At 40.3% G+C, this 72,089-nt stretch overlaps 4 protein-coding genes across 4 annotated transcripts; 1 reads left to right on the forward strand and 3 right to left on the reverse strand.

The window, feature by feature from the left end:
* Nucleotides 1-799: 799 nt before the first annotated feature.
* LOC149278181 (peroxiredoxin-like 2A) lies at nucleotides 800-4,508 on the reverse strand. Its single transcript, XM_089502216.1, has 5 exons — nucleotides 4,364-4,508; nucleotides 3,417-3,508; nucleotides 2,106-2,246; nucleotides 1,612-1,776; nucleotides 800-904 (listed from the first exon to the last, which is right to left on the reverse strand). The coding sequence occupies exons 1-5, from the start codon at nucleotides 4,506-4,508 to the stop codon at nucleotides 800-802; spliced, it is 648 nt and encodes a 215-aa protein (XP_089358342.1).
* A 13,056-nt stretch (nucleotides 4,509-17,564) lies between these two features.
* LOC149278182 (S-adenosylmethionine synthase-like) lies at nucleotides 17,565-25,643 on the forward strand. The gene is made up of 10 exons (XM_089502217.1): nucleotides 17,565-17,643; nucleotides 19,370-19,585; nucleotides 22,975-23,052; nucleotides 23,240-23,362; nucleotides 23,721-23,833; nucleotides 23,955-24,098; nucleotides 24,227-24,445; nucleotides 24,540-24,722; nucleotides 24,901-25,034; nucleotides 25,541-25,643. Exons 1-10 carry the CDS (start codon nucleotides 17,565-17,567, stop codon nucleotides 25,641-25,643), a joined length of 1,392 nt encoding a protein of 463 aa, XP_089358343.1.
* Nucleotides 25,644-49,304: 23,661 nt separating this feature from the next.
* Nucleotides 49,305-51,771, reverse strand: LOC149278183 (pulmonary surfactant-associated protein A-like). The gene is made up of 4 exons (XM_089502218.1): nucleotides 51,603-51,771; nucleotides 51,377-51,496; nucleotides 50,092-50,169; nucleotides 49,305-49,681 (listed from the first exon to the last, which is right to left on the reverse strand). The coding sequence occupies exons 1-4, from the start codon at nucleotides 51,769-51,771 to the stop codon at nucleotides 49,305-49,307; spliced, it is 744 nt and encodes a 247-aa protein (XP_089358344.1).
* Nucleotides 51,772-69,362: 17,591 nt separating this feature from the next.
* LOC149278184 (pulmonary surfactant-associated protein A-like) lies at nucleotides 69,363-69,806 on the reverse strand. The gene has a single exon (XM_089502219.1). It carries the CDS (start codon nucleotides 69,804-69,806, stop codon nucleotides 69,363-69,365), a length of 444 nt encoding a protein of 147 aa, XP_089358345.1.
* Between the last annotated feature and the right edge of the window lie 2,283 nt (nucleotides 69,807-72,089).

Genomic DNA, 72,089 nt, shown 5'->3' on the forward strand with positions numbered 1-72,089 from the left:
ATATAAAAAAACCATAATAATATTAATAAAAAAAAAAAATATATGAAAAAAATAAATGAAATGCGCATGTCATGGGAACATCTGTCCACATCGCGGCGATGAGAGCCGCCGTTCCAGGACCCTGAGCTAAGAACACAACGCATGGCTTATAATAAATAATAAAAATATAAAAAAACAGTAAGTATATATAAAAAAAAAAAATACATGAAAAAATAAATGAACTATGCATGATGTCATAGGAAGATCTGTCTACACCGCACGAGACGTTTCCATCCATGTTACGGACACGAGAGCCGACATTCCGAGACCCTGAGCCAAGAATGCGACGCATGGCTTATAATAAAAATATTTAAAAAAAAAACAAAAAAAAAAACATAATAAAAAAGTATATATATAAAAAAATAAATGAAATACACATGATGTCATAGGAATATCTGTCTGCATCGCACAAGATATTTCCATCTATGTTACGGACATAAAAGCGGTTATTCAGAGACCCTGAGCTAAGAACGCAAGATATAAAAAATATATAATTTAAATAAATGAATTAAAACGGAAAAATAGAAACTGAGGTTGATGAGTTGTGGAACAGGAACAGTTGAAAAGTATAGTTTTTTGTTTTGAGGGAAGGATTTGAAACGAAACAAAATATATTGGGACAATCAGAAAAAAAAAAAAAAAAAAAAAAAAAAACGACAAGTAGAAACCTCTCTCTCTGTTGTATTTTTTTATTTTTTTTTTTTAATTTATTTTTAAAAATTACTAGGACAAAAGATCACGGGAGAGAAATGCTACTCGGCTACTCCTCCTTCGTGCCATTTTTTATCTTTCGAGCTGCCTCAAGGACAGCCGTCAAGTTTGCTTTATCTCCAAATTCCTTCTCTCGGTGCTCAAGAAGAACGCCCTGCAGATTAAAAAAAAAAAAAAAAAAAAAAAAAAAATCTATTAGTAGGGACAGAAATTGCATAATCTGGAGGAAATTTCAAAATTAATTTAAAAAAAATCATATTAATAAAATAAAAATGTAAGGAGAAAATTTAGCTCCGAGATTCTGATGAAAGAACAAGCACTTGATCACGAAAGGATATCGAGGGGAGGGCGAGGATTCTTGACCCCAATCTTTCATATTTAAAGTCAATATTTACATTCCCATGCCTTCCGTCGACATGGCTCATTGCTAACCGAACATGAGAAACACTGGGTGAAGGCAGAGGGACTTCTTCAATATTTGGGGGGACGGGAGAAAAAAAAATATATATAAAAAATATATATATTTTTTTTTTATTAATTATTTTACTTTTTTCACTTTCCAGAATGTAGGATTCCCCCCCCCCCCCTTTTCTTTCTTTCCAGAAAAGGAGATAATCTAAAACGCTGCGGGGTTGGTCTGGACTTCAACCTTTGGCTATTGTGTTACTACTTCTGCTTATTAGTTTCTATTTTTGGCAATTAATCAGATTCACACACATACAATAAAACAAAACAAAAAAAAAAAAACAAAGATTTGACAACCAATTAGTTTCAAATTGTATCAAAATTGAATAAAAATATATATAAAGTTCCCTTTCCATTAACTTTAAATTTAAAAAAAAAAAGTGTTTTATTTTTTACCTGATTTCCAGCCCCAATCACAAAAATTCCCCCAAGAACATATCCTTCTCCTTCGAGGTTTCCCGTAAAGCCGTCTTTCCAAGCCCGGCGAAAGTTCTGCCACACACCCAGCCGTATAAATCCCAGCAACATCATTTTCCTTTTTTGAGGACCGTAGAAGCCTTTCTGAACAAAAAAAAAGGAAAGGGAATTGGTAAAAAAAAAAATAAAAAAAAAAAAATCTATAAAATATAAACAAACAAAAATAAATAAGAGACTGACTTATGCTTTCATAAGGGTGTTACTTAATATGCTATTTTTCCCCCACCAGGGTTAGTTATACAAAGGCCACATTTTCCACCAAAATGATCAAGAATTAAAAAAAAAGGTAAATATATATAAATAATAAAAAAAAAAAAAAAAAAATGAAATAAAAATAAAAAAATAAAATTTCTAAAAATTAAAATCTACGATCCCGTGTTTAAAATCCCACCATGGGAGGGTCTCGCCGATACCTTTGGATCAAGAAAGATTTCTCCCTTGAAGTAGGGTTGAAAATCCTCAACTTCAGTCCCGATCTTCTCTTTCACCACGGCGTACATCGGAACCCCGAGCTGCTCCAGCTGTGGTTTCAGAGCAGACAGCCCCGCCGCCTCCTGCAACGGGATCACAATTGATGCGTTTCCTCACGGACATCTCTAAAGAGGTCCCATCCGATTGGCCGAGTCTACCGATTGGCTTATTCAAAGAGCCAATCGGTGGAGTGAACCATTGAACCACTGAGGAGCTGCAGCTTCTCACTAAACTTTTTTCTTTAATCATTATTACTCAAAAATAATTAACTCCGCAACCTAACAAAGGTGATTGGCTTATTCAAAGCAGCCAATCAGTGGCACAAGTTGTTGGACCATGGAGGAGATGGGGAGCTGCAGCTTCTCCCCAAGGTATTTTTTTCTCCTTTACTATATTATATATAGTGCAGGCAGACAGCGTTTCTACCCAAGAAGACTCCGTTAAGATGCTTGACAAAAGACCCTTGGCTTGGAACCGTTGCCAGCTGCACTAGGGAAGCACGCACTGGAAAAGCGCGCATGCACTGGAGAGGTTGCGTAATTGATCGGCAGGAAAGCAGAAAATCTGACCACATCCCTACCGTGTAGAAGACCAATACAAGGAACAATATTGGGGATAAAATTCATATTAACAGGGAAAAAAAAGTTACATAAAAATGTAAACTTCTGTTCATTGTGTAAAAAAAAAAAACAAACAAAAAAAAACCCACACAAATGTAAAAAATATAAAAAAAAAAAAAAAAAAAAAAAAAGCTGAAATCCAAACTCTCCAAATTTTGCTTTATTCATAATAAACTTTTTTTGCTAAATCCTAGAAAAGGCTCCACTTAACCGTGGGGGCATATAATGATAATACCGCCTTAACACAACACGCGCGAAGGAGGGGAATTCCCTTTGAAGCAAAGTTTACAAAACACGCAGGTAAAAAAATCTCTTAATCGTCGCCTCCCGACGGGCGGCATTGTTTCTATAATCTCCGGGGTTTAAAAAAAACGCGTCGGGTAAAATCCATCTAAATATCTCCTGATCTGTCAAAGTCTTAGTATAGAAAAGAGTGATACAAATATAGGTTTTTGGCCAAAGGATTTGCTTAAAGGAGAAAAAAATAAATAAATCTATTTTGCAAATTTACAGAAAAAATAAAATTGTAAAATTAATAATTTTATAATTAAAAATTAATTGTAAAATGTTTCTATACATGTGAAAGATTTACAACATATACATAAATAAAAAAAACAAAAAAAAAAACTTTACCTCTCTGCACAGAAAGCAGCCTGGCCGACGGACAGCCATAATTACAGCGCCATTTTTTCCCCATAATTCCTTGGCTTTGAAAGACTTGGGCTCTGCGGAAGACAGAAGATGAAATAAAATATAAAAAATTCTAGATTTTGATACAAATATTTATTGGTTGACAACGATTATTCCCCTCCCCCCTTTTTTTTGGCTCGATTATTGACTCATTAGTAAACATTTTTTTTTTTTGGGGACAGACACAAGAAGTCAAGCTGGTTCCACAAGATGCCGGAGATATATCTTCGGCCTCCGGGTTCACAGCCCGGCTGTCTACAAGAGGTCGGCTCTGCGGGTGCAATTGTTGTAAACAACAGCTGGGAGGGATGATTATGAGAAAATATTTAGCAATAACTAAAAAAATAACTCTCCAAAGTTCAAAGCTCCAAACCAGGTGGAGATTAATGGCTGGAAAAGCCTAGTAGAACGTTTAGAAAGACCATTTGGACACAAACGGGTCACCAACGAGGTACTAGAGCCCCATGAATGGATGACCATGACAAGGAGAAGAACACATGCCAAGGAACGAAGCAGAGAACGCTGCGGAGAAAGACTAGACTTGGACCTCAATGCTCCACCAAGACCCGAAGGAGAGTTCCTCAACGTCTATTTACCCTCCCGGGACATGGAAGAAGAGATAGTAGGTTCCACCTTGCGGAGAAGAGCTCCAGAACCCGACATTCTTGGTGTGATGTCTCTGGAGAGCCCACAAAGACCTGGCTGTTGGTGAAACTAGTTCATTGTGGTATAGCTCCAGAGCGTAACCAGAGAGTATAGAGGGCTCGGCCCATTTTGACCCCATCTTTAGGTATTGTCTTCTCCTTTCTTTAGATCATCTTGGTTTCTCTACAGCAATACAACAAAAATAATAATTGGAGCCGGTCACCTCAGATCCTTCCACTCCTTACCATCACTAAAGGTTTTCAGGTCTATCTTCGCTAAATATTCCAAGGTGGCCTCTTCGGTTTTGGTGAGAAAATAGTCTGTGTTGGCCAGGATTATCCCGGCTACCGCGGCCCCTAGAGCACCGATGCTGATGGACCACAATCCCATGGTGAAGAACTCAGACTCTGGAAGGACAACCATCTCTGAAATTATAATAGCCAATACAATTCTATTCATTAAATGTTTTTTGTCCCCCCCCCCCCCAAAATTATATATATTAGATTTTTTATTTTTTTTTAAATAAATAAATGCTGTAATGAAGTAAAAATAAAAAAAGATAAATAATAATTTTGTTAATTTACCAGCCTTAGCTGTCCCCCCCCCCCCAAATAAAATAATAATAAAAAAAAAAATTAAATATATGCCATTACAAAAATAAAATAGATAAATAATAATTTAGCTAATTTACCGGTCAAATAAATAAATAAATAAATAAATAAAAAATAATCAGATTTTTTTGGGGTCTGCTTCAGCATAGCTTTCACACAGAAGTTAAAGAGTTAAGCAGGGACCAAGGACAAGGCTGCCGAGTTACAAAGGTCGGGAACGTGCTCAGGGAGACAAAGTTGTAAACGTTCATTGATTGTCGGCTACCCGTCGGACCTCGGCGACCGGAATAATGAATCCGCAGCACAGGAACCGGTTTCAAAGCGATAAACGCGCTTTATAGTAACCTGGCGCGGGGGCCGACACGGGCTGGCTGGGATCTGACACCTGCCGCTGGAATTTAGGTCACAAGAAACTTAAAGGGGCCGAGACGCTTTTAGGGAAAATTAAATTGTAAAAAAAATTAAAAAGATAAAATATATAATAATAATAAAATAACTATAAATTGTAATATGTGGGATTTGGGAGAAGCTTTTCTGCATATCTGCCAAGTTTCCATGTTTAGTTAGGCCAGTCCCTCTACCAAACCCCTAATGCGCCTCTCTTTCCTCCCCTGATGCCCCTCTTTTCTCGGAGGTCAGAATGTTTGCTGGGTCTGAGGGGATCGCAGGGTTCTACAGCCCTAATAATGTGTATAGAAACAGCAGGAACCGGCTTTATAAATTAAACCGGGGTCAATAAACCCCATTATTATTCTTCTAAATGCCCCACTCTGTTAAATAAATAGCCCCGCCTCTAGCCACACCCCCTAGAACAAAAAGTGCCCATCTTTGGCCATTTCAAACATCAGAGAGTCAACGAGTCTTTGGAATTTAACCGTTTGGTTTCCTCCACTAGCCCCCCCCCCCCCCCGATATCAACGAATGAAGTCAGAACCCGTCTAGAAGTACCCGGAAAACGTGCAATTTAACCCCGACGCCCCTACTGGACAGATTGCAAATCCTGCACCCACATAAGATCTGCACGTTTCAGCTGCTGGCGCTCATCACCAAGCATCACCGTCCCTTTAATGACTTTACTGAGGCGTTAGTACATACATGGACCAGCCTCCCAGCGGAAGCGGTAGAACGTGCACGGGATAGGCGTACGGCTCCTGAATCTAAGATGAGACCAACGACCGACTATGGTTCGAGTCTCTACAGCATTCCATATCGTGGAAAACAGATAGGAGCATTAGCACAGCTTAGCGAATCAGCCCCCTTATTACCCAGCACTTTTATTTTTCCCCCAAGGTGAATTTTTATCCCAATCTCCCCCCTGATCGCCGATCGACAAATTAGAGATTTTTGGGTTCTTGCCTCGAAGTAAAGAAAAAAAAAAAAAAAGTGGCTTCGCAGAGATTCCGATCCGTTTCAAGTATTAACCCTTTAAAGAGCCAGGAAGAACGAGTCACACGCCCCAAGGAGCGGACGCGAAACGCTACCTACATCGACCTGCGCGATACCGACCGAAGATCATAACCGCAACCAAATATTACATAAGTGATATATTCCCCCCCCCCGAAAAAAAAAACAAAACAATAGATTGCAAGCTCTTGCGACGAGAGCCCTGGCTTTATGCCGCCGACTTTCCTTTCGCGATCAGATCCTTTTACTGCCCCCTGGGGTATCGGAATGGCCTTCAATGATTAACCCTTTACAGGCCAGAAGGGAGGTTGGGGGGGGCAGGGGGTGAATAATGAACCTCTCAACCCTCTGACAATTTAAAGGGGTTACTGAGAATGTAAGCCATAGAGTAGATTGATAGATAGGATTAGATTGTAAGCTCTTTGGGCTACTTACAGGTATGCTGGTTTCTGGAGGGCTCAGCTTTGCATTGCAGCAGCTCCCAGCGCTGGTGGTAAAAATCCCAACAGAGTTCCTTCTCCCCTCCTTCCAAGGCACCTGATCTATGCACCAGTAACAATGTCACACAGACATACATGGCACAAGCTGCCTGTGCATTTAATAGAGCACTTTCAGGGGGCGGGGCCTGCGCTCAGAGCGAGGCCGCCGCGAACCGGAAGTTCTCTCCTTACATGTTAAAGCCTCTCGCTCCTGAGCAATGAGCATGTCAGTTCCACTGCCTGGGCAGCAGATCAAAGAAAAAAAAAAAAATCATCTAAATTGTAAAATTAATACATTTTCATGAATGATTTATTTATATACTTCCATAAAGTTTTAAGGGAAAAAAGAATTGGAAAGATACAATGTATTCTGGGGAGGAAAAACAAATGTATCCATGATAAAGTCTTTATAAATGTAATTATACATTTTATTCAATAAATCCAAAATAAACTTAAAATCATTTATGTATTATTTCATAATTTATTGGCGTTAGTATTTTATTGAATATTTAGAAATAATTTATTTTTTTTTTATTGTTGGGAATTTCGTGGAAAAATGATGAATTTAAAAAAAAATCAATAAAAATCTAGATTTGAAATAAAAAAAATCTATAAAATAATAAATAATTTAAATTATTTGGGAAGTGAGCTTCAATCAGGAGATTTTCCCCCTGGAAACCAACTCGGACCGCCAGCTGACGCCACTTATGTCATTTTTATGTTTTTCACGTTAAATTTGTCCTCCCCGGAACGCTCCCTTTGGCGTGCGCGGCCCTTTAAAGCCCTCGCATACCGATCTTCTTAATGGCGTTTACGAGACTCTCGGAATGTTCAGAGTCTTTAATTAGTACCTCTCCTGCGTGACAGATGCCGATCATCGCCCAGAAACATAAATAAAATCACAGGATGCCTTTAAGGGTTAATGCGCTACGTCTGACAGCCAATGAGACGCTTTGCACGTCATATGGATTGATGTGTCGGGATAGTCTGTAGGGTGTATTCGCCAAAGGACTAGGTTTCGGGAGAACGTTTCAAACTTTGATGAAGGACCCATCCCAGGTTAGTAACCCCCCCCCCCCGATAGGTCCAAAGTTTCAAGGAGATGGGTCGGGGGTCTCGGGATGACGCCCCCAGAAGCTAGAAGAGACCTCCTTAAGCTTAATGCTGTCAAAATCATTAGAAATGTGTTGGTTGGTTGGTTGATGCGCAGAAGACTCTTCCCGTCGTTTGAAACGATTGTGGTATTTTTTTTTAGACAAATTCCGATTCGTAGAAATTTTAATTTTTTACAAAAATTGGCCAATATCGTTAATTATTAAGAATGTCCAGAAACGAGGAACTCCCCTCCCCCGGTGAAACAAACGGCAACGAAGCAGAGAGCTCTGAGTTTTCATTTGAATTTTGTTGCCTTTTCACTCACGCTCTCTCATTCACTCTCTGTGACACTCTCATTCATTCTCTCTCACACTCTCTCATTCACACTCATGCTCTCACGAGCTCTCATTCACTCTCACAGTCTCATTCATTCTCTCTCATACTCTCAGATTCTCTCATTCACTCTCACGCTCTCTCATTCACTCTCACAGTCTCATTCATTCTCTCTCATACTCTCAGATTCTCTCATTCACTCTCACGCTCTCTCATTCACTCTCTCTCTCACTCTCATGCTCTCATTCATTCTCTCACACTCTCTCACATTCACTCTCTCCCACACTCTCATTCACTCTCTCTCACACTCACTGTCTCATGCTTCATTCTGGAGTACTTCAGCAAAAGAGCAGAGCCACAGCACCCCCCCCAGTGTTGGGAAGCAGCTGTTTGCCCCGTGACATTAAACTGTCCCTTTAGAAATGCATTTTTTAGGCACAAAGGAGTCTGGTTTTTTTAAGATGCAAGAATAAAAAATACAATTTTCATTACGGGACTGCAGATGTTCGTTTACGTGGAACTGCAGGTAGTCCGTAAATTACTTTTATCACCCGATATGAGAAAATAATTAGCGTAATTAACATTATTTAATCCTGTAAAGAGTCTCGGCTTAGCGAGTTAATAATAAGAGCCCCGCGGTCGGGAAAATAACATCTGTGGAGCGCGGATATAAAAGGACTATTTTACCGGACAGAATATACCTGATAGATTTTTTATACATATATTTTATGTATTTTATACATTTTTTTAAATAATTTCCAGAACATAAGTTCTGATTGTATCTGGGAAATATCTGGGTTTGCTCCCCGAGTCCTCAAGAGTTAAAACCCAGGGTTAATGGGCAGATTCTCAGGGGTTTTACCCCAGTCTTGGGGTGAAGGGGCAGATTCTCAGGGTTTTACCCCAGTCTTGGGGTGAAGGGGCAGATTCTCAGGGTTTTACCCCAGTCTTGGGGTGAATGGGCAGATTCTCAGGGTTTTTACCCCAGTCTCGGGGTGAACAGGCAGATTCTCAAGGTTTTTACCCCAGTCTCGGGGTGAACGGGCCGATTCTCAGGGTTTTACCCCAGTCTTGGGGTGAAGGGGCAGATTCTCAGGGTTTTACCCCAGTCTTGGGGTGAATGGGCAGATTCTCAGGGTTTTTACCCCAGTCTCGGGGTGAACAGGCAGATTCTCAAGGTTTTTACCCCAGTCTCGGGGTGAACGGGCCGATTCTCAGGGTTTTTACCCCAGTCTTGGGGTGAATGGGCAGATTCTCAGGGTTTTTGCCCCAGTCTCAGGGTTAATGGGTAGATTCTCAAGGTTAATGATCAGATTCTTAGGGATTTACCCCAATCTCAGTGACTTGAGATGAATGGGTAGATTCTCGGGGTTTTACCCCAGTCTCGGGGGCAGATTCTCAGGGCTTTTACTCCATTTTCAGGGTTTCAGAGTGAATGGGCAGATTCTCAGGGTTCTTACCCCATTTAAAGGGTCACAGGGTGAATAAGCAGATTCGGGGTTTTTACCCCAATCTCAGGGTCTCTGGGTAAATGGGCAGATTCTCAGAACTCTCCCTGCTGCATCACAGCTGGAATCCCTGCTGACAACTCACAGTTTCCATAAGGGGTGTACACGGAGTCATTTGGCTTCCATCATTAGTCACTACAATAGCATTTTTTTTTCTCATGGGCTATTAAAGGGTTAACATTTAAAAAGTTTCAGGCTTGCATTTCGAAACCAAATTTAACAAAAAGTAGTGATTATCTTTCTAATTTCACGGCAGGTAATGGATTATACCATCCTGGTTTTGCCACCTTTTGCCGATGATCCCAGCTCTAGCAAGGCTATAATAAAAATATATAAAAAAAAAAAATAAATAAAAAAAATGGCATTAAAAATAAAGAAAATGTAAAAAAATACAATAAAAAATAAAATAAATTAAAAAAAAAAATTAAAAATACATTTAGAAAATACAATAAAAAAATTACATTAAGAATAAAGAAAAAATGCAATAAAAAAAAAAAAAAATTACATTATAAATGAATACAATAAAATTTTATTTAAAAAAAATAAATAAATGGAAAATAAATCTATTATTCGGAGAGGACGGCACCCAAGGGCTTTTGGTTATCTCAAAATTCTATCGTCTGTAAATTTTGTTGAGTTTGCGTGATCTCGCGTGTCATCTCGTGGACAGATTATATCTTTCTTAAGAAAACATACGTGTTTACATGGTTAGGAAACAAACACAAGATGCGGAATTGGCTCGATGTGGCTTCCCGTTGTGTGTCTTGGCTCAGACGGAGACGCTTTTGTATATCTTGGTGGGCCTCCCGTGACTCATATCTATTTATATACCTCGGGGGGGGGGGGGTGAATAAATAAAATATTTATTGCTCAGACATGTCTCTCTAATTAATGGAAGGAAAGAAAAAAATTCCTTCATTAATCATCGGGGCTTGCCTATCGCTGCCTTCCATCATTTTTTGGATGGCTCCTGAAGTAATGGAAGGAGGGTCCAGGAAGTGGGCTACAACTTCTTGTTTGGGGCCGAGGTATTCCGATGGGGTCTACACCGAGGGATCATGGGAAGCGGACGGAAATTTGCATGAAATTCTACCTGTAGAGCCCTGAAGAATTTTTTTTTTTTTGTTATAACGGTCTTGTTGATGATTATTCCTCCCCTTTGGCTTACATACTCTTTGAATATCTCTCGAAATGATCTTCTGGTGAGGAAGTACGCGAGGATCAACCTTGAGATAAGCGGGCCTTTGCTCTTATCCTTCATCAAGTCGTCTAAGGAGCAAAACATTCTACCAGTTTTTTGGGGTTTTGATCATTTTAGGAACTTATTTTATTTTTATTAACTATTTTTTTAAATTATTATTAAAAAGAATAATACATTTTATTTTATGAAGCCGTTCCCTGCTGTTTCTATACACATTATCGGGGCTTTTAGGGCTGTAGAACCCTGCGATCCCCTCATACCCAGCAAACATTCTGACCTCCTAGAAAAGAGGGGGCATTGGGGAGGAAAGAGGGACTGGCCTAGCTCGGATGTCTTCTTGATCAGATGAGGTCTGCAGCCTTTTGTGCGTGTCTCGACGTGACCTGCATCCTCCGTGATGAATAATATTAATAATAATGAATCGGCAGATCAGACTGGTGGCGTAACCACCACGCCCGGGCGACCCCTGCGGCCGCTTGCCCCCTTTAAATCAGCTGTCTCTGCTCGCCAAGGGCCCGGCGGCTTGCCGCTCTGGAACTCGCACACTCGCCATTGCCGCGTCATGTAAAGTGACCCCACTGCGTTCCGGCCTCACACAACGGGCACTGGGGAGGTAGAAACGCGGTCACGTTACTCAACAGGCGGTAAAATTGAGGCCACAGAGAAAGCTGCGGGCAAGGTGAGGGGTTTGCGAGAGGGAGGGAGTGAGTGGGAGGGCGTATGTGTGAATGTATGATGGAATGAGAATGTATGTATAAGTGTGTGGCTTATAATGAATGTATATGGGTAAATGTATATGAGCATGAATGGGTAAATGTATATGAGCATGAATGTATATGGGTAAATGTATATGAGCACGAATGTATATGTGTAAATGAGCACGAATGTATATGGGTAAATGTATATGAGCACGAATGTATATGTGTAAATGAGCACGAATGTATATGTGTAAATGTATATGAGCATGAATGTTTACCTGTATAGGCGTGACCATGAATGTGTAAGTGCTTAAGAGCAAAAGATGGCACTGATAAGCTGTTTGATGGGCAAAGGTGGCACTGTTGGACATGTTGTTTGGGAAGTTGGGGGCCCCGGGGGCATTCTTCACACCGGGGCCCTGTGGTTTCTAGTTACCCCCCTGGTTCAGCCCCATGCGCCTGTCTAGCCGGTCCGTTTCTCCTGCTGTAAAGACTCGAATCAGTCGTTGGTCTCGTCTTAGATTCAGGAGCCGTATGTCTATCCCATGCATGTTTAATATCCTCACTGTATTACCCTCCACCACTTCTGCCAGGAGGCTGTTCCATTGATCCACCACCCTCTCAGTTAAGCAAAACTTCCTTCCATTCCATCTCAGCCTCTGACCCTCTAGTGTTAGATTAAAGTCTCTTTTTGTAGCATTTCTCCTCCCTTGAAATGAGCTCTCAATATAATTTGGAGTGAAGCTGCCCCCTAGTGGGCAAATGTGATTGACACAGTGGAGCAAGACGATAAAAAGGAATTAAACGCCGGGGTTAACTATTAAGGAGAAAACCTTTAATGACGTGTTTAACCCATGAGAAAAAAAACAACTTAACTTAATTTATTAAAACTAGATATATCGGGGTAATTGTTTTTCAGTAACTGCAATTTACCCAGATTGCAGAATATTTTTATTCATATAAAAAATAAAGACTAAAAGTGTAAAGTTTGGAGAAAATACTCATTTCTATCAGTGTAAATTAACCCAAGAAGGGGTAAATGGGCTGAGTTTTAGCTTATTTGGTGGTTATCGCTGAAAGAGTAGTAGATAGGCATAACCGCCTACCAGCAGAAGTGGTAAGAGCTAATACAGTGAGGGCAATTTAAATACGCATGGCGTAGGTTGACAAGGTGGGCTGAAGGGGGCTTCTCTGCGGGCAATAGTGGTGTCTATGGGTCACCTAGGATACCATACAGTATTATGGGGTGGGCGGTTGAAGCTGCTGTTCCACTAGGACTAAAAAAATATATTTCTCTCGCTGGCACATTAAGCAAGTAAAACTTAGCAGATCTGTCATTTTATTCTTTCCTCTGAAGGTTTATTCACAGAAACGTTTAAGATGCTCGCTTTGCCTGCTTTTGCGTCACATGACAATTAAGTGTTCCCGGCAAAAATGAGGAGTTATTAAAGAGTTACTTCCGAGAAGGGCTTGGGGGCATTCAGCTGGACTGGGAACGATGTTTCTAATACCGCATTCAGTCGTGAAAGAGTTAAGGTCCAGCGGAGTAGGTAAAGGCCCCCACCGGAAGGGAATGCCCGATCGCATTATTCAGGCATTCCTGTTATAACGGTGCACAGGCGCTCGCACTCGGTATCCAGCCAAGTTGATTTCTCCTCTAGATGAACAAATATTTTGCTTGTTGTCATAGCAACAGGGGCCAGCGGTGGATAGTCCAAGCTGCTCAACGTATTATGGTCCGTTCTCAGATCTCGGCAGGCCCTTCTTCGTCTTGCTTCGCGGCACCTTCTGCGTTTCTGCCGGCGGCGTCGTTTGCAGGTAGTCCAGGATCTGTAGGACCGGCGCGGTTTTCTTCTTCTTCAGGAGCTCCTGGCTCCGGCGGGCGCTCCTCCGCGCCGACGGCGGCGTCTGCTTTGAGTTCTTTTGTTTCGTCTGATAGGTCCTCCCCGGGCGGACGCTCCACCAGCTCCTCCGTCTCCAGAGCTCCCGGAGGTGACCCCAAACTCTTCCGTTTGCCGCCCTGGGAGTAGATAAGATAAGAGTTGAGGTTTCCAGATGGCCACCAAATACCTGATGGGTCAATGAGTGGACTTCTTTTGGAACCAGAACCATCAGGACTTTGGGGCTGACTATGAGCTACTTACTACTCCCCCCCCCCCCGTTGTCCCCATCACTCCTGCGCGTTCATACCCCCTCAGGAATCATAAGGAAAGGCGCATGATGTCATCATAGGGCCGTTGAAGACCCCATGCTGACATCATGAGCATTACCTCATGCTTCCGGCACACCTTTAAGCACCGCAGTGATCAGATACATACAGCTGCCAGGGTCTCGTCATCCTCCTCCACGGTCGGCAGGTGCGGCGCCCCGAACTTTTCAGTCATTTCCGCCAAAGTCTTTTGGGGAAAATGCTCGGAAACCGCCTTCTGAAATAAAAAAAAAAAAAGGTAAAATAAAATAATATATATATATATATATATATATATCATTAAAGTAAAAAATAATAATAGGAAAAAATCTATATATAATAATAAAAGTCTATATATATATATCATTAAAGTAAAAAATAATAATAGGAAAAAATCTATATATAATAATAAAAATCTCTATATATATATTATTAAAGTAAATAATAATAATAGGAAAAAATCTATATATATATTATTAAAGTAAATAATAATAATAGGAAAAAATCTATATATAATAATAAAAATATATATATATATATATTATTAAAGTAAAAAATAATAATAGGAAAAAATCTATATATAATAATAAAAATCTATATATATATATTATTAAAGTAAATAATAATAATAGGAAAAAATCTATATATAATAATAAAAATCTATATATATATATTATTAAAGTAAATAATAATAATAGGAAAAAATCTATATATAATAATAAAAATCTATATATATATATATATTATTAAAGTAAATAATAATAATAGGAAAAAATCTATATATATATTATTAAAGTAAAAAAACCAAACTTTTATATTTCCTATATATGCCAAATACAGTAAAAATGTCATATTTTATATGGCGCCTTCATTCATTATTTGGGGCACATGGATAGTAAGGTTTCAATGCAGTCTGCACTAAAGCATTATGGGAAACGGAGGGAAATTTACACATGGTGTGATAAACGTGTAAGAAGGTTTCACTTTACTGGGAGGGTGGTAGATACATGGAACAGCTTTCCAGCAGAAGTGGTAAAGGGTAATACAGTGAGGGGGTGTTAACATGCATGTGATAGGCATACGGCTCCTGAATCTAAGACGAGGCCGGGGGCTGATGAAGCCGTTTCGGGCTCCTCTTACCCTTTGCTGTTCTTCAATCTTCTTCTGGATGAGGATCTCTTCTTGTTTCAGTTTTTCTAACATCTCCAGCTCCCGCCGGGCCTCCTCTCTCTCTCTTTCCAGCGCCTCCTTTTCCAGCATCCTCTTGAAAGGCAAAATAAAATACATACATTGTATATATATATATATATATATATATACACACTTAATGGGGAGGAATAATCCTGCAGATCCTGAGAACAGGAAGTTAAGACGGCCGCTACCATATGGAGACGTGGAGGGGGGGGGGTTCCTACGCCATTAAAGCCTACCTTTTCGTATTCGTCTAAGTTGCTGCGGTACTTGTAAATAAAGCTTGCCAGATATTGAATGGGGTCCATTGGTCTTCTCTCTGCCACTTCGGCGAGTCCTTCCGCCAAACATTTCCCCAGAGATCTCTTCAAATATTCCGAGTCCATTCCGGGGTGAGGAGCCTCTGTCGGGAATATAATTGTCGTTAGATTCAGAGAGCCCCATGCATGTTTTAACCCCCCTCACTGTATTAGCCTCTACCACCTCTGCTGGGAGGCTGTTCCGCCTATCCAATCACATGGAACGCTCATAGACGTTCAATGATAGCAAAGATGACCGAAGGAATGTATATTAAAGTGCTACTCTGGAGCTGCAGTGGGTCTGACGTTCCTCATCACTGATTGGCTGCTTGAACCAACCAATGTGTGGCAGGCAGACATATTTGGCCAAATGTGGAAAATAGCCGGGGAGGGTGGAAAATAGCCGGGGAGGGTGGGAAAAGGGGCAAATTCATATGAGGGGGGGGGGGTAATTGTAACTGGAAGAGCTTCTGCCCCCCAAAAATTCGGGGAGTTATGTATTAAAAAAAAAATAAAAAAAAAAAAAATCGGGTAGTAATTTTGGAGCAAACTTTGATAAGCAGTCTTGTTGGCATGGCAACCCACGGAATCTTGCTGCTGATTGGACCGGAACGGATGTGCTGAAGGTGATTATATAAATCAATACATAATAATAGCAATTTTGGTAAAATTAAAAAAATCCGTTAAAATTAGATAATGTGTCAATTCAGAAAAAAAAATAAAAAAAATGATAAAATATAGCAATTTGGTAAGGAAAATAAATTAAAAGTGTAAAATAGTAAAAAAAAAAAATACAAAATATAGCAATGTTGTAATAAAAAAAAAAATCGATTAAGCAAATTAATAAAATGATATATCAATTCAGAAACAATATAAAATCTAAGGCATGTATAATATTATAAAATAAAAAAAAAATAAAGCAGTTTGGTAAAGAGAAACTATTAGAAAGTATAACAATTTATTTATAAAATAAAGTCATTTATTGAACAGACTTAAAATGATGAAATATAGCAATTTGGAAAAGAAAATGTTTAATTTAACATAAAACAGTAATTTGAAGAAAACAGCTGTTACGAATACAAATCCAAACCCAAACACACATATGTGTAGATTTAGGGTTAAGTTATGAAAATTTCTCATTTTAATGTTTTTTTTTACCTGAAAATATCACGTTTCTTCCCTTTTTCCAGGCAATAGTATGCGTCCTTTTGGTTGCTAAGCACCGCCCGGAAGTGTAGGCACCACGCGATACGTTTATTTCTGCGACTTCCGGAGACCACAGTTCCACACGCTGCAGGCTCCAGCAAAATGGCAGCTTCCTGTAGAACGCAATCCAGCAATAGCTTTATTTAAAGTGTACAAAACGCCCTGCGAACAGCGCGTTGCCTAGCTACATGCTCAATGCATTTTATTCGGGACCTTTATTATAATTCCATGTTAATGCCTGAGAAAACGAATGCAATTATACTAAAAATAAATAAATATATATATATATATATATATATATATGTTTTTCCCCTTCCTGTAGTTTTTATTAAAATGTAGCGCCATCATATTCCGTAGCGCAGTACGTGTTTTATTATTTTTATTGAACGCTTTGATTTGGGGGTGGATTACAACAGCGACAAAAATACGTGTTTTTTTGGTAATAAAAATTAAAAAAAAAAATTTTTTTTGAAACATTAAGAAAAACCTTATTTTTAATTTCTTTTTATATATTAATGCCCAATTATATATTCATATATTTATTATTATTATTAAATATTATTATTTAAAAAAATATACATTTAATAATCAGAATCAGTTTTCTACTTTTCATGAATTCGTATTTTGTTATTAAGTTTTAGTGATTAATACGTAAAAAAAAAAAATATATATATATATATATATATATATATATAAAATATAATGATGATCCATTTCTTAAGGAATTGACAAATGAGTGAAAAGATTCATCCATTTAATAAGACGATAAATTAATACATTAAATTATTGGTTAATCAAGTTAATAATCAATTGATATAAATTGGACCACATAATTTATAAATGAATAATTATTGCAGTAATGTTACAAAATAATATATTAAAAAAACAAATAATAATTAAAAAAAAAATAATATATATATATATAAAAAAAAAAATAATAAAAAAAAAATATATATATATATATATATATATATATATCTCTGGTATCAAGTTACATCCATGCCGACTCATATTACATCATATTAACTTCATTTTTATTGTTTTTGGTCAATAAAAGTAAAGCACCACCCCCCCTGGATGATTTCATACAGCTGATTAAGCACCGTGTGGATGGGCGTTTCTATACGTATAGCTTGGAAGAGAGTGGGGAATGGGATAGAGACATTTAACTACAATCAGGGTGGTAGACACGTGGAGCAGCCTCCCAGCAGAGGTGTTAGAGGGAATTTAAACATGCATGGGACTCTTGAGAACGAGATTTCCCATAAACCCACTCGATATAAGCGCCGGGGACTTTCGCGTGTCCTGGAATGTAAGTGATCTGCTTTAATTGATGTAATTAACCCGGTTAGTTCATATCTAGAAAGCTTTTAAATATTTGGCACTGCAGACATATCCGGAGAGCCTGGCCTTCTGCGCGCGCATATGCCGGCCAAGAGGCAGCAACAGGTGGCAGCGTCTTAGATTCAGGAGCCATATACCTAGCCCATGCATGTTTAACCCCCTCTACCGCTTCTGCTGCAAGGCTGTTCCACTTATCTAATACCCCCTCGGGAAGCATACTTATTTCCGGGGTAGTCTAAGAATAAATCAGTTTTGGAACACCTTAAGAAAGCAGAAGAAAAAAAAATCTAAGAAGCTTCCAGTTACCCCTGCCCCTCGAGGGTTAAAATAAGTTTTTTTTAATTTTTTTTTTTTACGTGGGCCGGTGTCTCTTGACCAGTAAGAATCTCTTAAAGCTTCTCCACCCTTCGGCGAGACTCAGCTCCCGACCCCATTGGCTATCCCTGACACGCCTCCACAGATGGAGTGTTTACTACTGATACACTCGCCAAGACATTTGGGAACCTCGAGAGAAGAACCGTGCAGCTAAATATTTATTCAGTGACGTCCAATCTTACAGGTGGAAGACCTTCAGCCTATCAGCAATCCGATATCTGTTTTGAATAATATAGTTGTTTTTTTTTTAAATATGATATCCAATATTTTTTTTAATAATACCTGATTTTTTTTAATAATATTTACTCATTTTTTAATATATGATATATATATTTTTAATAATATCAGATGGTTTTTTTAGTAATATCAGATTTTTTTTTTAAATACCAGATAATATATTTAAAATATCTGGTATTTTTTTAATTACGAGAAAATATAATTTCTTTTAATAATATCAGATTTTTTAAAAATATCCAGTGAAGTATTTATTTTTATTATTATTATTTTTATTATTCTTAGTGGAGATAAATTGATCTCCAACAATTGACTGTGGCTCCAGAAAATAGGAAAATCTGATTTTAGTTGCATTGAAATATTTGAAGACATTTCGTATTAGAGATTTTTTTTCATTTAATTTGCCAAAAAAATTTTTTATTCTGGTTTTATTCTAAAAAAATAAATAAAAAATACTAGGCATGAAATTAAAGGTTTTCCTGTATTTCTCATTTCTAATTTCCCATTGTGCAGCGCTGCGGAGTATTATTATTAATAATTGTTATTTTTAGTACTACAAATGACTTGGGTTTGAAATGTGACAAAGTGACAAAAAAAAGCCAGACTATGACATCACAGCCTAGCGACCACCAGGCGACACGAGTAGATTTTCGGGCTCTGATATCTAAATGAGCCATCCCTTTAATGAATACTCTAATTTGCATGTAAGGGTTCATGATGATGTCATGAAGGGGTGGTGCTGTTATTGTTAACGTCGCTGTTATGATGTCAATTATATATGTTTACGTACATTCAAAAATTTCCAAAAAAGTTAAAACATTTCCCCAAAATTTGGAATTTGTATAAAAACAGAACCCCCCCCCCCCCAGGAAGCTTGAAAACAACAATCATGTCCTCGATCAGTAACAATTGTTATTGGGTTAATGTGCAGTCATACGCAAACAAGCAAAGGCATGCTGCGTTCCTCTGCCAAACAAGACACGTCTTCCCAGTCTTCTCCCGTGGTTATTCATAAACCTTCGCTCCCCGTATATATAGAGCAGCCCCTGCCTGACTGACGGGTCAGTGTGAGACACGGCCGTAAGCGGACGCTTCCTACAAACCCAGCAGCCACCACGTTACTGTCGACCTGCCGGCGACTGCTGGATCCGACACGGTTGCCTCAGAACTGTCAGCTGTCGGCCCGACCGTGGAGAACGAGGACACCATGAATGGACAGGGGGACCGTTCGACCGAGGAGACGTCCCCAGGAGACGTCACCTTCATGTTCACTTCGGAATCGGTAGGAGAAGGTCACCCGGGTAAGTAAAAGATCGACGTCTGGAGCCGTGTGTATTCTGAATCCATATGGGAACCCAGGTAGCTTCCTCCGCGTCTTCTATCGGTGAGAAACGTTCCCTTATCTGAACCTCTCGTAATTCTAGAATGTTGACCGCAAACTGTGGACGTAGAAGAACATCTGATCAATTTCTTCTAGATGTCTCCAAATTGACCAGGGTCTTACGTTTAGAATACAGATTAAATGTTGAATACGTGTAAATAACCGCAGGTCCTGTAATTCACCGAGATGCGTTGTGGATTGGCTCCGCGCCCAACAATCTGTTGTACAAACTTCTATGAATCCAGTGTAACATTCCTTCGAGCGGGTCAACCGCGGCATTGATAGCCTCGGGAGATATCGGAGCAGAGGTCTACCGTTGTCCTGAAACGGCATTTACGCATTTGAACGTGAAATGGGTATCTCTCAAATTTTTGGTTTAAATTTTAAATATTAAATAAAAAATAAATCATTTTAAAAGGGATCTCAAATTGTCGACAAAAAGAATAGAAGATAGCAACCAAAATATAAAAAAAAATGATATTTTATATCTTTTTTTTTTTTTCATTTTTGTATCTGCTAACATATGTTGACTTGAGATGGTCCCTCTATAGATGGTCATAGATGTAGGCGCTGGTCTCCTGTGTGATGATCAGGGTTCCTCATTAGAACCTTGAAAACCTTACGTTTTTGGTCTTCCTGCCTGAAATCTTGTGATCAAGAATATTTTTTTTTTGGGGGGGGGGGAGGACATCGAAACATCAGACTCTCTGGTGTGCTTGTAGGCCATTTTAAATTTAGCACGAGTTGTTAAGCAGCGTGTATGCGTTGAAGGACTTTGAGCGTGTTGCAAGCGGAGGCTCTGTGAATACAAGCTTCTGTTTACCGAAACAGGAGCACACAACACTTTGCTAACTTTACAGGTGCCCACATCCCTTATCCAACGCTGGACTCTTACCACACACCGAGGCCTTGTAACGCGCACGCGTGCGGCTTATCACGAACAAGAGCAAATATCTCAATTCTGAATCAGAAGGCAAATACCACGTAAAGAGAAAAAAAAAACAGGAGTGAAGGACACCTACAAACGAGGCAAAAACGCAAAGCTAATCTGTTTTTGGAACTTAGTAGAACAAATGGATATTTGCCGTGTTAGCTTAAAGAGAACACGGAGTCTTTAGTCGGCGTTGATACTTTTTATTGGGCCAACGTAGGAGAATACGTAAAGTTACATGAGCTTTTAGAACTCCAGAGGTATGTTCTTCAGATGGAATGGTGGAAATTGTAGACCTCAGTTGAAGAAGATTCCTCAGATGAAGTAGAAGTGACCCCAAAGGTCCCAATAGCTTATGAAACATCATATCTTCCTCCATATTGGCCCAATAAATGATATCAACTTCCACTGAAGATTCAGGAGTAGAGGGTTTAAATTCCTTCCTAGCCTGAAATCTTCTTGGATCTACTCATGGGATGGTTGACTTCAATTAACTATAAACATAAAAAAGGAATTTTAAAAAAATTCCCAAAATTTATTTTTTTTAATCACTTTTTTTAAACAATGGTTGTCTCAGAAGGACTTCTCCGCTTTTAAACCCCCCCTCCAAAAAAAAATGTCCTTAAATGACATCCTCATAAGCTTTCTCTTAGGACAGTCAGTTGTCACGCTTGAGAGGAATAGTTCGGACATTCGGCTTTGTAACCCCAGATGGGTTTATTTATAGAATGGATTATCCCGTCACTTCCAATGAACGTTACTCGAGCCGCTGCATCGAAAGCGCCTCTTGATCACTAGAAAGAGGAATAAACTTTCAGAAACATATCTATTTTAACTTTTTTTTTTTTTATGAAAATCTTTAAAATATTTCTTCTTAGTATTTCTTTTTGGAATTTATTTAGTCACCATAGAGTGTTGATAATAATAGTTAAAATAGATCAAGTTATTATTAAAACTTCTCCCAACTTCTCCCAACTATTTTAATCCAAAAAAAATCCCCAAAACATGAGATAGTAGACATAAAATAATGAAAAATTCTTAATTCTCTAAATTTGCGTTGTCCCAGGTCACATATAATGACAACTTAGTAAAGGATACTTCCTCTAAACCGATTCTACTCAAGTTACCTCTTATAGACCCATCGCTGTAATACAGACCCCCAACAGTCTGGTTTTGTTTAGAGGCACCATCATCTTGGAGTGTAAACCACGGTTGGGGCAACAGTAGCTTCCTGTAACTTTCATCAACCAACTGACATGAGGCTGTTGGGTTAAGACGCAGAAAAGGTCTTTGACCAAGTGTCTTTGGCCACACTTGACACCGAAATCCTGCCGCTTCGGGGCAACCTATATACATCTCGGCAAACTCAAAAAAACACCAATGGGTCATATTTGGACCACATAATTATATCTTGGGAGGGGGCTGAGACAGGGATGGCCACCATCCCCATGGCTCCTTAATGTTGCCTTGGACCCTCTTCTCCGAATGCTGACTTGCTCTTCTACATCTCCCATCCATCCACATCCCTACCCGATGTCCTTCAGCTACTAATGAATGATGGGAAAACCATGGGTTTCACGATCAACATGAAGAAACCTCATACACTCAGACATTCCCCATCAATGGGATTTCATTGGTCCAAACATTGCATTGATTATTTGGATACCCGCATTCTGAAAAACCCAACTCGTTTATATGTACTTAATGTCTCCTCGAATATCAAGTCTATACCAACAGAAATAAGAACATGCATCAACCTTTGGTGCTGCCCCCGGCCCGACCCCCTTCTTCTCATTTTCTTGGTGGACATCAGGGCTTGGTTTGTGGTGGGTGCGATATGACTATTGTTTCTACATAACTTTTGTTGATGGGCTTGGGTGTACAATGGTGTCTGCCCCATTCACCTAGAAGACAGATATCTGAGATTTTTTTTTAAATGCTTAAAATTTGTAAGAATTAGGAATCATAAATGTGCAAAATAGAAAACAAAATATCCTACAGGTATTAATAAAATGCCTATTGACCCCAACAATAAATGTGCTGAGTATAGCGCACATACCCTTAGGAACATGAGGTGAGTACCAAGTTCCTAAGTCATGAACGCTCAAGAGTATAGAACTGTACCGAGTAACTGATACCAGGGTTGTAACATTATCTGGAAAGGTCCGTTATAGAAGACCTATTGACGCATGTGTGTTTGGGGACAGGTCTTCCTAATTATATTCCCTCCAGGCTAAAATACACATGATCTTTTTATTCTGTGACCAGGAACGTCAAAGTGGTAGATTTTTTTTTACCAAATCTTTAAAAAAATTTTTTTTTTTGTTTAGATTTAAAAAAAAGCAGTGTTTAATGAAAAAAATAAATTCTCTTTTTAGATAAAATCTGTGATCAGATAAGCGATGCTGTTCTTGATGCCCATCTCCAGCAAGATCCAGATGCCAAGGTTGCCTGTGGTAAGATTGTCCATTGAGTCCATAAAACTGTGAACCAATGAAACACAAGTTTGAGTCTTTCTCGTAACCTCTTCCTATTTCCAGTTTCAAAAATGTACAAAAAAATTGGATGGAAATAAAGCAAGGAGGTGGTAAGGTGCCAAATCTTGGTTTCCCCATCAGCCGTATCTTCATGTTCTTCTTTTAGAGACGGTCTGCAAAACTGGGATGGTCCTGCTTTGTGGAGAAATCACGTCGAGAGCAGTCGTGGATTACCAAAAAGTTGTTCGAGATACCATTAAATATATTGGATATGACGATTCTGAAAAGGGTAAGCTGGCCGGAATGAATGGATAAAGGGGGGGGGCAAAAAAATAGCAAAATCTGCCTATAAGCTCAGTTGGACTTCCAGTTGTCGGCTTCCGACCACTTGTTCTATCATTATGTGGCTTTTCTATAGAAGTAGATTGTAGATGTTTCTTAAATAATGGCAGAACAACTTCAATTTAAACATTTTGGGTGAATGAGGAATGAATTCTTGAATTTAGAGGAGGTCGTTGCTGGGACGCAGTTAAACTTGAGGTTCTCCTAAGAAACGTTCTTTGGCTTGTAGGCTGGTTCATTTTCGGGTTTCATCTGGTGTGTCCTGCATCGGAACGAAGGAATAATTGTTGGTTTTGTCCGAACAGGTTTCGACTATAAGACGTGCAATGTCCTTGTAGCTTTGGAGCAACAGTCTCCTGATATAGCTCAAGGGGTCCATTTAGACCGAAAGGAAGAGGATATCGGAGCTGGCGATCAGGTTATTCAGTCTTCACCTGTTCTTCTAGATGCATCAAGGACAACAGTTGATCTAAATTTTGTCATGATTCTATGTAGTAATACTTTACCCCCAATACTCCCTCCAACCGTTTGTTTTGTAGGGTCTCATGTTCGGGTACGCAACCGATGAGACAGAAGAGTGTATGCCCCTGACCATAGTCCTGGCTCACAAGTTGAATGCAAAATTAGCAGAGTTAAGAAGAAACGGAACGCTTCCATGGCTCCGACCGGACTCCAAAACCCAGGTGATCAAGACTGAAATGTCTGTCCACCTATGTTTTTGAATCGTTGTTTCTCTGCCATGCTGTTGAGCCTTTACTTAACCCATTGGTTGAAGAAAAATGTTCTTGATTGGCTTTCCGTCTTAAACCAGGTGACCGTTCAGTACATACAAAGGAACGGAGCGGTTATCCCAGTCCGGGTCCACACCATTGTCATATCCGTACAGCACGATGAGACCATCACGCTTACCGATATGAAGGAGGCCTTAAAGGATAACGTCATAAAGTCTGTAGTACCTTCTAAGTACTTGGACGAGAAGACCATTTACCACCTCCAGCCCAGTGGCCGTTTTGTCATTGGTGGGCCACAGGTAACCTCAACGTCCGCCATTTTTATATTGACCTTTATTTGTTCTACCATATAGGTAAAGTGTAAAAAATGAACTTTTTTAACGTATATTTAAGGGGGATGCTGGTGTAACCGGTCGAAAAATTATCGTGGACACGTACGGGGGTTGGGGTGCCCACGGAGGAGGGGCTTTTTCCGGGAAGGACTACACAAAAGTGGACCGATCCGCTGCTTACGCTGCCCGTTGGGTAGCTAAATCATTGGTACATGCCAGGTTGTGCCGTCGGGTTCTCGTTCAGGTATGTACTGTTTTGTAGGCAAATTGTTTTCCCCAGAAATAAGAAAAAGCTTAGCCATGTTTCTAAGCAACCAGTAGGAAAATCACAACAATTTTATGAGAAAAATCTACAGAATCCAGAAAAAAAATACATTTGTAGTGTTGTCATGTTGTAACGATACTTTAACTTATTCCGGAAGGTCTCATACGCCATTGGGGTCGCCATTCCGCTGTCAGTATCTCTTTTTACGTACGGGACCTCGGAGAAGACCGAAAAGGAGCTACTGGATATTGTGGAACGCAACTTCGATCTACGACCTGGAGTCATCGTTAGGTAAGGATTTCTTTTTAAGCATTCAACAGTCATATCATGATCTCCAGAAATGACGGCGCTCATGGATACAACAGAACCTTCTACATAACGCCAGACAAAGTCACTGGGCTCACAACTGGAGACAGAGAGCCTTACATTTGACTGTCTACTGGTGGTTGAGCCAACACAGGAGCACCATGAGCCCAGCTTGTGGACCAGATCACACCAAGTCAACTGTCCATCAATAAATGTCCTTCAATAAATGTCCTCTCATTGGCTCGGGTGGCATTTTAGTTTAGTTTTCCAGATCCCCATTGTCTCATTTGATTAAAATAATAATGGGGTCCAAACATGATACATTTTTGTGGCTACCCGGTCCTAAAGACCATCATCAAAAGTTGAGGTTTGTGCATTTTTTTTTTTGGGGGGGGGGGTTGGATGACCAAAATTAATCTTGTGATTTGAAGACTTTCTATCCCATGTTTTGACAATCTCCCTCACGTTTTTTTTTTCTTGATCCAATGCAGAGATCTCGATTTAAAGAAACCAATTTACCAGAACACCGCGTGTTACGGCCATTTTGGACGATCCGGATTTTCCTGGGAAGTTCCCAAAGAGCTGATTTTTTAACACTCGGCACACGAACGAAGCTCCTGTCAATGAAGCAACCCCCCCCCCCCACTTAGAAATTCCAAAAGGACTGCGAAATAGAATGTTGTTCACCGATAATTCCAAAGGTGAAAGGAATTGCGAAAGAATGAGCTCGGGAATTATGTGCCTACAAACACGGAACGTAAAAAGCTCTCGAGCCAAAGTCAACACTACATCCCCCTACCTCGTGTTCCAGGAACCCGAGTTGGGTTTATATTATTGGCATCTGGATTACAGCCATTCAGCTATCACAATAGTCCAAAAAAATATTTATCAACTCAATAACCATTGATTTCCCCCCCACACTTTCTTGTTTCGACCACATTATGTATAATTTTTGTCAAGATGTCACAAAATAACAATTATTATGGAAAATTCGATGTCCGATATTCTCATGACTTAACCCAACTGGACTTTTTGTTTTATGGGTTGTATTGTTCCGCAATGGTACCACATATACTATAGAGAACTGAATGGTTTTATGAGTATACCGTGAGGGCGGCCATCTTGGCTTCCTGTTCTCAGGATCTGCATGATTATTCCTCCTCATTGTTACCCCTCCCATGTTGTTGAGTTGGAGTGGAGAAGAAGGCCGAGAACTTCGGACAGGAAATACAGATAATGCTACTTCTGCCACAGGCTGCCACAGGCCTCAGCTTCCCAGATGTTAAATAATCCACTATTGTCCAAGTTTTGTTTTTTCATGAACCCAACGAGAAGGCTTCGGTATATTTGAATATGTGCCACCCACCACCCCGCTCTTCTAGATTCCATAAAGTGTTTCCAAATCCATAATCCATACTCATAGAGGAGACCTATATTATTTTCCAAGAGTAGACATTTTAAGTCTCATTTCAATTAGTATAAGCGACAACCTCCAATGTTTTCCTTCAAGGACCAACACAAGCTTTCTACCCGTAAGATCCACCATAGGTCTCGTCTAGACTGTCTTCCGTAGAGACTCTTCAGTAAACGCCGTTAAGCAGAAATGTTTCGAACCCACAATGGCTGCTATTTTCAGGGACGCGATCTACGTTGGGTTTGATTGATTTGATGTCGCGGCGTACGGAGGTCGTCCTCACAAACTGTCCACAAAAATACAGACTTCTTCGTCTTTATGCTGCTGTTTCCTAATTCATATTTGCTTTTTGGTCAGACCATAATTCGGTACGAGGACTAATTTGAAGATGTATTCATAAGCAATCCAATAAAAAGTATTTCGCCTTTTTGACTTTATGTTGCATTCGTGATCTCCATGGTCCATGGTCAAGCCAAAAAATCTAAGTGATGGTGTCCACTGCTATATAAAACAATAAAAAATAATAATATTCAATATTTAATATTTTGGGGGGAAGGATTATGAATCTTGTAAATCTAATTAAAAATATTTTCATCACATTTTCATTTATTTAAAAAAATTAACAATGATGCTATTTATATAATGGACACCAATTTCATGGTGTAGGTGTAGCAAAATGCTATATACAAAGTGACCAGAAGGTGGTGCTGTGGTACTACTTATTAAAACACAGTAGCCTTTAGCCAATAAAACCTTTTATTACGCTAATATGGGATATAGGATTTATAATATATGGAGAAAAAAAAATAGATTTTTGTATCGACTGTCACATGCATTCATCCTTAAAAACAAAAGCACAAGGAAGAAAATAAGTCAAAATTCAATTTTCGTCGTTATTTCACCCACAAAGTAATCACAACTCAGTAACAAAACATCGTCTGAGTCATAATATTGACCAAGTATAGCAAATATTTACAGGAGACGTTCTTCCAATTTTTTTTTTTATTCCAGTATCAGATTTTAAATAAATATTTTCAAAAATATAATAATATGTTTTCAGACAGCTGCATATCAGCCGTTTGTATGAGTTCTCGCTCTGTTATCTGATCCCCGATCTACTAAACCCCCCGACTCCTTATCATGCCTGTGGGGAACAATAGAATGACTCGGTCTTAATCACCCAGCTGGACTCTCTGACTAATGAAAGCCTATGGGGAGCAGACTTTATTAGCATTGCCATAAAGCATCAGCTCAGTGTGGTGTTTGAGCCGGGAAAGTCACACGACTGACAACAACGGCGGCTCCAGGTCTGCAGATAAAGGGAGTTTATTGGGACAAAATGAGATAAAATCAGATTTTTGTCAATCCCTCTACTTTCTGCTTTTCCTCCTATATCATTGATTTATTTTTTCAGCTAAGTGGGTTGAAATTCACTTTTTTTTTTGCGTTTACGGGAAGTCACACTGCCTAAAATATCAAGCATTGGGCAATAAAGGTCAACTGGCCAAGGGCAAACATAACAGCATAAAGAGTAAGAGCGAAGGTAAAATGCCCCACAGCTACTCCGTGCCACGTCCCCAGCCACAGCCATGGAACCAAAATTCATCCTGATCGGCGGTTTGATTTTTCTTAGCATCAGCGTCTCTAACGCAGGTGAGTGAAGATCCTCCGTGGTTTATCTCTACCACTTCAGCTGGGAGGCTGTTCCACTTATCTACCACCCTCTAAGTAAAGTAAAACCTCCATTCCCTCTGACCCTCTATTGTTAGATTCTGGCCTCTTATTCCAGTGTTTCTTCTCCCTTCTCTCCTGTCCTTGGGCAAATCCCTTTAAGTATTTAATGTCTCTCTCCCAACCCCTCTCTCTCTTCTCTCCTCCTGGACATTTTGAAATCCTTTAGCCTTTCCTGATCCATTTCCATTTTAGTCGCCCTTCTCTGAACCAAAATGTTAATATCCGTTGGGAGAACGGGGTCTCTAGAACTGCCCCCAACTCTAGATTAGGTCTGACCAGTGATCCATAAAGGGGCAGAACCACCTCCCTTTCTATGCCCCCCCTCAGTATACAACCCATCACCCTGCTTGGTTTCTTCCGGCCCTTTGTGCATTGTCTAATGACCTTTAACCCCTCTCTTCTGTTGTCGACTTTGAATTTTTACGTCCCAAGTGCATTACTTTACATTTAAGGTGAAGCTGAAAGCATTGCTTGCTATGTTAGCTCACTGTCTCCCTCTATTGGTCAATGCCAGTAACTGCAATTGTTCTAAGAAAGCAGCCTGTAACTTCAAAACTGAAATCTGCTTTCTTGGTATTCTAAAATGCATAAAATAATTTTTTTTTACTTTGTTTTTAAATATTAGTCCATTTGAATGCCACAAATTTAGAGGTTTTTTATGTGAAAATTGTAAAATATTATTATTTTTGTTATCATAACAAATTTTTCCTCGGGTACTTTAAGAACTCGATAGCTGCAAGAAAAGATATGAACTAAAATAATAATTATGGGGAGGATCGCAAGGTCAAGAAGCAACAAAGGTTCCTCTGGAAAGCTTTTAAAAGTAAAAAAAAATAAAAAATTCTATTGGACTTGTTAATTACGAGTTTAATCCCCCGAGGACCTAATTAAGGATTATTCTAGGTTCTCTAATTCTTCCATTGTAATCTAAAACTAGAGGGTCAGACATTTAGATGGAATGGAAGGAAGTTTTACTTCAACTGAGAAGGTGCTAGATAAGTGGAACAGCCTCCCAGCAGAGGTGGGATAGACATACGGCTCCTGAGTCAATCGCTTGATTTATTACTCATTTATTACTTATTATTATTTGCTTTTCTTTTAGCTTCTGTTCACCTCAAAGGAAACATCACGGCGGCAAATATTACAGAAGGTTTTACCAATAAAACAGAGGTAATTTCTAAAGCTGCGATTCCACCTCTTTTTGTAACTAAATACAAGATTTCAAACACCATTCCTAGTCCTGCCCAACGCTCGAACCCTTCCCAGAAATAACTATTTAATAGAGTAATTTTTTTATTTTTTTTGCCGGGAATGCTTTATTATCATGTGACATAAAAGCAGGTGCTGATAGGCTGTTGGCATAGAAACGGGGAAAGGGTTGCCACTGTTTCTGTGCTGTTATTATGTGATTAAAATGTGAAAGGAAAGAATAAAATAAAAGATCTATTCATTAATAAAGGTTTATTAGCGTAACATAGCTGATGCTTTATGGCGATGCTAATGAAGTCCGTCCTCCATAGACTTTCATTAGTCAGAAAGTCCTATTGGTGATTAAGACTGAGCCATTCTATTGTTTCCCACAGACAGTATGATAAAGAGTCGGGGGGGGGTTAGTAGATCATGGATCAGATAACAGAGCGAGAATCATACAAATGGCTGATATGCAGCTGCCTGAAAACATTATATTATGGGGCAAAAACTAATATATTTTAATCTGATACTACAAATAACATTTTTTGGGGGGAGAACTTCCCTTTTACTATGTTCCTTTCTCTTGTTAAAGCCTTTCGATGACCTTCTCGATGCGTTCGTAAATCTCATCAGAAAAAAGGTTAAGATTTTCATTGGGACCATTCAAGAAAATCTTGATGTGAAGGACAACTTGACCAGAGGTTCGACCCCCCCTCTATTTCTTATACCCCCCCCATTTGGTTCTTTGGCATCTAAATGATTTCTTATTTCTTCTTCATCTAAAGTATTTTCCTCTTTTTAAGCCTTTTGGCAGGTTTTGACTCCAAGCAGTTGCCCCAGGCCTTTGGTTCCCAAAAATGGAGGGTTAGTGTGTGTGCACGCAGAACACGTCGCATTCTACTGCAAACCCATGTGCAACCAGGTATTCAGCTCTTTGCTTAGAGGTTCTATATGTCTGCGTTTCAAGGGGCAGGGCCGCCATCAGAAATATCGGGGGAAAGCACGAACCAATAGACAGAGCCCTCCTGCCCTGCCCCCCCATGCTCTCACAGCTGCCTCATCCTGGGGTGGCAATGAGGCCAGTAGGCTCTGGGGTAGAAAGCCCCAATGTTTTGAAAGGTGCCACCAGGCCCCTATCTTCAGGAAGGGACTGCCAGGCCCCTATCCCCACAAAAGAGCCCCCAAACCTCTGACAAAAGCCATCTAACCCCACAAGGTCTGCATGGGCACAGCCCAGAATGGTCCACTCCTGGGGGCGACGAGCCACCAGGGAGATTGGACCCGCTTTCTTGCACACGGGCACTGGTTGTACCTCCCTAATTGAGGGACACTCATGAAGGAGTTTATTCACATTATATTATCACCAATTACAGAAAACAAGGAAACCTATATTTGCGACCTAAAAATATTATTTTTCATTTCGGTGTTAATGACCCACTTTAAAAAAAAACCAAAAAAAAACATCTTGCCATATAATAAAAATTGAAAAAAAAAATGTTATTCAATTTTTTATTTGTATTATATTGTATTAAAATATGATATATATTTATATATATGTATTTATTTTTTATATTTAGTTATATATATTTTTTATATATTTATTTTTTATATTTATATTTTTTTATATATATATATTTTTTATATTTATATTTTTTTATATATATATATTTTTTATATTTATATATTTATATAAATACTTTTTATACGCACCGACTGGTGAAGGTGAGGCAGGGACTCCAAAAGGTTGTCAAACTGGATTTTCGAGGTGATATCGTGGCCCGTTGCTTAGAGCAGTGGTCTGGTAATGTTCTGCTCCATTCGGATTATGACCTGTGACCCCTGGCCTAAACTTTTTCTTAAGGCCCACCAAGCCTGCCAGAAGTGTAAACAGTCGCCTTGTGCAACTTTGTGTGTTAGTGAGGAATTAGTTTAAAATTTTGTTAAATTAATAAAATAAACTAATAATAAACAAAAACTAATTTATGTTTTATCTTCGCTGTAAGGGGCACGATTTCGCCTTCTTGAGACGGAGCAGGTTGTATGAAGAATGCGGAAGGCATACCGACTTTTCTTGGACGACCCAGTATATCGGCGGCAACAGATTAGCGGAATGCGTTGGTAGGTTCCGCACCCCCTCATATGGCGTCCATTTTTAAATAATATGCTGGTTCCGTTCACGTAATTAAACTAAACTTCTGCGAATGGCGGTTACCGTCATTTACAAAAAGATAAAGACTTTTTGTTTTCTACGGCTCTTTTGTTGCAAAAACAAAATGGCCGCCAATTTACTCTACCAGGGAATTAAAAAATAAAGTTTTTATATTTCACATTCATGATGCTATGGCAACAAAATATTTTAACCTGCTACTGCCTTTTACTTTTGTCACATGACTGGATGTCATTGAAAATGATTTCTGCCCAAAAACGTGGCCATTAAAGGGAACAGAAGTTTGGACAGGTTACAGGATACAATAGGTAGGCCGAAATGGCCCTAAATGCATTATGGGTATTCAGCATTTATTCTTGTAGCAAACTTTCTACTCTAGTAACCCTGCTTAATCAGGGAACACGTAATTTGCCATTAGATACAAAAGTGGGCCCTGATAGGTTGTTGCCATAGACACTCAAAAAGCTTCTGTGCTTCTTTTCTGCGATTAACCGTTCGGAGGAAAAAAATAAAAATGCAAGTTCCGTTAAAATACTATTATCCGTCCATTTTTGGATTTTTTTTTCATTCTTTCCAGACTTTCCTTCTGCTGTCGCCGGAAATTCCTCCGCTTATTTTACCGACGAGACATGTCAACAAGCCACCAGCAAACCAGAAGCGAGGAGGAAATATAAAAACGAATTCATAGAGGAACTGAAGCAAAAAAATATCAAAGTGAAGCATAAGGAGGCCTTCATAATCTGCGGAGAATAAGAACATTCTAAGAAAATAACTCCTTTCGTGAGGGATCATGGGAAACAAAGGATCATTTGCATTAAATTTCCTGATTAAAGCCAGAAAATATAAATACTAATAATTAAATAAGTAATGGGTGGTGTCTACCATTGGAGTCTACCACCATTAATCTTGGTTTTCTTATTATTGAGGCTAAGCAGGTTCACGTGAAATCCACCTGAAATACATTTTTGTTCCATACCAGCGAAATAATATTTGATCTATACATTTACATAACATTTTTAGAAAAAAAATAATTAATGTTTCTACTCTATACTTTTAGATTACTGCTTGTTTGGGTCCTTAGGGGACCTGGAGAATACATCACAAGCGCTTCCCTCAAAAGATGTCTAATACTTTTATATAAGTTTATAATGTTTTTATCGTTAGTCTTCAAGCTCACGTGTTATTACCAGACGAGGGCAGGTCGATCAGAGTCTTTTATATGGCGAGGTGCTCTTGGGACTATCATCCAATCACAGATCCTCACGGAGCAGAGACAATAAATGTGAATAATACCATCAAATCAGGTGTCCACACTGTTGATGTGACTGTTTCTGCGTTACATCCTAAACAACAGGCTATCTGTACGAGTTATGTGATGACGTAGAGTAGCAGAAGAACCAACAAGCTATTCATGGTCAATCGATCTTACATCTGTTTGATGTATGGTGTGGGCTTACAAGAAGCCAAAAGCGGTAGCCAAGAGTAGGCGTCTTGGATGTTCCTTATACATTTATTTATAATTTAGTTGATAGAATAAGGAGGTCTTGTGTTCGGGACAGTGGGTGAAATTGTATTCTGATGGACCATTATGTTGAGTATCTGGAGTCGGATGTCTCCAGATGCCTTGTGAACCCGGGCTAGAAGGCATGGCAAGAGAAATAATGCATACAGCCAACTAGAAAAGTCTGAAATTTAATAGAAACATAAAAGTCTTACAGTGAGGTGTGGAACTCCTTAGTCTGAAACCATCTCTTATTCATAGTTAGTGTAGTAGCCACTGGTTTTGTTGACATAATAACTGGCTGGTCCAGCAGGATCATGGAATTAGGAGGCCATTAGAGCCTCAAGGTCTATGGAGTCCAGCCATGCCAGATTCTCTAGGGCTGGTTCCATTTTGGCCATAGAGCATCTCTATAATCCTTAAATTCGTGAAATGGAAGAACATCCTTCTTTCTCTTACTTGCCCCCTTTGGGGGCTTGTCTTGGGTTTACATCCATCGAGGTCTCTGGAATGGTCCATCGTATTCCATTAAACAGTTCCCGTTATGGTGATGTCCGGCATTCGTTTTTTCCTCCATATGATAACAACTCCAGCGGGGAACAGCATCAGGAAGGACATTATAAACACCGTGGCCAGGATTACAAGGAAAATAGCCCACAGTTCCAGTACTGCCCCCATATTTCCTTCTTAGGGACCTGTAAAAAAACAAAAATAGTGTCAGCCATAGAAGCAAGCGGACTTTTTTTTTTTCGACCGCCCTTCGACGGACCACAGTTGCAAACAGTCTCGATTTTATCTATACCAGGGGTGTCCAAGTTTTTTCTGCAGTGGGCCACTTCATCAGAATTGTATACGTGCGCGGGCCGCACTCATTTTTCACTGTGACAAAAAATATGGCCTTTAATAAAATATGCAGATTAAAATAAAGTAAAATGACACAAAACCTTTACTCTTCCTCTCACTGATTTCTGGGCCTTGAAAGTTTTGCGACTACAAATTCAGGATTCCCTAGATTTATTCTACGGATGAACTAAAATGAAAATTCTGGACCAAAACATTCAGGGTTCACTTAGCCAAAACCGAAAATGACCCCCACCTTTAAAAATAATAATAAAAACTCACATGTTTAATAAAAGTAGGTAACACACAATTGGACAAAATTAGCAATATGACTTGGCATGATAGGAGTGTGATTGCTAACAGCAATCACACTCCTATCATACCCAGGCAACCAGTAAATGCTGGAACCTAGGCATTATGGGACTGTGATTGCTGTTAGCAATCACACTCCTATCATGCCAAGTCAGCCAGTACATGCTGGTACAGGGTGGCTGTAAGTGCAGACCCCATACTGCTGGCAGCATCAATACACAAAGGGGGGCAGCTAGCCAGGTTTCAGCATGTACTGGCTGACTTGGCATGATAGGAGTGTGATTGCTAACAGCAATCACAGTCCCATCATACCTAGGTTCCAGCACTTACACATCCATGCTATCACACACACACACACACACACACTCATTTATTCATATAATCATTCATTCACAGATTCATTCCCTCAATCACACACACTCATTCAAACACCCTCCCCACCCCCTTACCTGCACTGCAGCTCCTGGATGACGCTCACAGACTTCAGCAGGGGGCGCGGCCTCCCTCTGCCTTCTCTGCTAAAGCACAGAGGAAGTAGGATGTCACGTGAACTCCGCTTCCTCTGTGCAGTCCAGAAGACCCTCCCACAAGTAAGTAGCAGGGCTTGAGGTGCGGCTCGCGTAAGATCGGTTGCCCTGGCTGCCGATCTTACGCGGGCCGCACCTCGAGGTCTCGCGGGCCGCATTTGGCCCACGGGCCGCATGTTGGACGCCCCTGATCTATACCGTTGGCAACCGCACTTAGACCTGGCATTGAGCATGCATGTCACACGCGTCCTTCTCTTCACATCATGCTTTTGTCGAAGACCAACATGACAACATCTGTTCTTTAAAACCAGAATTAGGTATTATTTTTTGTTGCCTTCAGCTTTGTAGGTCCGTGGCGACAGTGTTTTGAAATCCCACGGACCCGTAACAATTCATGCTCCGCTGCGTTTTCACGTACGTCCTGTTCCCTTTCTATTGTATTACCGTTCCCCGAACAAACATTTTTTTTTTTTTGTAAAGCAAATCTATTTATAAATAAACAGAATCCCAGGTGATTCTAATTACTTCCTGCTATGCATTTCCCTGCAGAAGCAGTACATGCGTAGCCTCTGGCCGTTTCTTCAACGGATAACTTAACTGATTTCATTTCAATGTCTGCTAACAATTATTAGAATCATTCTGGTCTGAGAGAATCTCTTGCCCCGGCCTTGTAGGTTGACAGGAAGTTCATTTGGGTAAATAATATTATATTGGGAACTTCAAAGACAACTCACGTCACCGTGCCCACCCTTTACTAAGTAATTATAAAAAAAAAAAAAAAAAACATGGCAAAAAACAATGTTACGCATTTGGCAGAAGAACGCCATCTCGTAAATATGGAGGCCACAAATGGGACCCAACATCTACTTGGAAGCCATGCATTGCCAACGTATCTCCTTATATTCGGCAATAAGGCGTATTCCACACAAAGGGACGCCTGATATTATCGGAGGAGAGGACCGCCTCATTTGGTCAGAGGTCCGGCTGGTATGTAACATGGACATGGCATGATTAGAGGTGGAAGACCCGACCCATGGCATGACACCAGGTCTGTTAAGCTATATTAGAGTTGTCCACTGTCTAAGGACCTCACAAGGACCAAAATACTAAACTAGAGGAGGAACTTGAGCCAGTTCAACTCTTAAACTGGCAACGTCGTCTCATCCAGCCTGATGTCTTGATGGCGGTGGGGCCACTGCTACTGGAGTTTGATATGATGTCATAACTCCACTCAGCAAAAAGGCAGGGCAACATAATATTGGCAACCACCCTATGTCTTGGAAAAGACTAATTGAAGCGTCGGACCCAATGATCAGGAGTACGTATTCAAATTTATATATATATATATATTTTATTTTTAGTCCTCTCATATTAAGATACGTGGGAGGAACATTGTGAAACACAAAGGGAACGGGCTGTACTAGTTGCCCTGGGGCAAAAGAACTTAGACAACCTTTTTGGTGTGTTAGCTGACAGATTCAGTGGCTTCCATTCAAATTCCTGAATGCAAATATACTATTTTGATAATATAAGGTAACCCCATTATTCCATTTAGGACCCACCAGGAGGTCACCATCACTGATGATCCCTCCAACTGGCCCATGATGCCCACTGCCCACTACAGCAGGACAGTACCTCTGAAAATGGGACTGTTGGCAGGTATGAATTGGTCTTCCCAAAGGGAAGGAAACCCATCGTAGCTCAGTGACCTCGGAAAAGATAACTTCCATAAACTTGGCTTTTTTTGGTCCTCAGTAGACCGCCGTCAGCTGCGCACGCCTGCTGATGACGAAATGTTTTCGTTTTGAATCATTGATACAAATCTTGGAATGAAAGTTGCGACATGGGCCTGAGAATTTATCAAGATCAGATTCATATTACATTGGCTTCCTGTTATTTCCTATGGATTCCTGCAACCAATGGAACTCTCCCGCAGTTTAGCCCCATTCTCCCGTGTAGTCGCCCGTTTCTCCTGCTGTAAAGACTCAAACCTTAATCAGCCGTTGGCCTCGTCTTAGATTCAGGAGCCGTATGTCTATCCCATGCATGTTTAATCCCCCTCGCTGTATTACCCTATACCACCTCTGCTGGGAGACTGTTCCACCTATCTACCACCCTCACTGTAAAGTAAAACTTCTTCCATTCCTTCTAAGCCTCGGACCCTCTAGTTTTAGATTATGATCTCTTGTTGTAACATTTCTCCTCCTTTGAAATAAACTTCCTTCCTCCCAAGTGCAGTATTTTACATTTATCAACGTTAAACTGCAGCTGCCACAGCCCTGTTGCAGATCCTTGTATCGTCTGCAAAAAGACATACCTTAGCATTTAGATCTTTTTTAATATCACTAATAAAATATTAACAAATACGGGTCCCGATACTGATCCCTGAGGGGCCCCACTAATCATATTCCTCTGAATATACACCATTAACTACAACCTCCTGTCTCCCAGCTGGCTACTGCGATCACTTAGTAATGAAGTGTTGGAGTCCCCAAAGGCACAGTGAAGGGGGGGGGGAGTGTGTGTGCGTGCATATGATCTAATGCATGAGATTAAAGTAGTGCTAGCCCTGCACAATGCATAGTTAAATCAATTCGATTATTTTCCAGAAAGACTACGAACATTAATACCCATTGTACATCGCTACAGAATTTTATGGCGCTATATAAAACAATAAATAATAATAATAATTAAAAATTAAAATAAAAAAAACAAAACCTACTCAGAGCAGGTACAAAATAGTCGAAAATCAGAAACAAATTCTTAAAAAATAACAGTTTATTATTAAAAAAAACCCAAGTATTTTGGGGCTTTTTTGCGACATCCTTCCCCATATCCCCATAAAAAAGCAGTTTTTAAAATTTCAAAAAAATTTATTAGAATATTAGAGCCAATTTTCAAATACCGTATTGGCTCGGATATAGGCCGCCCCCGTATATAGGCCGCACCCTAAAAGTTTGGTGCTTTTTTAAAGAAAAAGTTTTTTTCTTTAAAAAAGCACCAAATAAACATGCTGCCACTCTCCCCCCCCGAGATATGCTGCCACTGTCCTCCCCCCCGAGATATGCTGCCACTGTCCTCCTCCTCCCCCCCGAGATATGCTGCCACTGTCCTCCTCCCCCCCGAGATATGCTGCCACTGTCCTCCCCCTCCCCCCCCCGAGATATGCTGCCACTGTCCTCCTCCTCCCCCCCCGAGATATGCTGCCACTCTGCCCCCCCCCGACTTACCAGAGCAGACTCCCGGGTGTCTTGCGGAGCCGGCGGTGGACATCTACGCAATACGCGTATACAACTTCCGGTGCCGGCACTCATCGGCGATGCGGGTAAACAACCTCCGCACGATGCGCTTAGACAACCTCCCGTGCCGGCACCCCCCCCCCCCCCGTGGAAAGTGCTGGCAGGGGAGACTGTCTGAGCGTATCAGATAGTAGGATGCAGGTCCCCTGCACCGCTGCGGGGGATCTGTATCCTAACCCCGCTGCCTGCCCGGCGCCTGGGACTGCATATAGAAATAAATGTCCAATAGGATTACGCCGCTGGTTAATAATTAAGTGAAATTGCCAAATTCTAGTATATAATTTAGTATAATTTAGTAAAGTAATGATTATATGTAATCACATTAAATTACATTTATATGGTACTGATATAGTTAAGTACATACCTTTCGACAATGACCTTGCAGAATGTAAAGTTCAAAAATTGATTAAATTATAGTGGTAAAAATGAAAGCTCCCTTGTATGACTCCGTCTTCTAAGTCGGGGGGGAAAGGGACGCGGAGTCCTATTTTGTACGCCGGGGCAAGGTTATTTTTAGAGAGCCTTCGTCACGCAGTGAAAAAGAGACAGATTAAGGCTATGGAGAGGTTATCATTTTCCTCTGTCCCCCTAGGCTGCATAGGATAATCCTTTTACTACGTCAGATTTAAGCAATTATTATTAAAAAAAAAAGAAAAAAAAACACATGGCAAAAAACAATGTTACGCATTTGGCAGAAGAACAATGAATCTACAGACGATACGGTCTCGAAAACGAGGAAAACGGCCGATCTGCCGGTCATCAGGTATTAAAAAAATATATACAATGACTTAGATACTCCTTAGCGACGGTGATCACTCAGGAATCGCCTTCTGCTCTGGACAAGTTGTTTATGATAATTAAAGGGTAATTAACATGCCTTTCCTTGCTTTCCTTCAGAGATAATTTTGGTTTAATAATAGCCCTGGTCTGAGCATTGTGACATAAGAGTTTTCAAGTGGAAAATTATGCTTTCAGAAAGGAAAACACATTAGTGCCTTTTTTTTATTCATACCTCACAAGTGTTTTATTATTATTATTATTTATTATTGTTTTTTTTGTGGTGGTAGGATTTTTTATTTTATTTTTATTTTTTTTATTTTACATATTTAATTTTTTTTTGCACGAATTTTCCATTTTTTCTCATTTTGCTTTTTTGGTAAGAAAAAGCCTGAAAAAAATAACCCAGAAGAATAATAAACTAAAATACATACAAAAATAACAAAAAAATAAACAAAAAAAGATTAATAATTAACAGTCACCTACTGAAAATTCTCCGGTTCTCCTGTTCTCTGGATCCCGTTGTTTCATCTTCTTTCTTCCAATCTCTCAGCATGATTGTGAACGAGTTCTTAAACCACAAACGTTCAAAAATACCAGCCAAAAAAAATCACTTTCCGTCTTAAAACACCCCCGTTCGTTAAAAAAAACGAGCGCAACGAGCGCCTTGGTTGACGAAGGAACAAACCAATTGTGTTTTTTTCTGCTGTGTTGCAACGTTAAATATCTCTGGCAGTTCCTGCTGTGATATAATCTCTTGGAAAGGGTTCAAGTTCTTAATGACAGTCTCATTTCTCATTCTGAATTCCTTTGGCTCGGGCTGAGATTAAAAAGTGACAGCGTTAACATCGGGTGAGCTAGCCAGGTAAACAAAAAACGCTGCGTTAACCATTTGTTTGCCCAAAAAAACCCAAAAGAGCTGCCCTAGACCTAACCCACTGCAGAAGAAATGTCCCCCATCGGTCAGCCGTAGGCCTAGACGCTGAGATATGACATCATCTCCCGGTGCTCCACCTTTTAATGACACTCATCTCCAGGCAGAAATGAACTATGGAGCCCTCCATGGTGTTAGCAGGCCAGCTGGGAAATCTCTAAATTCCCTTCTGGGTTGTCCCAAGAGGACAATGGGCTACCAGAATATGCCACCGCTTCAACGCTTGTTCCTCATTGACGATTAAGGTTCTCTTGCTTTTGTTGTGGTTGGGTAAGAACTTAATTAGGGCCCCATGTTGGGTAGAGTCACGCAAAATGGAAGAAGGTTAGGAAGACATCTGGTTACTCCTGCCTACCTCCCTTTTGGTCCACAGACCACCAACTTTGAGCAAGTTCTAGTAACTTATTTTTACACCTAAGGTAGCCTAAAGTGCAAATCGAGGTTTCAGAATTCATGTTTTTAGATCGTATCAACATTTTACGCAAAAGAAGTCAACAGTTGGACACAGAAATATGAAGCCCAATGCCATGTGGTGTCCGGACACAACTCAGCTATGGGTGGGTTGTATGGGGACAACCTAGACCAGCAACTCTTCGACTGCTATGTCTTCCTCTGGCCAGAGCTAGTCGTGTCGAAACATTGCCTGACTCTTTGATGGAATAAGAGTGAGTGTCAATTTCATGTATTCTCATCCAAAAATTAGAAGTTTAATGATTTTTTGGGTTGACTTGCCTGTGACCAAACTAAAAAAATGGTGTGAGGGCTTGAGATGTTCCTCAATAGACTAAAGCATGGACCTACATGTCTTCTCCAAAGCCACTTCCACCCTTACCGCTGATGTAACGTGTACTAGAACTTTGAACTCTAGAAAAGCAATCTTTTCTCAAGCTCCAGAAGCCCTCTGTCGGAAGGCGCCAGCTAGAGACCTCTGCATGCGCAGACCACAAATAGAGAAGAACTTCCTCATGGAAATCTGTTGAACCTCCAACACGTATTTATTTGGCAGGCATAAGAAACTACTGTTAAGCTACTGTTTGTTATTGGAAACAAAACAGGGAATGCATATTTTTTTGGTACAATTTCTGTATTTTTAGGTGCTTCAGCTATGGAAAAGAAAGTGTGTAAGGACATTCGTTAAAAATAATAAATTATTGTTTAATAAAATTATTAAGAACGTTTATTTTACAGATAAGTAGAAACCGTGAGCATATCCTTTCCACCTTCATAGGTTTGGGGGAAATTAAGTTTTTTTAGGTATTGGAATTTGTATTATTATTATTATTTGTGTTATTATTCTTATTTATTACTTTTTAACCGGATCTATGTTTTTTACAATGTTTACTTACATGATATTAAACTAAATACTCCCACAAAAAAGGAGTAAGCCAATCAAAACACGACTGTCATTATTGCTATTATTGCTATAAACATTTTTAATTAATTCATTTTTATTTATTTAATGTTTTTTAGAAACCCTCCCCCCTCCTCCACAACTCCCCACCCAGAATTTGCTTTTCAAACCTTTTTCTCTCTCCGTTCATTACCTTTTTTAATCAACTGATACCCCATAACTCTTTTGCGCTTAAGTTCCGTCTCGTAGCCACTGCAAACATTTTATTTATTTTTGAAAGTATTAAAAATGTAATTAATTAAAATTATTGAATTTTTTTTTATTTTTTTTATTTCATTTAAAAAAAAACAAAAAAAAAAACCAGGTGTTTTTTGAAGCATGACTGAAACCAGTTGAATATTAAATACTGACCTTATTCTTTGCGCACGCGCGTACCGGGGGGCGTCAGTTACGGGGTCCGAGGTTCGATTCCACAGCAGACCCGTCAGGTAGCACCAAGCTGATAACCGATCTCCTTGGAATAATTTGTAGAACAGCAGATGGAGAACGAAATAGGTATAAACATTTGATATGATCGGCGCGCATGTTTATACACCTGGATATTTCCCAAGGTTTTTTGTTTTTTTTTCTTTTCTTAAAGGGGCGGTGACATTGTTAAAATCCTGACGTTGTAATGCAAGTTGGAGACGCGTTAAATGGGTCGGAAAGAGCTAACAACGGAGGGGGGGGTTTAAACATCTACAAAAAAAGAGACTTAGGCAGAAATTAACCCTTTAATAGGCCAAATAAATATAAAGAAATATAAAGAAATGAATTAACGATATAAGAAAAACAAATAAAAAAATAATAAATATCTACGAGAACCAGCACCGCAGCTAAATGGTTCTCATAGCCCTTATGGGAACAAAGGCTGGTCAGGAGGTGAAGATATTCTGAATGGAGACACCTGTATTCAAGCAGGGGTTCCAGCTGTGATGTAGCAGGGAGAAAAGCACCAATCGGGAAGCTCAGATATCATTAAATTAAAGGGGTATATGAAGGATTCAACTCCAGATTGTCTGACCCTGAGAATCTGCCCATTCACCCCAGGATCGGGGAAAAGCCTGAAAATCTACCCATTTATCCCGAGATTGGGGTAAAAAGCTTTATACTCCAGTAAACCAGTTCCAAAGCACGAGTTTTCCCAAATGGGAAGCAACCTAGGAGTCATTTGGTCATTAATGGGACACTCCAGCCATCACATCCACTATGTTGGTTGCATGTCCCTCATGGTCCCCATGGTGTCCCCCTTAATAATTTATGGGGGTATCTGCAGACCCCCCCAAATGCATCTGCCCCTTCACCACACTGAAATTTAAAGGGAGCTCTTCGATACATTAAAGAAAACTGAGAACTATGAAGAGATGACACATAGAGACCACACACTCTCCCCCCCCCACCGGCCCTTCAATCGACCTCACCTATGGGTATCTCGTTAAAACCACCAAGTCTCTCTCCTACTGGATGGCTATTACAAGAATAAACTGCTTTCTCAAGGTTCTAAGTGTGTCGCCAACATTTTTTTTGAGGTTAAATGCCTTTTATTGTTGTAAAGCGAGTATTTCATCCTGCTATTTAACTGAGCCGACCAATGGGGATTTGTCACCTCGAATTCACAGACCGCAAATTACAGACAATGGGTGTTAAAATCTGTCACCGGCATCGCACGTGTCAATATAAAAAAAGAACATTAAAAAAAAAATAAAAAAAAATCCGAGAAATAAAATATTGATGTTTTTGAAAGCTGAATTTTAAATAAATTTGCCACCAACATACCTTTTTAGCAATTATTTCTGTTGTGTTTTTGTGTTTTATACTTTGCAACAGGAATTTGGTTTATTTTATACCATAGAGTACTGAGACAGACAAAATATTAAAAGAAATTGTGAATTTTGCTTATGGTTCTCTTCTGCCACCTGCTGGACAAAAAGGATATTGTCTTAGCTGAATGGTAAATACCGCCCACCACTTACTGATATATAAGATGGAAAAGTATCTCAATAGATTAGTTTTTTTTAGCTTTACTTTTGTAATCCCCTACCCTAAATTGAGATCTTTGGATCAGGAGGTTGTTGTAAAATTTCAGGAATTTTTGAATGTTCCTATTAAAACAATAAAAAAATTTCATTTGAAATGTTGTATTTTTTTTTAAAATTGCTAATTTTGAATTTTTTTCGGAATTCGTAATTTTTTATTTTTTGTGTAGGGTGCAATTTTGCATATCAAATAGCAAAACATGTTTGAATGCCTTAAACGGTATAAAAAATAATGCAATAAAGAGGTTATACAATGCTTTTCAGGAAATTTTATTTGATTGTTCAAGGGCATGAAAATTTCAGTATTTGATATATTTTGTTATAACAAGAAATTTGGATCTCACAATATGGTCTGCGTTAGAATAATATACGCCAAGAACAGATTTTTTTTTAAATTCAAGATACGTTTGGCCGGCTTGTTGGGAAGAGTCGGACTTGATGTTCTCCTAGGTCAAAATGTACGATAATGAATATTTTTAGGACTTTAGAACTCACAAATGGTGAGACGATTTTGGTTGCATGCCTTGTCGTTCCAGGTCCCATCCGTAAACATTTCAACACAGTTTTCTTTTCCTTTACCGTTGGGTTCATTCTTTCTCCAATGAGTGTAGGTAACCGGAAGCCCGTCTAGGTATTGGAGAACCCCGGGTATTGCTCCCTCCCTGATTCCCAAATACGAGTATCTGTTGTGTTCTTTCACGATACTCATGATGGCCTTGTTTTCCGCGTCGTTCGTAGGAGTGGCAAGTTTTCCGCCGGCAGCCTTACATGTGTTTTTAGAGACTTCAAAATCCACCTCCTTTCCGTTGGTCACGAATATCTTCTTTCCGACTGCTTTAATTTTGCCTTCCATCATAAGGACTGTGTAATACATAATTTGTATTGGTTATGTGTTCTAGTTCTGATATTCTAGCCCAATCTACTAGACAAACATCATGACTCCTTATCATACTGCCTGTGATAACAATAGAACGGCCAGGTCTTAATTACCACTCAGACTTTTTGTCTAATGAAAGTCTATGGAGGGACGGACTTCATTAGCATTGCCATAAAGCAACAGCTCAGTGTGCTTATTAAGCAGGGAAAGTCACCCATGACTGAAAACAATGGTGGACTCCAGGTCTGCTGGTATAGGGTAGTTATTATTTAGACAAAATGAGCTAATTTAAACGTTAAAGAAAAATGTTTCTCTAAGAGAAGAAAAATTCTTATCCATAGGGCCTCAAATTCAACAAAACATTACCTCCTTCCAGTCTGGATACACGACGATCTATCTGTGACAGGCGAAAGAGCAGTAGCTTGTCCAACAAGGCTGGTGTACCTGGAATGTGACAACAGAAAACTATTTAAGATGGTAGATGTTTGTTCATTTTTTTAAAAAAAATCCTGTGATTTTCATGAACACTACAACATTTAGAATTTTTGTAGAGTTGGATATCCATATTTCGACTACTCAACAATATGTACTTTCTAACCATGCTGAAACACATCTCCTAGGGATGAGCTTCTCCATACCCAAGTTTAGCATCGAGAAGTTAAGTCTTTAAGGGGAACAAACTTGGGTGCTCAACCCACGGAAATCTCAAGGTTTCCAAGTTGCTGTTGGTTTCCCACCACCCGAAGATGTTGGTGGATCTCGCTGATAGGTTAGGTTTTGAAAGACCCAACTGAAGTTCCTTAACAAGAAAGGCCAAATTAGCCCTTCAAAATTAATCTAGAGTATAATAGAGTACATGAGCCCTTACCATCAGGTTAGAACCAGACACATGAGTTTTATTGGGTACATATTTTTATGTCTCTAACCTGGAGGTCCAATGTCTGCCCTTTTCCCTATTGGGCCCTTTATTCCTGGTGCATCAATAGGTCCTGGAAGTACATCACTTCCTAATGGTCCTTGGTCAACTCCTGGTAGGCCTACATTTTGAGAGGACAAAAAGTAAAATCAAACAAGTACATGCTATTGTATATCATTGATATTGCTGATAGCAAGATGGCGGCTCCCACATACAGCCCAACAGGAGATGTAAAACTACAACTAAAGTAAGAAGATGGAAATTATGATGGAGAATAATCTGGATTGTGACAGCTCCCCATTAAGTGATGATAGGAGAATCACCAACTCAAAAGAATAAAGAGTTGGCTTGATCTTAAAGGCCTACTTGTAGAATAAGTCAGTACCTGGCAGTCCAATATTTCCTTTGACGCCGTCTGTTCCAGGGACTCCGATCTGACTAGGCGTCCCAGGGAGACCTGGGACTACAGCACACGGATTGGGTAGCGCAGCAAGGCACGTCACGTGCAGAGCTACCAGCAGGAGCAAAGTCTTCTTCCCAAGCATTGTCTCTCGTATGCTTAAAAAAAAAAAGAACATAAAGAAAACCATTAAAAAAGAATGAAAAATGAAATAATAACTCGCATGCCCTCACCTCTTACTTAGTAAATATACCAAAATAAAATTGGAAAATGGAGTATAAAGATAGAATAAAGGGAATGAAGAACGCTGGTGGACCTACCTTTGGTGCTTCAGTAGAGAATGGTGACAGCCTGTATTCCACGTCCCTTTTTATAAGGAGAAAATCCACTTGATTAAAAAGAATAAGTGGACATTTGATACCTCTTCAGTTTTGTGGGGTACTTTTCTCCGTGGCGACACTCGTCCGTAAGTACCTTGTGTAACTTTGACGTTTTATGCATTTACTAATGGCCTAATTTTGGATGGAGAGGTATTTGACATTACAAAAAAACCCTAAAAAACCCATTAATCGTGATTGTTAAATGCCATTTATCGCAGGTTGCGCAGGTCAGTGATGCAATGGCCTCTCCAAACAAGCAATTTTAGAGGAGAGAGAGTGTACAAATGAGGGGGGGGGGTTGTCAATTAGAGCCGAAGGTTATTATGGTTGAATGGAAATTTTTGCAATTTTGGGATTTTTTTTTTGTGTGTCTTATATGGAATAATAACTTTGGTCCTCTTTGTCAAATTCATTGTAAAAACTAATTGCAGGGACCACGAAAGTATATCAGAAATTTACATAAAATTTACAAAAAAATTAATATATATATATATTAGTTACTGCAAATATATATAAAAAAATTTTTTTTTTATATAAAATTGAATTTTATAGAGTTAAATTGTGAAAATCCTATCTCTTCTTGTGTACCGTGGCCAACGCTCTACTAAATTTGGGATGACTTTTAAATCAAAATAATGATAATAAAAACTCCACAGCCACCAAATTTCAATCACTCCACAGCCCCAGGTCACCACGCCCCAGCCACCAACTTTCCACCCCATTACAACCCCCAAGTCACCCCTCCACAGCCCAAAGTCACCCCATCCACAGCCCATTATTCCTACCTTGGAGCTACGAGCATAGTCCCCTTTTCCTCCTCCTGTGCGGGGTATATATCATGACGACATGACATGGCCTCTTTAGGTTGTTAGAAAGAACATATGTGTAGCACATGTATAGATCAATATATATATATATATATATATATATATATATATACAGTTGCGGGTGCCGGCAGGTGTTTTTTTTTTCATTAAGCTTTGTTGCGGGCAAGCAGCAGGGTTAGGATCCAGATCCCCCGCAGCGCTGCAGAGGACCTGGATCCTCCTCTCCGGCAGCCGGTGGACGTCTGCGCCCCTGCGAGGTTGTCTGAGTGCATCGCACAGATGTTCACCGACAACCTCTGCTGCTGGAGTGAAGATTGTATTAGTAATTATAAAGAGGAGGCTGTCAGAGGACACGGCGATCTCCCCTTTGTCACCAAGAAGCATCGGACGGTGTATCAGAGGCCATGCAAACGCTCTAAAGCCCTGCTGGGGTTTCTAATTACACTGTCTCTGACTTATCACACAAGGTGCGACCAAGAATACAGGGCTGTTGTACCCTGTGTCCTGATCGCAGGACATTGAAATGGACTCCAGTGATGTAATCATGAATTAACTAGTGTACCCAAAACTTATAGTCACCCGGACTCAGGGACGGATGCAGAGCCAGAACTTGAAAGGGGCACTCACACACATCCAGACACTCACACTAACACAGATGCTCTCACACTAACACATATCCAGACACTCACACTAACACACATGCACTCACACTAACACATATCCAGACACACACCCAGACCCTCACACAAACATACTCAGACCCTCACATATCCAGGCAAACACATTAACATACCCAAAGACACATGTTCACACACTAATATACCCAGACACACACACTAACATACCGAAAGACACACACACACTAACATACTCAGACACACACACACACTAACACACCGAAAGACACGTACACACGCTAACACACCGAAAAGGTACATGTGCGCACACTAAGAGTCGTGGCCAAAAGTTTGGAGAATGACACAAGTATTGGTCTTCACAAAGTTTGCTGCCTTAGTGTTCTTAGATATTTTTGTCAGATGTCACCATGGTAACACTGAAGTATAATTACAAGTATTTCATAAGCGTCAAAGGCTTTTTATTGACGATTACATTAAGTTAATGCAAAGAGTCAATATTTGCAGTGTTGACCCCTCTGGGCCACATCCTGACTGATGGCCGGCCCATTCTTGCGTAATCAATGCTTGGAGTTTTGTCAGAATTTGTGGATTTGTCCACCTGCCTCTCGAGGATTGACCACCAAGTTCTCAATGGGATTAAGGTCTGGGGAGTTTCCTGGCCATGGACCCAAAATGTCGATGTTTTGTACCCCGAGCCACTTAGTTATCACAAGAAAAGGCATTGTTCGTCACCAAACTGTATGGTTGGATGGTTGGGAGAAGTTGCTCTTGAAGGATGTGTTGATACCGTTCTTTATTCATGGCTGAGTTCTTCTTGCCCACTCCATTGGTTGAGAAGCAACTCCACACATGAATGGTCTCACAGGACCGATGCTAGCGCTCACCTTGTCTTCTCCGGATAAGCTTTTTTCCAGATGCCTCCCAGCAGAGGTGGTAGAGGCTAATACAGTGAGGGGACTAAACACGCATGGGATAGGCATACGGCTCCTGAATCTTAGAAGAGACCAAGGACAGCAGGATCTGAAGCCGGCAAATTCTTTGTTTCTATATTTAATAAAACAATTAAAAATAAAATAATGGATACTCGCATGCCCTCGCCTCTTACCACGTAAATATACTGAAATCCCTGTACCCTTTGCAGAATATCAGTCTGATATTTCATCCTGGTATTTAACTGAGCCAAGCAACGGGGATTTGTTACCTCTGATTAATTTATAGGTGTCAATAAAATAAATAGATAAAACAGCAAAGAAACCATATCAAGAAATACTTGATGATTTCAAAATGACTTTGCCACCGACATCTCTTTTTCGCATTATTACGTGTATTCTTCTATTCTGGGTAAATGCGGTTCTTTAAAGTTATTTGTATTAATCTTTTAAAATATTTCTGTTGTGTTTTTGTATTTTATGCTTTACTAGAGGAATTGGTTTATTTTATACCATAGAGTACCGAGAAATAGACGAAAATAGTAAAAGAAATTGTGATTTTTGCTTATGGTTCTCTTCTTCAGCCACCTGCTGGACAAAAAAGGTATTTTCACTAAATTATTAATAGATATTATTTTTATATTTTAACCCTTACCATAACTTCAAGTGTTTTTTCCGTAAGATTATTGTTACATTTTTTGGAATTTTAAAGGAATTTGACAAAATGAAAAAAACCCCAAAGCTTTATTTTCCGGGATTTTTTCCTGTGATTTTCTTTTTTTATGTTTTTTTTTGTAATTTGCAATTTTTTTTTATGTTTTTCTGTAATTTGTTATTTTGTATTTCATATAATGGCGAAACGTGTTTGAATGCATTAAAAAAAGTTTAGAGAATGAAACAAAGTGGTTATACGATGCTTTTCATTAAATATTATATTGTGTTCTTTACAGACAGGAAAAAAAAATCAGTATTTAATACATTTTGTGATAGAAACAAATTTTGATCTCAAAATCTTCTCTGCATGAAGAACATTAAGAACAGAAATGTATTTTTATTCAAGATACGTTTGGCCGACTTGTTGGGAAGAGCCGGACTTGATGTTCTCCTTTAAATAAACAATAATGGAGGTCAAAATGTACAATATTGAACAATATATTTTTAGGACTTTAGAACTCACAAATGGTGAGACGATATTGGTTGCATGTCTTGTCATTCCAGGTTCCATCGGTATACATTTCAACACAGTTTTCTTTTCCTTTACCACTAGGTTCGCTCTTTCTCCAATGAGTGTAGTTAACCGGAAGCCCGTCTAGGTAATGGAAAACCCCGGGTATTTCTCCCTCCCTGATTCCCAAATACGCGTATCTGTTGTGCTCTTTCACGATACCCAAGATGGCGTTGTTCTCCTCGTCGTTCATAGGAGTGGCAAGTTTTCCGCCGACAGCTTGACACGTGTTTTTAGAGGCCTCGAAATCCACCTCCTTTCCGTTGGTCGCGAGTATCTTTTTTCCGGCTGCTTTAATTTTTCCTTCCATCATGAGAACTGAAAAATATACATTGACATTATTACAATTTCAACAAGTGTCCTTGTGTAATATATCATTTCCGGTATTTTAGCCCAATCTACTAGATAAACATCTCGACTCCTTCTTATACTGTTTGTGGTAAGCAATAGAATGGCTCAGTCTTAACTACCACCCAGACTCTCTGTCTAATGAAAGTCTATGGAGGAAAGGACTTCATTAGAATTGCCATAAAGCATCAGCTCAGTGTGGTGTTTAAGCCGGGAAAGTCACACAAAATATCACATGACTGACAGCAACGATGGCCTCCAGGTCTGCTGGTATAGAGTTTATTTGGAGAAAATTCGATAAACAGCATTATATTAAAGGCTAAGAAGAAATGAGAAGAAAAATTATTATAAATCGGGCCTCCCATTCAACAAAGCATTACCTCCTTCCAGTCTGGATATACGGCGATCTATCTGTGACAGGCGAAGAAGCAGTTGCTTATCCAACAATGCTGGTGTGCCTGAAACATTACAGACGAAAATTATGTCAGATGGTAGATGTTGATTTGTTCATTATTTTAGGACTGGGTATCCATATTTCGACTACTTAATATGTACTTTCTAACCATACCGAAACACATCTCCTAGGGTTGAGCTTCCACAAGGACTTCCAAGTTAAGTCTTTGTTGAGGGGAACAAACTTGGGAGCTCAACCCACGGGAATCTCAAGGTTTCCAAGCTGCTGTTGGTTTCCCACCACTCGAAGAATGCTGATGGGTCAGGTTGTGACATTGGCATATGCGGCAGGGTAATATGGCAATTACCCACCCATTGAGATAGACAGAGGCATGCTCTGGGAGTAGGGATAAAGAGGTAAGTCTGAAACCCAGATTTACCTATTTATCTCCCTAATTTCCAGGAGGAGTTGAGGTTGAGTAGGGTCAGGCAACGCAGCATTGCGTGACCCTGTGGAAGTAGCGCGCAAACTCACTGGACGAGTTGCATCAAAGATGGCTGAGGGTTTGCAAGGTAAGTTGTGTGTTTGTGTGCATGCTTGGGTATGTATATGTGTCTGCCTGAGTATGTTAGTGTGTGTCTATGTATGTATGTGTATCTGTCTGGGTTTGTGTCACTGTATGTGTTTTCGGTATGTTAGTATGTGTGTATCTGGTTATGTTTGTGTGTAAGTGTGAGTATTTTAGTGCAGAAACACGTGTATTTGGGAATGTTTGTGTCTTTCTCTGGGTATGTTAGTGAAGGTGTTTATGTTAGTGTGTGTAGGTTTTTTAGTGTGTGAATATGTGTCTTGTGGGTATGTTGGTGTGTGTTTGGTTGTATTAGCTTGAGTATCTGGGCACGTTTTGTGGGTGTCTGGATGTGTGTGCATGTGTATTTGTATGTGTTAGACATCTGTGTGTGTGTTTATGTTAATGCTGAGTGCCTAGTTGTCTTGGTGTTTGTCTGGGTGTGTGTGTTAGTGCTGGGTGTCTGCATGAGCGTGTTTCTGGATGTGTGTGTGTTAGTGCGAGTGTCTGGATGTCTGTGTTAGTGTGAGTGCCACTACCAAGGGCAGGCTCTCCATCCACTGAAGTTCCCCTGAAGTTCTTCAACAAGAAATGCCTTTTAAACTTCACCAACTAGAGTATAATCCCAGTAAATAGAGGCCGTACTATCAGTTTAGGTCCAGACCCATTCGTTTTATTGAGTAGATATTTTTACATCTCTAACCTGGAGGTCCAATGTCTCCCTTTTGCCCCATGGGGCCCTGTATTCCTGGTGCACCAATAGGTCCTGGAAGTCCATCCCTGCCTGGTGGTCCTTGGTTGCCCCCTGGTGGACCCTGTGGGCCTAAATTTTGACAAAAGTTAATATTTTTAGTATAAATCAAACAAGTACCTGCTGGTATATCTCTTGAACAAAGCATAAAGAGTAAGTAGAATAAGCCGTTCAGTACCCGGCAGTCCAGGATCTCCTTTGACGCCGTCTCGTCCGTCTCTTCCAGGGGCTCCCATCAGACCAGGGGTCCCAGGGATACCTGGAACTCCAGCACACGGACTGGGTAGCTCGGCATGGCACGTCACGTACAGAGCTACCAGCAGGAGCAAAGACTTCTTCCCAAGCATTGTATCTCGTCTGCTTAAAGAAACAGAAAGTAAACCATGAATAAAGAGAGCTTCCTAATGTGATTATCTTGCAGAAAGGGCAGAGCCAGCCCTGTATAATGTATAGCCAAATCTGTTTTACTTTACTGAGAGGGTGGTAGATAAGTGGAACAGCCTCCCAGCAGAGGTGGTAGAGGCTAAAACAGTGAGGGGATTAAACATGCATGGGATAGGCATATGGCTCCTCAATCGTAGAAGAGACCAAGGACAGCAGGATCTGAAGCCGGCAAATTCTTTGTTTCTATATTTAAGAAAATAAATAAAAATAAAATAATGGGGACTCGCATGCCCTCGCCTCTTACTAAGTAAATATACTGAAATCATAATTGGAAAATGGGGTATAAAGATAGAATAAAGGGAATGAAGAAGGTTGGTGGACCTACCTTTGGTGCTTCAGTAGAGAATGGTGACAGCCCGTATTCCACATCCCTTTTTATAAGGAGAAAATCCACTTGATTAATTAGAATAAGTGGACATTCAATACCTCTTCAGCTTTGTGGGGTACTTTTCTCCGTAGCGACACTCGTTCGTAAGCACCTTGTGTAACTTTGACGTTTTATGCATTTACTAATGGCCTAATTTTTTGGATGAAGAGGTATTTGACATTACAAAAAAATTAATCATGATTGTAAAATGCCATTTATCGCAGGTTGCGCAGGTCAGTGATGCAATGGCCTCTCCAAGCAAGCAATCTAAGAGAAGAGAGCGTACGAAGGAAGGGTTTATTTATCTATTAGAGCCTGAGGTTATTAAGGTTTAATGTTCTATGTCATTGGAAAGGTACAAATGTTTGGGGATTTTTTTGTTTGATTGTGAAATTTCCAAACCTTAAAAAGTTGTTAAAACAATTAAAAACAATGACCTCATTTAAAAAAATTAATAAATAAAAAATAAACCCTTAAAAATACCCCACCAAATCCAAAACCATTTAACAAGTAAATTTGCAAATAAAAATTATTTCGGACAAAAGCCCGACAATATATAATTAACATGTTGGGGCCCAGTAGAAACCTCAATACAGAGCCCTCCCTGGGCTGCCCCCATGCCCCTTCCAGTCCCCTGCCTCATGCTCACAATAGGGCCACTAGGCCCCAAGGTCCTGTCACCTGGCCAAAACTCCCTGAAAAAAGGACCATCTGGGCAACAAACCCTAGAAAGGGACCATCTGGTACCCAGACGCAGGTAAAGGGCTCAAAGGGTCCAGCTTTGGGTGGCAGGCCGCAAGGGCCAATGAGGGGGCGTGTAGCAGATCAGTGAAACTGAGCCCTCCCAATAGTCCAGGACTCATACATGAGAACTGGTTGTACCCCCTTGATGGCGATTAAAAACTTTACGGAGTTCTAGAGGGTTAGCGGTACAAACTACAAACTCTAACTGTTGAAATCTGAAATCGTGTCGCAACGTTGACACAAAGATGGAAATTTGGACCTAAAATTATAATAAATATTCTTCCTGTTCTCTTGAGATCCTTCCGAGGAGCTAAAACCGGTTTTCGAGACTTTTTCAGTGCGATACTTTGCATAGTTGTGATTGAGCAATAGGTAATATTCATCCTTTCGAGTCTCCTTGACTCCTCTTGAATCCAAGACGTGAGGATCTCCTGCCAGATGGAGACTGAATGCACTCCTTGTTCTAAGGAACGGAAAACTTCAGAGGAACCCGAGAGATTTACGGGAACCTCTTCACAAAATACACACTTGACTTTTTTCAGTCAAGAAAACAAATTTTGTGCTCCTTCTGTACACGGAGACAGAACATCCCGGAATTCCCATGAACGTTTATTTATTTATTTATTTTAAGTACAAAAAACCCAATAAATAGAATATAATATATATATAAATATATGTTTATATATATTTTCAAATCTATATGCAAAAAAAATGTACAAACCCTTCCCAGAAATATTTCTTTGATTGTGTCAAAAGTTTTTCATATTTTTGCCGGGAACAGTTATTTGTCACATGACAGAAAATCAGGCACTGATAAGTGATTGCCATATTCCCTGAAAAAAAAAATCATAAAATTCTAGTTCTTGCTTAAAATAACGATAGGTAGAGTCATCTAAATCCCTGGAAACTTTTTTCCTGTAAATATTTTGTTACTTACGAATTATAGATTGACCTCCATCCTATAGATTGGCCTCCATCCTATAGATTGGCCTCCGTTCCCGTAGATTGGCCTCCATCGTCTTTGGGCAAGACCTAATGGTAGCCCCGCTCTTCTCCTAGGCCCAACATTGGAGGCTTCTATCGAGCTACTCATCATCTAGTTTCTACTAATACATGTCACATTTTACCCCAGTAACTTAACTTCTTTCTTCTATTTTTTCTGTGATTTTTGAAATGGGAGGACATATTTTATTATTTTTTTTATATATTTTTTTTTTTACATTTTACCTAGAGGGTATTTATTATTCAATTTCTAGTTTTATAGTACTATGGGCTATTTTTGGCCCAAATCTTAAATGCATAATAGAAATCCTAAATTTCTAAATAAATATAAAATTAAATAAATTATTTATTTATTTATTTATTTTAAAAAAATGTTTATTCAAATACACAGTTTTTGCTTTAACAGAAAATTATATTTCCACAAGTATAAAAAAAAAATAAGAAGAAGAAATTTGATAACATGAAAGTAAAATTAGTAAGCGGGCTCAACGAATAACGATTCTAAAAAAATGGTAATTTTTTTTCTAGTAACGTGGTACGTTCATAAGCGGAATTCACAGCCAATGGTATTCTTACGATCGCATAAGCAGTCATTCCATCGCCCGCTCCCTGTCATCTCAACGCAGTTTTCATTTCGTCCTCCGTTGGGTTCCTTTGGCTCCCAACCTCGATAGCCAGTGCTTTTTCCATTCTCATCCACCCAAGCGTCTTCATTTTTAATGTCGTTTATACCGAGAAACATGGTTTTCGCCTTGGACATCTTGAAGATGGCGGCGTTTTCGGCGGCGCTGAGTGGAGTCGGCAGTATCCCTTGATAAGAGTTGCACAGAGCTTTTGCGTTGCCGTAGTTACCCTCCTGGGTAGTGGCTACATATATCTTATTCCCGAGTGTGGTCACTCCAGAATGGGCGTAGCAAACTGTTAATTAAAAAGAGTTATTAGCAGTTAATTATTTTGGGTGGATTTGGGGTTTTATTCAATTTATCGGACCTGGCAGGAAAATTATGAATAATTTGTTGGTTTTTTTTAATTAAATGTTAAGATTTCCTTAGTTTTTTTAATTATATTGACGTCTCACACCTGTAATGCCTATTATTTTTTGGTTAAATAAGGTGCCAACGAATCCAGATAGGCCAACTGCTTAATGCGCTTCGCTTACTCCAGAAAAAATGTACCTCGTCGGAGGACTGCGATACTCTTCTCCAGGTCGGCAATTTTGTTTTCCAAGTTTGTGACTTTTATAGCCATAGAAGCATCTAAAATAAAATAAAAAAATAAATAAAAACAACAATTTATTTGAATTTTCTGCAGGAAATAATACTTCTCGGCCGTGAGCCAATCAGATCAGTTCTTATTCACAGCCTCACGCATGCTCCAGCGATGAGGACCTAGTGCTTTTCCTACTAACGCTCATTCAGTCATTGACAAGATGTTACCTCACGTATATTTATTGGGAAGGACGATTTTGTAGTCATTTTGGATACCTGGATCTCCTTTATCCCCCCTGGCACCAGGAGAACCCATTTCACCCTTGATACCGGGAGGTCCTTTTTCTCCAGATGACCCCTTTTCTCCCTTCGTTGCTAACACAAAGTTAAAAGAAATGTCGATCATGTAAACATGAGCTTTTTAGTGTAAGTTGGATTAATACTTGGGCTTTTTGAGGTCAAAACTAACCATAAATGGCTTCACAAACTAGCGGTTACCATTTACCTTGAGTACCAGTTGATCCTTTGTCTCCTTGGATTCCTGTTTGACCCGGAGGTCCTACTTTACCTGGGGGACCGTTGATGCCTCTTAAACCAGAAGGTCCAGTTTGTCCCATTAGTCCTTTCACGTTTTAATTAAAAAAATATATCAGTCAGGCTTAAACAACACTGGATCGAGGAATATCATTTGATACAACGTACAACCCACAACATAAGCTTTTAAATATGTCGCAATGAGAATATAATTTCAGAGACGGGTTGTGTATTTACTACTAAAACCTGGTGGCCACATTGGGGTCACAATAAATTGATTAGATTTAATAATTCAATAATCTAATTCTAATTCAACAATCTATTATTGAAACAGGAAGGTTTCCAGAGAAACGAAGAGGACTAATGAATAAAGGATGGCTAAAATGGTATGGTCCACTATTTGTGAGTAGAAGATATCTTCAACGTATTGCTCCTCAGGAATGTCAGAGCTTTAGGTTGATTCCTAAACATGTTTTGTCCCTAAACGTAGACAGTAGATATGTTCAGTGCATACATGTGATGGACAAAAGGTCATGTCAATGTCATATATTAGAGCACATACATGTCTCAATGTTCTACTCTGAGGAACTAGAATTGATGCTTCAACCAAATGTGTTATGAAATTGCAAACCAGAAAACAAAAAGGACTACCTAAAAATGAAACCTTCTAGACAGAGCCATATATTCCTTTGTATTTCTTAGTATTTATGGCCAAAAGTGCTTTACGTTGGGTCAACGTAATCTACACATCTAAGGCTGGAATATATCATGAGTTACCTTGGTCGCCTTTTTGACCGTTGACCCCGTCTCGTCCATCTCTTCCATTAAGACCCGGAAGCCCTTGAACAACTGAGCAGGTGGGTTTCTCGGAAAGATCACAATGTGAAACTCGCAGAGCCGCCAAAAATGTCACTATTAACACTTTAAAATAATGAGGCATGTCTACTTTGTTGGACCTGTAATGACAAGGATAGATGGGAAGGAGGCTTAATGCTTATCTCCTGAGAAGTTCTCCCCAGCTTCACACATAGTTCATATTTAAGAAATGATAAGTTCTATAAAGTCCAAAATAAGCTTACCGTATTGGTCCCAAAAGGTCTTGTTTATCAGAGAGCCACCAGAGAATGCGGCTCCTAGAAGACAACGTCTTTTATATTAACGGTTATTGATTACTTTCAGCAGTATCTCATTGGACTTTCGACTTTTTCCCGGAATGTCAGTTTCGGAATTCATCTACATTGTTGACATTGTGGAGTTTTAATAGCCGCATAAGCCTTTTCAGCCATGTAGCGGCCATCTACGGTCATCCTCGATTTGGCTGGGTTTCATGGTGGAACTTCATGGGGAGAACAATCACGTTTCGTGGTTTACGTGAGTTTTTTTAAGGTTTCAAAAGAATTATTCAGATTCAAAAGTAATAATTCAAGACCTTAAGGGTTTATCAGGTTTAATCTACGGACATTCCTGTCGCACCAGAATCTGCAAATGCCGGAGTTGTCACAGAGTGGCCTTCCCAACTAGGCGTGATTGGTAAAAGACGAGAGAGATATAAAGTTAGAAAGCTAAGAAACATTCCATCATTAACCTCCAAGCTGCGGCTAGGGTGCTTTAAGGTCTACTTTGAACCCAGGATTGGTTTTGGAGAACAAGAGCAGACGATGTCAGGAACAGTCCAATAAATCAGGGTAGGCGGCAATCAGGGAAAAACAGTAATCCAAGGTAAGGTCAGGAAATAGAGAAACGGGGTAGTCCAACAGGAAAGCCAAAGGTCAGGTAACGGATAATCCAATGTAGAGTCTGTAGCAAAGCAAGTGAAGAAGAACCGGAATCTGGAGTCCTAGAACACACAGGAACCAAAGCTCTGGAACACTGGAGTAAAGTGTAACAGTCTGAGGGGTTTTTATAGTGCTGTAGGTATCTACTCCTCCCCAGTGCTGTACAAGCTCCTCACTGGATTGGTTACCAGAGGGGAGTGCTTCCACAGCCCCTCGCTCACTGTTTCTCTGCATGAACATCATTGGTGGATAGCCGATGGTGGAGACAGGCTTCACCTCCCCTCCACAGGTGTACAACATTATGCTGAGGTCTAGGCAACACCTGGAAGTATTTTCTAACTTTAGGCCACGGCTGTGGCCTACCACACTACCGCGATCCTGGGTAGACAGCTGGGGAGAACAGGTAAGGGTGAGAGGGGCATGACAGACGCCAGGTGCCGTCCGCCTCTTTTATTACACTCTATTAAACTGTGTGTGGACAAAATACCTGAACTCTTGTATCCATACTAGGCATGTTGAACATCAGGCCTATTAAATAGATAGTCTTCATAATGTGCAGAATAGCCGTGAGATCACAGAAAACAAACATTTTATGATCCACACGGTGTGTCTATTTCACAAGGACTGTTTACAGTACAAAGAACATGTACATATTGTGCCATGCCTAGGAGCACACGAAGGCACACTGATGATGGATCCAGTTCAGGGCTACTCTACACTTTAGCCCTAGTCTTCCTCTTGGGTGCCATCTATAAGTGTTCTGGGCAGGATATACACTTGGGGTGACAAGCTTAATAAAGGCAGGAAACAGGCTTGGAATAACAAGCTCTCAGTGGCTGGGTTGGTGCGGAACTGGAAGCACACTGGCAGGGCATGAGGAAGGAGCACGGCTGGTAGCCCTCTGGCAGGGATGCTGGCAGACCGCAGCAGACTGGTATGCGATAGCAGACCAGCAGGAAAAGAATAGAAAGCAGCAGGCCAGCAGGCGGTAGTGGGTGCTGACCAATACACAGTACAAGCCAAAGTCAGAAACCAGAATATCGTGATCAGCGGCGTACCAAGGAACAAACACCAGAACGAGGTCAGAGTCCAAAGCCAAGGGTCAAACACAGAAGACGGATCAGATGCAGCAAATCAGATGCTCAGTATACAAGGCCAAGAACACAATGCTCTAGCCCTGAGGCTCAGATAATGCCATGTGTCAAGAGCACGGAGGAATAACATGGCCAAGGAGAGGCAGAAGTAAAACCGCAACCCAAGATCCAACTGGTGGGGTAGTGTATAGGCCATTCATCTGGAATCCACCAGGGTGTGAAACAGTGCTTCACCTGAAGATTCCAAGTTAACCCGGGAGAGTTCTGTGACACATATTGGGGCTTCAGAATTCTTGGATTCTATTTTTCTACACTCTAAATTTTTGGTCAACACAATATTTTAAAAGCTTATTTGTATTAGATTTTTTTTTTCATTATTACTAAATCTTGTATTTTACACTTTATGGTACAATAAGGCACTGAGACCAAAAAAATATTCTATTTTAATTGTTAATTTCTCTTACAGCTCTCTTCTGCCACCAGTTGGACAAAAAGAAAAATCCCCCCTTTTAATAATTTTTTTTTTTTTTTTTTGTTATTCGTAATTTTATATTTTTTTCAATGGGGAAACGTGTTAAAAGTGCCTTAAACAGTATAAAAATGAAATAAAGTGGTTGTACAATGGTTTTAATGAAATTTTATTTCATTGTTCAACGGCATGAAAATTTCAGTATCTTTGATAAATTTTGTATAATAAGAAATTTTGATCTCACAATATGATCTGCGTTAGAATAATATACGCCAAGAACATAATTTTTTTTTATTCAAGATACATTTGGCCGACTTGAATTTTTTTTACGAATTTAGAACTCACAAATGACGAGACGGTAATAGTTGCACGGCTTGTCATTCCAGGTCCCATCGGTATACATTTCAACACATTTTTCTGCTCCCTTCCCACCAGGTTGAGATGGGCTCCAAAGAGTGTAGTTAACCGGAAGCCCGTCTAGGTAATGGAAAACCCCGGGTATTTTCCCCTCCCTGATTCCCAAATACGCGTAAGATGGCGTCGTTCTCCTCGTCGTTCATAGGAGTGGCAAGTTGTCCATCGGCAGCTTCACATGTTTTTTTAGAGGCTTTAAAATCCAGTTCCTTTCCGTTGGTCACGAATATCTTTTTTCCCGCTGATTTCAATTTTCCTTCCATGATAAAAACTGAAATATATAGTATATATAACATAAAGTGTCCTTGTATAATTTGTCATGCTAATGTGGTTAGTTCTGTTATCTGAGTACAATCTACTAACAACTTGGTCCCTTCTCATACTGCTTGTGGTAAACAATAGAATGGCTCAGTCTTAACTACCACCCAGACTCTCTGACTAATGCAAGTCTATGGAGAAAAGGACTTTATTTGCATTGCCATAAAACATCAGCTCAGTGTGGTGTTTGAGCCGGGAAAGTCACCCAAAATATCACGTGACTGACAGCAATGGCGGCCTCCAGGTCTGGAAATAGGTGCAGGTATTTTTTTGGACAAAAAGGAGATAAACAGCATTATATTAAAAGCTAAAAAAAAGTGTTTCTGGCCTTCCATTCAACAAAACATTACCTCCTTCCAGTCTGGATATGCCGTGATTTAGCTGTGACAGGCGAAGGTGTTGCTGATCCAAAAATGTTGATGTATCTGAAACGAGACAATAGAAAATTACTTTAGATGGTGGATGTTGATTTGTTCTTTTTCACATTTTTTCGTTGAAAGGTTATGCCCCCCATTTTAGCTTCAGCAAATCCAGACAGCATTTTGAAGTTTCTTTACTGTTAGATAGCAATACTTTGATTACTCAAGAATGCGTGTCTTCCAGATATACTGAAACACATCTCCTAGGGCTGAGCTTCACCATAGGTTTAGCATCAACAAGGAAATCCAAGCTCAACCTACGGGAATCGCAAGATTTTCAAGGTGCTTTTGGTTTCCCACCACTAGAAAGATTTCGATAGATCTTTCTGATGGATGAGGCCTGGAGACCCAAAAAAAGTTCCTCATCAAGAAAGACCTTCATCATCTTGAGTATAACCCCAGTGAATATGTCTCTACCCTGGAAGTCCAAAGTCTGCCTTTCCCCCATCGGTCCCTGTATTCCATGGAATACCAGCAGGTCCTGAAAGTCCTGTAAGGGGGTTATATCCAAGCTATTGGACCAGCCAAGGAAATTTGGAATCATTTCTTATTTCTTTACTTCTAATCAGATTTTAAGGTTTTATTCCTTTAGGTTTTGAAACTATTTTGATGTGCCACATGCGTGAAAAGAATATTTCTTGATTCTACTACTCGGCTTAAAATGTATAATTGTTTTTATCTAAATTTTTCCTGTTGACGCCTGAGGGAGAATTGTTATTTTCAGAATAACAACATAGTGTTTTTATTTTCATAATAATTTTAAGTCCCCCCCATGAGTTGGTCAAGTCCCCTTCTGAATGCCTTTAAACGGATGCGCTACCGCCATTTTGTATTTGTTGTTCAATCTAACTTTTTTATGTTTATGTACCATTTCATTCACATTTTGATGCATAATTGTTTGTTGGATAGACTTTTGCCTCACACTGCATGAGTATATAAACACAAGTGGCCATGCATATTCAGCCGGTGGCCGTACTTTGGCCAGTAGGCTGCCGCCAGCCCTAAACTGCCAGGGACGCCTAGCGATCCCCAGTCTGGCCCTGGTCCTGTTCATTTGCAAACCCTAACAAAAAAGTTTTTGGATTATATTTTACCTTGTTTGAGAACTGCGATACTCTTCTCTAGATCAGCAATTTTGTTTTCCAAGTTTGCGACCTTTAGAGCCATAGATGCATCTAAAATAAAAACAATTTATACACGAAGAGGCAGGGGAACAACGAAGGCCATACCCCTGAAACCCCCTGACAATGGCATGGTAGGGGAAATCATCTGATCTCCCCGACCAGCCCAAAAGGATGAAAAGGCAATAGAGGTCTAAACTATTAGTTAATAAATGGGTTCAGCAATTCACTTTTAACCATTTACCTGGTAAACCAGTTGACCCTTTGTCTCCTTGGATTCCTTGCTGACCCTGAGGTCCTATTTTACCCGGGGGTCCAATGATGCCTCTTAAGCCAGGAGGTCCCATTGGTCCTTTTATGTATGAATAAAGAAAAAAATATATATCAGTCCAGCTTAAGTGATATTTGATCGAGGTATAATGATGTCTCAATATATCATTTGATCTGAAATGGTATGGTCCACTATTTGTGATCAGAAAATATTGCTCTTCACGAATGAGAGAGCTTTAGGTTGATTCCTAAACATGTTTTGTCCCTAAAGGTAGACAGTAGATATGTTCAGTGCATACATGTGACGGGCAAAAGGTCATATTTTAAAGCACATACATGCCTCAGTGTTCTACTCTGAGGAACTAGAACACATCTGAGGCTGGAATTTATCATGAGTTACCTTGGTCGCCTTTTTGACCGTTGACCCCGTCTCGTCCATCTCTTCCATTAAGACCCGGAAGCCCTTGAACAACTGAGCAGGTGGGTTTCTCGGAAAGATCACAATGTGAAAAGCGCAGAGCCGCCAAAAATGTCACTATTAACCCTTTAAAATAATGAGGCATGTCTACTTTGTTGGACCTGTAATGACAAGGATAGATGGGAAGGAGGTAGAAATTAAACATGAGATAAAACAGGACATGCTTAACACCTGAGAGCTTCTCCCCAGCTTCAGGCATAATTCATATTTCAGAAATGATAAGTTCTATAAAGTCCAAAAAAAGCTTACCGTATTCATCACAAAAGTTCTTGTTTATCAGAGAGCCACCAGAGAATGCGGCTCCTAGAAGACAACATCTTTTATATTAACGGTTATTGATTACTTTCACAGTATCTCATTGGACTTTCGACTTTTTTCCTGGAATGTCAGTTTCGGAATTCATCTACATTATTGACGTTTTAATAGCCATGTAAGCTTTTCAGTAAGTTATAAAAAGCCTTTTAATAAAAGAGAGGAATTAAAAATTCTAGAACAGCAAGGGCCTAGGTGATAGTCATAGGTATTTAAGAGCTGTTTGGAGCAGGAACCATAAGGATGGCCCTGAGGATGAGCCTGATTGAAAGAACTTTATTATGGAGTTGGGCAACAGTGATGTTTATAGGGTTAGTTTCAAAAGAAATAATTCCAGACCTTAAAGGTTTGTCAAACTTAGTCTACAAATATTCCTGTTGCACCAGAATCTACAAAAGCCGGAGTAGTCATAGATTGGCCTTCCCAACTAGGCGTGATTGATATAAGAAGATGAGAGAGATGAAGCTTAGAAAGACTCCTTCATTAACCTCTAAGCCTAGGCTAGGGCGTTTTCAGGTCAACTTCAAATAGAGAATCACTTCTAGGCGGAAATCTTTTGCTTGTTGAAGAACGGCCAAGCTTCGAGTGTCTTGGCGTTCGTCGGAACGTGAATTTTCCTTAAGGCCACTATTTGTTATTCGAAATAGTGGGGAATTCCTACTTTTGCACAATTTCTATATCTTGAGGTGCATCAGCTATCAAAAAGAAAGTGTGCGTGGGCAAATATATGAATTAGTTAAAAATAATATGCTATCTTTGAGGATCATCAAACCCAAAAAGCCTCAACCTTAAGGGGAACCAGTTGGAGGGTGAAGAACGCTTCTGAGGCCGACAGGTTTTCTCTCGTGGGGACACAGTGTCCTACCTTCTTCTCAACTATGGGTATCCAGTGAGTTACTGCTTCCTACTGGTTGGGTATTACAAACATAAACGGTTTTCTCAAGGTTTTCTCAAGGTCGTCAACATTATTTTTAAGATTAGTGGCTCTTAACTTAAATTGCGCATTTGTGGACTGATTCACCAGGAGACATTTCATTCTGGTATTTAACGGCGCGCGCTAAACGGTGATTTGTAAAGAATTTATTTCTTTTAAATGCCTTGAACGGTTTAAAAAATGAAATAAAGTGGTCATACAATGATTTTAATGAATTTTTATTTCATTGTTCAAGAGTATTTAAAATTTAGTATTTTATACATTTTGTTATAACAAAAAATGTTGATCCCACAATATCGTCTGCGTTAGAATAATATACTCAGAGAACAGAAATTTATTTACAAGATACATTTGGCCGACTTGAATTTTTTTACGAATTTAGAACTCACAAATGACGAGACGGTAATAGTTGCACGGCTTGTCATTCCAGGTCCCATCGGTATACATTTCAACACATTTTTCTGCTCCGTTCCCACCAGGTTGAGATGGGCTCCAAAGAGTGTAGGTAACCGGAAGCCCGTCTAGGTAATGGAAAACCCCAGGTATTTTTCCCTCCCTGATTCCCAAATACGCGTAAGCGTTGTGTTCTTTCACGATATCCAAGATGGCGTTGTTCTCCTCGTCGTTCATAGGAGTGGCAAGTTTTCCACCGACAGCTTCACATGTTTTTTTAGAGGCTTCAAAATCCAGTTCCTTTCCGTTGGTCGCGAATCTCTTTTTTCCCGCCGATTTCAATTTTCCTTGCATCATAAAAACTGAAATTTATAGTATATATAACATAAAGTGTCCTTGTGTGATATAAAATTTATCATGGCAATGTGGTCTAGGTCTGTTATTTGAGTCTAATCTACTAACATTCTGGCCCCTTCTCATACGGCTTGTGGTAAACAATAGAATGGCTCAGTCTTATTTACTACCCAGACTCTCTGACTAATAAAAGTCTATGGAGAAAGGGACTTTATTTGCCAAATATAACATGAGTGACAGCAATGGCGGCCTCCAGGTCTGGAAATAGGTGCAGGTATTTATTTGGACAAAAATTAGATAAACAGCATTATATTAAAGGCTAAAAAAAAGTCTTATCCGTTTGGCCTCCTATTCAACAAAACATTACCTCCTTCCAGTCTGGATATGCCGTGATTTAGCTGTGACAGGTGAAGGAATTGCTGATCCAACAATGCTGATGTATCTGAAACGAGACAATAGGAAATGATTTCAGATGGTGGATGTTGATTTGTTCTTTTTCACATTTTATTCGTTGAAAGGTTATGCCCCCCATTTTAGCTTCGGCAAATCCAGACAGAAATTGTGTGATTTTCATGAACACTACAGCATTTTGAAGTTTCTTTACTGTTAGATAGCTATACTTTGAATACTCAAGAATGTGTGTCTTCTAAATATACTGAAACACATCTCCTAGGGCTGAGCTTCACGATAGGTTTAGCATCAACAAGTAAATCCAAGCTCAACCTACGGGAATCGCAAGATTTTCAAGGTGCTTTTGGTTTCCCACCACTTGAAAAATGGATGACGGATGAGGTCTGGAGACCCAACAAAAGTTCCTCATCAAGAAAGACCTTCATCGTCTTGAGTATAACCCCAGTGAATATGTCTCTACCCTGGAAGCCCGATGTCATAAACATAAAATAATTTACCTTGTTTGAGAACTGCGATACTCTTCTCTAGTTCGGCAATTTTGTTTTCCAAGTATGAGACTTTTGTAGCCATAGAAACATCTAAAATAAAATTTATACATGAGATTTCCAGTGACAGGGGAACAGAATGTCTCTTAAAGGGAGCAAAATAGGTCATTGAGACCTCCCAACAGTCCCAATTTTCTAGCGCTGTCCTGTTGTCCCAGGTAGCTGCCCCAATGGACCCTTTTGTGTGCAATGGGGGAATGGCATGGTAGAGGAGATCCTCTGATCTCCCCGACCAGGCCAAGAGGATTGTAAGGGCACTGGGTGCTAGATCAGGTAGGAATCTCGGTGTAGGAGCAGGCTTGGATTGAGAGCAATGCCGAAGGGAGGCTAACAATGGATCCAGTTCAGATACTCTCCTCTTTAGCCCTAGTCTTCATCTATAGGTGTTCTGGGAATAAGCAGGATATAAACTTGGGTTGACAATCTTAATACACGCAGAAAACAGGATTGGAATAAAAAGCTCTCAGTGGCCCGGTTGGTGGGGAACTGGAACCACATTGACAGGGCACGAGGCCGGAGCACGGCTGGAAGCCTTCTGGCAGGGCACGAGGCAGGAGCATAGTCGGAAGCGCTCTGGCAGGGCATGAGGCGGGAGCATGGCTGGAAGCCCTCTGGCAGGGCATGAGGCGGGAGCACGGCTGGAAGCCCTCTGGCAGGGATGCTGGCAGATCGGTAGTGGATGCTGACCAATGCACGGTACAAAGGATGATCCGAAGAATAGTCGCAGTCCAAGAAAAAGTCATAAACCAGAATATCATGGTCATCGGGGTACCAAGGGACAAACACTAGAACGAGGTCAGAGCCCAAAGCAAAGGGTCAAACACAGAAGATGAATCAGATGCAGCAAATCAGTAGCTCAGTATACAAGGCCAGGAACACAATTCTCTAGCCTCAAGGATAATGCCCGGATTATAATTGCCGAACGAGAGGCAGGTGTGTGAAGAGCACGCAGGAACAACTTGGCCAAGGAGAGGCAGAAGTAAAGAGCGGCCCAAGATCCACCTGTTGGAGTAGTGGATAAGTGATTCACCTGGAATTTTGAGGTGGCCTCTCAGGAATAATACCTGAATTTATTCATTTTTGTGTCCAGAAGCTAATTCGTGAAATGAAGCAAAAAGTCGAGTTGAAGGGCTCCATAGATGTTTGAAGCTCTAAAAAAAAAATTATGCTGGCTATTCTACAATTCGCTCTACATGGGAGCTAAAGCATGGCTAAAAAAAGATAAGGAGGCCTGAGTGGTCAAATATATATATTTTTTCATTTTTGTCAGATTTCTGTTTCTCAAACTTCTAGAAAATAAATGGCTTCAACAGGTAGCTTTTAACCACTTACCTGGTAAACCAATTGATCCTTTTTCCCCTTGGATTCCTTTCTGACCCGGAGGTCCTATTTTACCTGGGGGTCCATCGATGCCTCTTAAACCAGGAGGCCCAGTTTGCCCCATTGGTCCTTTTATGTTTGAATAAAGAAAAAAATATATATCAGTCAGGGTTGAACATTATTGGATCGAGGTATAATGATGTCTGGCTACATCATTTGATACAACACACAACCCATAGCATGAGCTTTTAAGTATGATGCAATGGGCCTATAATTTCAGCCAATTTTAGTAATAAAACTTGATGGTCACAATGTGGTCATAATAAATTAGATTTAATAATATAATAATCAATACTATTAAATAATCCACAGGAAGGTTTCTAGATGAACTAAGAGGACTAATCAATAAAGGATGCCTACAATGGTATGGTCCAGTATCTTCAAAATATTGATCTTCAGGAATCTGAGACAGTAGATATGCTCAGTGTATACACGTGATGTACAAAAGGTCATATTTCAGAGCACATACATACTCTGAGGAACTAGAATTGAGGTTTGTGGAATTGCTACTCGTCAATCAAATGTATTATGAAATCGTACATCACAAATTAAAAAGGACTACCTTAAAATTAAACCTTCTAGACAGAGCCATATATTCCTTTGTATTTCTTAGTATTTATGGCCAAAAGTGCTTTATGTTGGTTCCCAAAACATAAATTTGGTCAACGTGATCTACACATCTAAGGCTGGAATTTATCATGAGGTACCTTGGTCGCCCTTTTGACCGTTGACCCCGTCTCGTCCATCTCTTCCATTAAGACCCGGAAGCCCTTGAACAACTGAGCAGGTGGGTTTATCGGAAAGCTCGCAACATGAAAAGCCCAGAGCCGCCACCAACGTTAGCACTTTTAGATAATGACGCATTGTCTGCTTTCGTCCGACCTGTAATGAGATGGATAGAACGAAGGCTGGAGATACTAATTAAAATAATAAATAAATTAAAATAATCTGGTTCAATCGGGTCAGACTACTCACCTCTTGAGATATATTTATTCCACTAGCTCCTCACTCGATACATATTTTAGAAACTCCGTGTTTAATAAACTCCAAGGTGACCTTCTGATGTACGTTGAGAAGGTTCTGGCTTTTCAGAGAGCCAACGCAGAACACGGCACGCAGGAGTCAGCACCTTTTATATTAGCAGTTATTGATTATTCGCTGTATTTCATTGGACTTTTGACTTTTCCTACGCTTATAGGATTCACGTTGTTGACTTTATAATGTTTTTCATAGCAGGGTAAGCTTTTTGGAGGAACTTGAAATCTAGAGAACTAGGTGAAATTTCAAAATGAATTATATATATTTTTTTATTTTTGAATATTATTTTTATTATTATTATTTTTTTTATTTTTATTTTTTAGTAATTTTGATTAGGATTTCTCCTATGGGATAGGGACCTCTGCAGAAAAAAGCCCAGCATCTACCCCCCTACTTCTAGAGGGGAGTCAAGGTTTTATAAATAAAAAAATATATTTTTTTTTCTAGTGGTATGGCTATTAGGCGTTTCTAGTGGTTAGTGTATGAAATTCTCTTTTCTTATTATTTAGATTTTTATATTTTTGCACTGCTGACACTATGACCTCCACTGTAGCAGATCACACAGTGATCACGAAGCAGGGCACTGTAGTCCTGCATCTCTGACCCAGGCGAGGGTTCTCTGCAGTGTCTATATGGATCCCCTTGGATCTCTGCTCCTCCAATCAGTGCTTTCAGCGATATCCACGCTGATACCAGTGTTAACGGGAATACCCAATCCATTTTATGGCCCCCAAAGAGGCTTTTCCTGCGGCTATTTACATCATACTGTACTATACTGAGTTTTTGTGCAGGGGATTGACCTCTGCAGGTTATCTGATCTTCAGTAAATCCCACTGAACAAATACAGGCTCCAGCTGTAGTTTCACTTCTCCTCCATTAATAAACATGTACCATAGCTCACTGTAACAGGATACTGAGAGGACAAAGATCCAGAACATACCCCTTAAAATAAACATGAAAAAGAACAAGCCGGTCATATAGAAACTGAAAGCAGAAAAGAACCATCCGGCCCAATCTTTATCCAGTTCATATTTTATTGTACAGTGATACAGACAAGAAATGTGCTTTAATATACATTCTTCACAATTTGTAGGTCTCTTATAGTCCCTACAAAAGGATAACGTTCCGTTCAACAAGAACAAATTCTCCAGGATTCATCCCCATTAGGTTATCCCTCCCCTGTTGTTAAGTTGCTGATTGTTGTTGATTGGTTCAGACAGCCCTTGTACCGGTGGGGCGAGGAGAAGAGAGAGAACTTCAGGAGAGGTGTAACGCTGAGTGTTGGTAGCTGGAACCCTGATGTGGAGACTGGACAGCGGAGAGGCCAAACACAGAAGCAGGCCGGTCAGAACGAGGTGGTGACCCAGGACGACATAGGTAGAGACAAGGTCAAATCAGGCCAGGAACCAAGGAACAAACAGGCAAGGTAGTCAAACAGTAGCAACAGGAAAGTCGTAGGTCACAGCTGGGTCAGGAACCAAAAACACACTGGATAGGAACCAAGATGAATCAGCAGACAGGATTCATGGTCACAGGAACAGGCCGAGTCGGGAATCAAGAAGCTAAAACTCCCCGGCTTCACCAGCAAAGGGCGAGAAAGAAGTGTAGGCCTGAAGCGTAAATAGAGGAATCCACCAGGAACTAGGTCAACCTAAGCTTAAGAGGTCACCATAAAGTGCTGGCGACGTGGTTCATGCCCGCGGTCATGTGACTGCGTTATAAAAGAAGGGCCTGGACGCGGATCTACTTGTGACACGGAGGAAGGAGCGGATTGTGCACCATGATGGAGATAACAGTAATATGTTGATTAGATGATGGTAGAGGCTGTGAAGTTCTCCTTTATATTGTTAATGTAACAACGATATAATCTTATTAAAACCTTAATGTTTTAAAATGAAACTAATAATGTAGTCATCACAATGAAAATTCACACAAGACTATGTTCCTAGCGCCACAGGCCCGGTCGTTCCACTGTCCGATTTCCATCATCTCAGCGCAGTTCTCACCCCTTTTTCCATCCGGTTGTTTCGGGTACCAGTTTTTATACCCAATTTTGTTCCCATTGAGATAAACAAAAACCCCTTCATCTTTAATGTCATTGATGCCAAGGAACACTCTCCTGTTAAAGGCTTTCGTAATCTGGGAGATGGCCGCGTTCTCGGCGCTGGTTTGGGGAGTCGGCAGCGTCCCCTGGAACTGTTCACAGTTGGCTTTTGCAGTGGCGTAATCAGCTTCCTTTCTGTTGCTCATGTATACTTTGTTCCCAGAGGAGATCGCTCCAGCTTCGAAGTAGAGAACTGCCAAACAGGACGAAACTATTTTAATATCCTCAAAGAAAACACTGTGAAGGTCAAACATCGGTGGGTTTCTCCAGAAGAAGCCTTGGGCTGTGCATAGCCAAAACAGATAATTTAACTGTTTAACGTTATTTAGGTCCTTCTCTCAGGAGAAACCAGCCAACATTGACCTTTCATAATGTATCGTTTATTAAACGAAGAGATATTTCAACTGATGATTTGGTTAAAAAAAAAACCTTTGGATAAAATATTCTTGGAAAGAACATCTGAATTGTTATGACATTTAGGAACGGAACCAGTCAGAGTTAACTGGAAACCAAGGGCCATAGCAGGAGGATGGACCATGTGGTCAAGACAATCCAGAACAAGTCATACCAGAGAGCAGAAAGACCAGGACAATTTGGGTTAGGATACCAGAGAGCATATAATAATGATGATGTCAGAATAAGACTACATGGTTTCTGGGTCTCAGGTGGGTCCTGAAGCATCAAACTTACCCTTCTGGAGGGATGCCAGCTTCTTCTCTAGAGCAGAAACCCTGCTCTCCAAATTTGTAACTTTTGTGTTCGTATCTGCAATGGGCGCAATTCAAAATTAGTTTTGTTGATGGACCAAACAGAATCATGGATAGTGTTTAATAAACTCCAAGGTGACCTTCTGATGTACGTTGAGAAGGTCCTGGCTTTTCAGAGAGCCAACGCAGAACACGGCACGCAGGAGTCAGCGCCTTTTATATGAGCAGTTATTGATTATTCGCGGTATTTCATTGGACTTTTGACTTTTTGCTACGCTTATAGGATTCACGTTGTTGACTTTATAAAGGGGGCCCCCTGGACCTATAGGAAAGGGGGATCATGACTGCTGGCCCATGCATGGTGGTTTAGTAAGCTTCCTTTCATTGGTGGGTAGCTGCAACAATGTTGCAGCTATTAGGGTTTATAGGAAGGTGAAGAGGTGACTCTTACCTCTTTTTCCTGTACCAACAGCAGCTTCCAGACGTTCCTGTTCTGCTGTTCGGTTCTCCTACCTTCCAAAAAAAAATAAATAATAATTTAAATTGAAGAAGATAGAGACAGCGACAGTGAGCCTACTCCTATAATTGAAATGGACGCTACTCAAATTGTCACCTTGCTGCGAGCATATGCTGCAGCTAATGGTGGAACGTCCCTACAGGACCTGATGCTGCAGGCACAAAGCGAGGATGGCTCGCCGGCTGCAGTAGAAGTGGTGCCCGCGGTGAGAGGGCGAAGAACGAGACGCTCCCGCCCTCCGGTACGTCTTAGCCCAAGCCCGGTCCGGCGGGCACGAGGGGGAGGAGTGCCGTCTTTGGCTGTGGCTCCCGAGGAGGCGATTGGGGATGCCGAGTCTCCTACCAGTCTTCCGGTCTCGGCCGTCAGCCGGCCGCGCCGGGCAGCCTCTCAGTCGCCCGTCCGGAGAGCCACGAGGTCAGGCCGCGGCTCCAGCAGTGCGGCGCGAAGACGGGGGCGTTCCAGAAGCCTGCGTCAGTCGCTCTCGATGATGCGCACAGCGGATGACGCATCCACGGCTGCGAGGGAGCAGACGCCAGAGCTCGTCTGCTGGCAGGCAGACGGAGCACCCGCAGCTCACCGTTACATCACGGGGGCATGGGCGTCCGTCTAGCGAGCGGATGGCCCCGGTTTTATCCCCCCAGCGGCGCTCTCACCCGAGAGTGGCTAGAAGACGGACGGCATCTCCTAGACCATCGCAGCCGGATCCGGATCTCGACCTGCACACCTCTGAGGATGATCTGCATGAGCCTCAACAGTTGCCTGTCACGTCTGCAGCTGCCCCTGGTGGTGAGTTTTGGGAGCACAGGGCATGGGATGTTGCCTCTAGTTGTCCAGGGGTTCCGGCTGGGAGTGGTGGGAGTGATCTGGTTAAGCTGCTAAAGGCAGTGGTGGACAGGCTTGATACCCTTCATCCAGCTGCTAATAGTAACCCAGCTGCTTTAGGCCATGGAGACAGTGCTCCTTTGGTTTCTCTTCCGGCTTCTGCATGTGAGTTGTCACCTTTGGGCATGCATATTCCTGCTGACATTAAAGACAAAATTTGGCGAGGGGAATTTGTTGATGTTCTGACTCTAGTTCCCCCAGATAGGGAGTCAGTTGACAGACCAAGGAGGCCGGAGGGTCACGATTCGGATAAGGTTAAACAGCTTCCCAGGAGCTTTGGTAATTGGTTGCAGGGTTTTTCTGCATTTTCTGCAATTCTGTGTGAAAAATTCCCTGAACGGAGTCCTTCCTTGTTTGCGTATCTTGATTTGATTTGGGGTGCTTACAAAGTTTACGGTGGTCAGTGCTGGTTCCTGTACGATCAGCAGTTC

Source organism: Sceloporus occidentalis, unplaced genomic scaffold (assembly GCF_023333645.1).
Source record: "Sceloporus occidentalis isolate IW3139 unplaced genomic scaffold, rSceOcc1.0.p SCAF_198, whole genome shotgun sequence".
In the NCBI taxonomy this organism is placed as follows: Eukaryota; Metazoa; Chordata; class Lepidosauria; order Squamata; family Phrynosomatidae; genus Sceloporus; species Sceloporus occidentalis.

Excerpts from the sequence above, each read along its gene's own strand:
- LOC149278184 (XM_089502219.1), bottom strand. The coding sequence starts at position 69,806 with ATGTTTGACCTTCACAGTGTTTTCTTTGAGGATATTAAAATAGTTTCG.
- LOC149278183 (XM_089502218.1), bottom strand. The coding sequence starts at position 51,771 with ATGCTTGGGAAGAAGTCTTTGCTCCTGCTGGTAGCTCTGTACGTGACG. Across the intron at positions 51,497-51,602 it reads AGGAGATCCTGGACTGCCGG|GCCCACAGGGTCCACCAGGG; the intron begins GTACTGAACGGC and ends GTCAAAATTTAG. Across the intron at positions 50,170-51,376 it reads GGGAGACATTGGACCTCCAG|GCACACCAGCATTGTTGGAT; the intron begins GTTAGAGATGTA and ends GTAATGTTTCAG.
- LOC149278181 (XM_089502216.1), bottom strand. The coding sequence starts at position 4,508 with ATGGGATTGTGGTCCATCAGCATCGGTGCTCTAGGGGCCGCGGTAGCC. Across the intron at positions 1,777-2,105 it reads AAATCTTTCTTGATCCAAAG|AAAGGCTTCTACGGTCCTCA; the intron begins GTATCGGCGAGA and ends TTTTTTGTTCAG. Across the intron at positions 905-1,611 it reads TGATTGGGGCTGGAAATCAG|GGCGTTCTTCTTGAGCACCG; the intron begins GTAAAAAATAAA and ends TTTAATCTGCAG.
- LOC149278182 (XM_089502217.1), top strand. The coding sequence starts at position 17,565 with ATGCATGGGACTCTTGAGAACGAGATTTCCCATAAACCCACTCGATAT. Across the intron at positions 23,053-23,239 it reads AGATGCCAAGGTTGCCTGTG|AGACGGTCTGCAAAACTGGG; the intron begins GTAAGATTGTCC and ends TTCTTCTTTTAG. Across the intron at positions 24,723-24,900 it reads GCCGTCGGGTTCTCGTTCAG|GTCTCATACGCCATTGGGGT; the intron begins GTATGTACTGTT and ends TTATTCCGGAAG.